At 38.7% G+C, this 72,089-nt stretch overlaps 2 protein-coding genes across 2 annotated transcripts in view; both read right to left on the bottom strand.

The window, feature by feature from the left end:
- Positions 1-23,627: 23,627 nt before the first annotated feature.
- On the bottom strand, positions 23,628-37,771 carry kctd7.S (potassium channel tetramerization domain containing 7 S homeolog). Its single transcript, XM_018249668.2, has 4 exons — positions 37,401-37,771; positions 30,174-30,343; positions 27,503-27,681; positions 23,628-24,570 (listed from the first exon to the last, which is right to left on the bottom strand). The coding sequence occupies exons 1-4, from the start codon at positions 37,548-37,550 to the stop codon at positions 24,194-24,196; spliced, it is 876 nt and encodes a 291-aa protein (XP_018105157.1). The 5' UTR covers positions 37,551-37,771; the 3' UTR covers positions 23,628-24,193.
- Positions 37,772-58,935: 21,164 nt separating this feature from the next.
- The window catches only part of LOC108709642 (protein-tyrosine sulfotransferase 1), a 22,003-nt gene continuing 8,849 nt past the window's right edge, over positions 58,936-72,089 (bottom strand). The window contains exons 3-6 of the mRNA XM_018249669.2: positions 69,482-69,680; positions 66,135-66,176; positions 59,580-59,619; positions 58,936-59,168 (exon numbers count right to left, since the gene is read on the bottom strand). Coding sequence (XP_018105158.1) covers positions 59,602-59,619; positions 66,135-66,176; positions 69,482-69,680 — 259 coding nt within the window. The 3' untranslated portion in view covers positions 58,936-59,168; positions 59,580-59,601. The remainder of the gene's footprint in view (positions 59,169-59,579; positions 59,620-66,134; positions 66,177-69,481; positions 69,681-72,089) is intronic.

The raw sequence follows: 72,089 nt of genomic DNA on the forward strand, positions 1-72,089 counted from the left end.
TGCTTTTACCGATTCCTGAAACGACCATCCAAGAAAAAGCATGTGTAGTACAAATGGATCATTTTTACCCAAAATCTTTTTCAACACCTTTGAAGATTGGCCAAGAATCTGTAAGTGATCAAGAATTTCAAAAAGAATACTCAATAAATACTGACGACCTTAGCCAAAATCGTAGTGAGCCCATGAGCTTCAGCTGTCTAGATTCAACAATAGAGTCTACAGAACAAGGCAAAGATGACGATTTTGAACCCTTAACTGAATTTGAAAACACTGAGACAACCTTTGAAGAAGAGGAGGAGAAAAATGAAAAAGATTTGATACCCGCTCCCAAGTACAGAGTCTCAGCAGGAGCCTCTAACCCGGGCTCCTGCTGAGACTCTGTACTTGGGAGCAGGTAGTTACCCCAAAGACGGCTATGGATACAGCCACATTGCTCCGCCGAGCCAAGAATCTACTGCAGAAGTCCAGGATCATGGAATCTCTCCAAAGGGGCACAGTCAATCTCAGCCGCAACTTCTCCAAAGCCACGTCCTCCCCAGCACTGCGATTCCTCGTAGCCTCCGCGAAATGCACAACCCAGGCGTCGCTCTCCATCGAGATCTGCTTGCCGGACAGGGATTAACAGTCCTTGGAAAGTAGGTTGAAGCCATCTGCCTTCACTTCAGCCACTCTGTTGGGCCCTGGCCACGGGTTGAGGGGTAGGGGCCACTGCGCTGCCCTGCGAGGTAAGATTCCAGTGCACTTGAAGGCAGGGGTGATCTGTACAATATAGCGCTCGCTGATGGGCAGCTTCACATGCTGTCAGTAGAATATGGGAGATAGCCAGGGAAGAGAAGTAGAGCACCACAGGATGGATGGTTGCCTTTTCTGAACAGAAGCGGAAGTGGAGTTTCGGTTTCAATTTTTTTTTGTTACCGGTCCTTTAACTCTATTTTGAAGGCAAAACCCTTTTATTAAAGCGTCTCTAATTTGACTCGAGGGGTAAAATATTTCTTCCTGATTCCAAGATTCAATGGGACCAGTCCCTAGGTGGTGTACCATGAACTATCTTCCATAACCCTGTATTCCCTCAATTGCTTAACGCCATTCAATCCACGGTTGTTCACCTTTAAATTAACCTTTAGTATAACATAGAGAGTGAAATTCAGAGAAGATTTGCAATTGGTTTTCAAATTTTATTAATTATGGTTTTTAAGTTATTTAGCTTTTTATTCAGAATCTCTCCAGTTTTGCAGTTTCAGCAATCTGGTTGATAGGCTCCAAATTACCCTAGCAACCATGCATTAGTTTGAAAAAGTGACTGGAATATGAATAAGAGAGGGTCCAGATATAACGATGAGTAATACAAAGTAGGAATAACAATACATTTGTAGCTTTACAGATCAAATCCGAAATTTTACAGAGGAAATCCAAAGAAGATTTGTCGCTGGGCTTTCATACACATGCCGATAATCAGTCCAGTCTGGCAGTAGGCTTTGGGTTGGGTCAGACGAGCAAATTCGTGGAGATTTAGTCGCCTGTCGACTAATCGCCTCTTCTGCGTGGTGACAAACTCCCTTCCGTATGCTTGAATGAAGAATCACCTGCGCTAATGCACTCGCGGTGCTTTGATTTACCGAAGTTGCCTCACGAGGAAACTTTGGGTGGCTTCGGAAATCAAAGCGACGCGAGTGTATTAGCTCAGGCGTTTCTTCATTCAAGCAGACAGAAGGCAGATGGAAGACGGAACTGCCTCCTTGCCGGCTAGAGTGTAAATCGCCTATGAGTGGCACTCTTAACACTTAGGGTAAGGGCACACGGGTAGATTTGGGGAGATTTATTTGCGTGGTGACTAATCGCCTCTTCTTCGAGGCGACAATCTCCCCGAACTGCCTTCCCTTATCTTCCCGCTTACTATACTAAAAAAATCGCCAGTCGGATGCCACTCGCGGTGCTTCATTTTACGAAGTTGCCTCACGAGGAAACTTTGGGAGACTTCAGAAAATGAAGTGCCTTGAGTGCAATCCCGCTGGTGATTTTTCAGTATAGCCGGCGGGAAGATAGGACAAGCCAAGTTGGGGAGATTGTCACCCCAACGAAGAGGCAAATAGTGCCGGGCGACTAAATCTCCCCACATTTGCCCTTACCCTTAGTTTTCCGAAGTTGCCTCACTAGGAAATTTCAGTCGACTTTGGAAACTGAAGTGTAATTAACAAACTGAAATTTTTAACAAAATATATCTTTAAAAAAAAAAATTATAAACTAAGAGCCATGTCAGAAGCATCATAATCTTCTGCAAATTTGAATCCAACATACAGTCCATGTGGGTCAGGGTACGTTTGTCGGATGGCATTTACTGCACATGCAGGTATTGGTCTCCTAATGCCAGCTCTTAGGTATCCATGAGCCAAGACCGTGAAACACCTATATGCCGTTTTGCGCAAGTTTCTAGAAAATAAAAACAAGAATGAAAATGATTACACAGTGTACATTAAAAAAAGATTTTCTTATGAAAATTACTATAGTTGACCATGCACCTAAGGATAGAATTGTTTGGTAAGGTTGCCGAATGATTGGATCTTCACCCGATATGCCCACCTTAAGTGGGCAATATCGGGCTAATTCAATCGTTTGGACCTAAGGTTTAAGTATTGTATCAGCCCAATATCTCCTATTTCAAGGTGGGCATATCAGGGAGCGATCCTCTCGTTTGGCGGTATGGCCAGCTTTGTGCTATTTCCACATGGAGTGCATTCTCAGCCTGCGGATAAGCAAAGGCTGATAATCTGCTCTGTTGCTAAAACAGAGATGTGCCTGAACCTGGAAGCACTGAATTAACCCAGATGAAGGTACACGCAGCGTATTCCTGCATGAAACTGCTCGAGTATGCTATCTTGGGTAGAAATTTGCTGTATGTTTGCCTGTACCCAGACTGAAGCAGTGCTTTAGAAATGTAGTGGAAGATGAATCTGCCCCATGTGGCAGTAGGCTTGCCTTATAGGGTTTTGGTTGCTTATGATGAATACACTTGTAAATTTCTATAATATATCACTCATTGACATATGATAGATCTTACTGTTACCTATTGTATTCCGGGTCATTAGTATGACTGCGAGTGACTGTGCCCAAAACTCTGAATATGAAATCTATTTCGGATTTCTTTAGACATCTTGATGTAAAATCTCTATTTTCAGTAACACATTGTCCTCCTTCTGGAATGAGACTTAATGTATTGCGATTCTCACGGCAGCAAATAGATTCCATTTTTGTTGGCATAACAATGCAGTTCTTGCATGTGCACCAGTTTGTGTTTCCAACTCTTATTAATGGGTCATTTTCTGCAATTCGATTTTGAGTTGCTGTAGTTCTTGGTGCTCTTCTTGGATTAAAAGGGAAGGAAGGCCCATGATTCTGTGAACAGGCTCTTGCCTGCATTTCAATGAACAGTTGTTCACGCTAAAAAACAAATAGTATATTACTATACACAGAGAAAGCAACAGGGCTATTTGAAATCATAAATAGGATTAATTTAAAAAATGGTGCTTTTATGCCACTATATTTTAGCCAATATTAAAATAAATTTGTTTGCTGTTCAACTTTATTAAGATCAAAAAACAAATATTGTCCAGTATCATGGTTTAGAGCAGTGATCCCAACCACTTGGATGTTGCTCCCAGGGACCTCAAAGCAGGTGCTTATTTTTGAATTCCAGGCTTGGAGGTAAGTTTTTGTTGTATAAAAAACAGGTGTACTGCCAAACAGAGTCTCAATGTAGGTTGACAATCCACATAGGGGCTACCAAATGGCCAATCATAGCCCTGATTTGGTACCCCAAGAAAAATTTGCATGCTAGTGTTGCTCCCCAAATCCTTTTACTTTCTGAATGTTGCTCACTGGTTCTAAATGTTTGGGATCCCTGGTTTAGAGGAAGACTATAAATAGCTATCTCAGAGGTTTAAACTGACAGTTTCAACTGTAAGGAATGTAATAAGGAAATAGAAGGCCACAGGCACAGTTGCTGTAAAACCCAGGTCTGGTAGGCCAAGAAAAATACAGGTGCGGAACATGCAGAGGATCACCTCCAAGACCTGCAAGAACATCTTGCTACGGATGGTGTATCTGTACATCGTTCTACAAATCAGCGCAATTTGCACAAAGAACATCTGTATGGCAGGGGGATGAAAAAGAAGCCCTTTCTGCACTCATGCCACAAACAGAGTCACTATGTAAAATCTCATTTAGACAAGCCACAGTCATTTTGGAAAAAAGTGTTCAAACAAGACAATGACCCTAAACACACTTGGAACTCTACAAAGGAATTTATGAAGAGGGAGAAGTACAATATTCGGGAATGGCCGTCACAGTCCCCTGACTTGAATATCATTGGAAATCTATGGGATGATTTGAAGCAGACTGTCCATGCTCGGCAGCCATCAAATTGAACTGAGCTGGAGAGATTTTGTATGGACCAATGGTCAAAAACACCGCCATCCAGACACTCATCAAAGACTATAGGAGGCGTCTAGAGGATGTTACATTTGCAAACGGAGGCTCAACTAATTATTGATGTAATATCTCTGTTGGGGTGCCCACATTTTATGCAACTGTCTAATTTTATGATGCATATTGCATATTTTCTGTTAATCCAATAAACTTTATTTCACTTCTGAAATACTACTGTTTCCATAAGGCTTGTTATATATTAAAAGGAAGTTGCTACTTTGAAAGCTCAGCCAATGATAAATAAAACTGCAAAAATTTAAGAGGGGTTCCCAAACTTTTTTATATGACTGCAAGTATAAGGTATGACTGTAAGTATAAGGTTAATTCAAGCTCATGCAGTTTCTCTGCTTGTGTATATGCCTGAACAAAGAAAGAGTCCAGTCTGGGAATCGTTTGACGGATTAAAACAGTGGCTTTTAAAAAGTTTATGTTTGTAATATAGTTGTATTGCCAAATTATAACACTCACCCTTGATGGTCTGTCTGCATGGTCAGAAGGTCCTGCAGAATCTGAATGTGTTCTTTTTGCTGCCATCCTGAGAAGTAGCCTAGAAAAGTGGGGTCTGCAAATGTTTTTTTTAATATTTGCAGTATGGGATTCCTTGAGATAAAAAACAAATTTATTAAACATAATGTGCCAGATTCAATTTATTAAGGTAAAAGTTTATCAAGTGAAACGTCAGACGATAATCAATTTCAGATGCAATTCAACTCAGAAATACTTATGTAACCATTGATCACTTATGTAAACTCAATTTAAGTCTAAGGGAAAAATCTTGAAATGAATGTGTAGAAACATTTTTTGTTTCTTGAATTGAATATCGTCCATGACTTTTCACGTGATGAATTTGAGATAACTTTTTCTCACTGAAACAGAAAGATCTTGGACCCAAGCATTCTGGATACAATTAATTTTATTATTTTCTCCAAATGTATAGTTCCCTTGTGTACCATTTAGCAATTTACACTCCAAAGGAACCAATAGCCACTCACCCCAAATCTCCCCCTAACTGGCCTTCAGGCTGGGCCCCCTTAGCTCATAACAAGGTTACATATATATAGAAACATTGGGGTAACAGTCACCCTGCTATAGTTCCTGGGGTACCCAGGGCACAAATAAGCACTCACTCCAAATCTCCCCCTAAATGACCTTCAGACTGGGCCCCCTTAGCTCATAACAAGGTTACAGATATATAGAAACATTGGGGTGTCACCCTGCTATAGTTCCAGGGGTACCCAGGGCACAAATAAGCACTCACCCCCAGGGCCGGATTTACCTAGTGGGCACCCCTAGGCCCACTGCCGTTCATCGCCCCTGTTCGCTCCCCTTTATTAGTGCAAATTTTCATCATCAATGGGGATTGGCACATAGGAAATTTAAAAAAATGATTGTATTTCCAGCGCATCCCCAGTGTTTTTGAACCAATGGTTGTGGTTGGGCAGCATGCTGCCCCCCCCAAAATCCTGCCGCCCTAGGCCCGGGCCTAGGTGGCCTTTCCACAAATCCAGGGCTGCTCACCCCAAATCTCCCCCTAACTGACCTTCAGGCTGGGGCCCCTTAGCTCATAACAAGGTTACAGATATATAGAAACATTGGGGTAACAGTCACCCTGCTATAGTTCCAGGGGTACCCAGGGCACAAATAAGCACTCACCCCAAATCTCCTTCAGACTGGGCCCCTTAGCTCATGACAAGGTTACAGATATATAGAAACATTGGGGTAACAGTCACCCTGCTATAGTTCCAGGGGTACCCAGGGTACAAATAAGCACTCACCCCAAATCTCCCCCTAACTGGCCTTCAGACTGGGCCCCCTTAGCTCATAACAAGGTTACAGATATATAGAAACATTGGGGTGTCACCCTGCTATAGTTCCAGGGGTACCCAGGGTACAAATAAACACTCACCCCAAATCTCCCCCTAAATGACCTTCAGACTGGGCCCCCTTAGCTCATAACAAGGTTACAGATATATATGAGCATTTGGGTAACAGTAACTCCAGGGCACAGTTAAAACTTTTTTTATTCATATAGTTTGTCTCTCCAAATGTTAAAAAAAACAGTTTGGTGTTTTCTGGATTAAAATCCGCTCTGTGAGCACAGTAACAGGTGGGTTACAGTCCTGTCAGTGTAGTAATAAAGTGTCCTAATTGTGACTCCAGAGTGGACAAGTGAGGCCCTGTGCACACAGAGTATTTTTTTCCCTTTTCTTAGCCCTGCATTTTTCCGTTAGGATCCACTTCCCTACACTGCTCCATGTGCCTGCACTAAAAACTATAGCTTTAGCCTCAGTGTGGGCACATGCAATAGAGTGTAGGTTTGCACAAAAAAAGCCTGCTTTAAAAAAATTTCGGGACAGCTGCATCTGCCCGCACTGAGGCCAAAGCTCTAGTTTTTAGTGCAGGCACATGGAGCAGTGTAGGCAAGTATGGAAAAATGCAGGGCTAAGAAAAGGGAACAAACTAGCCAAAACACATAGGGGCACATTTACTAAGCTCGAGTGAAGGATTCGAATGAAAAAAACTTCGAATATCGAAGTATTTTTATGGGTACTTCGACCATCGAATAGGCTACTACGACCTTCGATTCTAACTAGAAATCGTTCGATTATTCGACCATTCGAAATCGAACCTCGAAACTGAGGTTCAATGTTAGCCTGTGGGGACCTTCCCCAGCACCTCACCAACGTGAAATGACGTGTAGAAAGTGTTAACCCCTCACCCCTGATTAGAACATCCGTGTGACGTGTGGAGAGTCTAATCAGATGTTCTAATCAGGGGTGAGGGGTTAACACTTTCTACACGTCATTTCACGTTGGTGAGGTCACTGGAGGTTCGCGCCAATACTGTGTATTTATTTTGGTGGTTGTATTCATTTTTTGTGCTTTGAGAAAGGCTGCAGCAGCAGCCGAAACGTCAGTATGTGCCATTAAAAATACTTTATTTTAAATTGATATAAGACCTGAGTAGTGCGGTTTTTTGGATGTACTATATATATATATATATATATATATATATATATATATATATACACACACACACACACACACACACACATATATACACACACACATATATATATATACACATATATATACACACACACACACATATATATATATATACACATATATATACACACACACACACACATATATATATATATATATATACACATATATATACACACACACACATATATATATATATATATATATATATATATAGCCATGCCCCCCCAAAAAAAAAACTACCCACAACTTTGTAAATGTAAGTGGACATTTATTAAAAATTAATTAAGCACAATTATCAATGTTTACCAAGTCCTGTTTGGCTCCTTTTCATAAAATAAATCTGGCTGCTGACACAAAAGAGGCTCAGAGTCCAATGCGCACAGTCCAATGCACGCAGTCCAATGCGCATCAGCCTACAGAGAAGGTGCGCGCATTATTTTAAACTTGAGCGTGACGTGCAGCCGATACTTGGAGCAGGTGCGCGAGACTTGGAGGAGGTGCGCGCTCGTATCCAGGAGTGAGCGCGCACCTGTGCAGGGAGCAGAGACGCGCGTCTGCTCCCTTCTGTGACGAGTTACTCCTTCTTCAGTGACGTGCGAGGGCGGGAGGGGCTGCAGCTCTGGCAGGGATGTTTCAAATATGGCGCCTTTCAGAGAGAGGTGCTGCGAAGTGCGGTTCAATCTGCGGATAACAGGTACCCCCAATTATATATTGGTGTAGCATAGACTATACCATTGCTTGTTCTGATTAAAAAAAAAAGGTTTTTATTTTAAAAGTTTACTTCTCCTTTAAGGCTTTCTAATTTTTTATTGGAATCCGGATTTTTTCACTAATTTTGGACATTATCTGGTTTTATCACCACGTGCACAGGAAAGGCGAGATGTGGACTGCTACTGTTTTATTATGTATGCACTTTCGCATTTTGATTCACTTTTAAAAGAAATTTTTTTTTCTAATTATGTAAATCTAATTATTATGCAAATTTTTAATTGTTTTACCTATATATACCTTGTTCACTAATGATTCCGTATGCTTGAGAAAGGGGCGTGTCCCCGAAACATTGCACTTCCGCACTTTGAATTAAAGCAAGGGTTTCCCTGCAAGCAAGCCTTGTGTGCCGGTATCTTTGTTTCTTCTAGAAATATGCCAGATTCATAATATTCTATTGACATATATGCAATAATGTATATCAATGTTCTACATATGCAACATAACATCAGAAACTTCACATACTCTAAATCTGATACAAAGCTCAGCACAAACATTAAGGGGCACATTTACTAAGTTCGAGTGAAGGATTAGAATAAAAAATACTTCAAAGGTTTTTTTTGGCTACCTCAACCACCGAATTGGCTACTTCGACCTTCGACTACGACCTCGATTTGAACGATTCGAACTAAAAATTGTTCGACTATTCGACCATTTGATAGTCAAAGTACTGTCTCTTTAAGAAAAACTTCGACCTCCTACTTCGACACCTAAAATCTACCGAGCATCAATGTTAGCCTATGGGGAAGGTCCCCACCGTTCGATTCGAAGGATTTAATCATTCGATCGAAAGTTTATTCCTTCGATCCCTCGATCTAACGAATTGCGCTAAATCCTTTGACTTCGATATTCAAAGTTGAAGGATTTAACTTCGAGGGTCGAATATCGAGGGTTAATTAACCCTCGATATTCGACCATTAGTAAATGTGCCCCTAATTGTCAAATTTCCTTCTGCAGAGAGGAAAAGAGAAATAAATTCAGTGACAGCTCTAGGGAAACTCCAGCATTTGGTATGGTGCAAAACAGGAAACAGTGACAGCAGAGTAACGAAATTAAATCATATCGAAACTGGTCTCCTTCAGAACTTTTTGGAAGCATATATTTTCTGCTTTCAGATTCCTGTCAAGATGATCCCATAGATGTTGCAAAACATCCCTGAGCCACCATATTCAGAGGCAGGCCCGGACTGACAATCTGTGTGTTCGGGCAATTGCCCGATGGGCCGTTCAACAAACAGTTAAAATGGGCCGCTCTCCTTAGTAAAGCTCAGGTCCGGGTTCACGTCCGAGTTCCGACTGCCATAACAAGCATATTCGCACAAATAAGGCACATAAACAAAGCAACACACAGGTGTGACATAATCACGCCTCTCTCTCGCGCCCTGTTGCCATGGAGAGGATCGGATCAACATGGCTTCTAAACAGGTGCAGCAGGGAGGAACAGGACGGAGCAGCAGCAGCCGGGCTTCTGAGACACGGGGAGCGCAAAGTGAGCTGCTGAATGATAGCCTCTATCAGCTAACAAAAACAAATACAGCCTGCGTTAAAGCTGCCTGCTCTTTGCCCTTCCCGCTCCCAATGAATTTCCTGCACTACACAACAAGGGGGGCGGGGTCGCAGTGGGCCACAGCAACAAGCAGGTCAGGGGAGAAGAAATATCGAGCAGTTACAGCTGTGCTGCCAGGTGAGGAGTTGGGACAAAAACGCAGGGTTTGCAGACAGAAGAGTTACTGCCTAGCCCCCCTCCCCCTTTATTCACTCACTGAAAAGCTGCTCCTGATGTGTAGGTATTAGACTTAAATATCCAACAAAATCTAAGGCAACAAAATCTAATCCTACTGTAATGTAAAATCTGAGCCTGTGATTTCTGTTTTTCATGATTTCTTGTTTTCATGCATCTACCTCATGTATTTTATATTCTCTGATGAAAACACAGTATGCATCATTCTCCTCCAACAGTTATATTATGTCCCATTGCAAATCTTTTTAATGTTGTCTACAGGTCAGAGCTAAAATCAGTTACAGTGTTTTTAGGGCAAGGCCAGACGTGGCGTTTTTGCAGCGTTTTTTAGTTGCGTTTTTAAAAAAGAACAGCCAGGCGTAAATATGCATAAACTGCACTACCACTTAAACTAATGGAAAACGCACTATGACAATTCATACAGGGCGCTTGCAAGCTGAAATCTGAAACAGGATGCCAGTATTGGCGTTTTTTAGCAGAAACACCAATACTTCAAGAAACTACCAAATCAATAGACTCTATGGGATCTGTACGTTTGAAACCACACTTTACGTAAATATGCAGCGTATTTTAAATATGGCGTCCAAATTCCATGAGAACAATGAAACAATGAGAAGTGCATGTTGGGAAATGAATCCTACATGCTGAAAAACGCATGTTGACGGTCACATGTGGTTTCAGTGGTGTATTTATGCCTGGCTGTTCTTTTTTAAAAATGCAACGCAAACACGTCGCAAAAACGCCACGTCTGGCCTTGCCCTTAGACATGTGCTACTACATATTACTTGGAGGATGCAAGCAATTGTCCAACAAAAACTTCTATTTAGTCCCCTATCGGCTAATGTCACATGGGGCTGAAAATCAGTCTGTGGGCTGCTTCAATTTTTTTGCCCAGGCTGCTTTTTACTCCCAGTCCGTCCCTGTTCAGAGGGCCCTCTTTCCAAGATAAAAAAGAAGTGTGAATATTTTTTCAAATCAGATTTTTAGAAGTGCCTTTCTTTATGAAATGGGGGTATCCTATCAGTGTCCTCCCTTATTTCCCATAGCTTTAAAGGAGAACAAAAGCTCCAATCTGTGGGAGTACCAACTGTTAGGGCACTCCCCAAGGATCATAATGATTTTCCTGATAATGACTTATCTGATAAGCCCGGGGTACTTGCAAGCAGCACTGGAGCACCGGGGAGCTGCACATCCCCAGTGCTTCCCATAAAGCGGCTGGGAGGCATGCCACCCCTAATAATTTTGGGGCAATAACTAGCTCGCAGTTCCTCTAGCCTGGTGTATTTTCCTGCTAAAAGGAATGCTGGCCTGGAGCAGGTAAGTCATTGCAATCCTTGGTGGTGGTCTGACATTTGGCACCTCCTTATGCCTTTAAGTTAAATCACTGCATTTTAAAAAAGGGGTTACAATCTTTTTAAGTTGATGTGAGATCCAGCTTCTTTCTATTTTTTTTATGTTTTCTAAAATTAAAGTTTACTGTTCCTGTCTCTGGTGGTTCCGTTTGGCAGCTTGGTGATCCAGTGAACTGTTGCAATTGCCACATTAATTGATACATTTCTCAACAGCATCTGTTCATCTTTTCATAGGCTGCAGAGACTGGTATTGGCACCCACTATAAAACAAAGCATAACTTTAATTGTTTGGGGTTGTCTTTCAAATTGCCAATCTATGAAAATCAAGATTTTTGTCAACTACATAATTATTATTTAAAATTCTCAAAATAGAGAAGATGAATGTATTTGCTGGCATATCCTCTATATTCTCTATTCCAGTGATCCCAACCAGTAGCTTGTGAGCTCTCCAACCCCTTGGATGTTGCTCCCAGTGGCCTCAATGCAGGTGCTTATATTTGAATTCCAAGCTTGGAGGCAAGTTTTGGTTGTATAAAACCCAGGTGTACTGCCAAACAGAGCCTCAATGTAGGTTGACAATCCCCATAGGTGCTACCAAATGGGCAATAACTGCACTTATTTGACACCACAAGAACATTTTTCATGCTAGTGTTGCTCCCCATCTCCTTTTACTTCTGAATGTTGCTCACGGGTTCAAAAAATTGTGGATCTCTGCTCTATTCCATAAGAAAAAGAAAGTTGTAGTTCTGCTCAGACCTTCCCAAATCTGACCAGTAGCAAACCACTATACAGAAACTTATAGCAGTTTTCATGTTCCACTTGACTTCACAAATGAAGGAAAAAACTAAAATAAAATGAAACACATAGAAAGAGGAGAGAGAACACTCTCCAAGCATAATGCTGTCAGTATACTCAGAAACACCTCACATAATACAATACACCATGTGTGATTAAGACAAATTTCACTCATATACTGAGTCGGCAATAAGGGTGGGTACAAACACAATGTTTGCCAGTGCAAAAGTAATGAAACATGTAATTAATAGAACCATAAAGCGCATTGAGAAAAATATTTGTAGAAATAGTGTAAAACCTTTTACTACAAGATTTCATAACAGTTCTAATATATTTACAAAGGCCTAAACTTCATTCTTCAGGAGGAAAAGGGGTGTATCTTTTGAGACTGCCTTTTGAAGACTCCTGTCTTCTCCCCCTGTGTATCTTAATTGCACGAGTATGGAGATTATAGGGAAGGTGAATAACATAATCTCCATTTTGCTGCAATTAATAGATGGGTAACTGTAAGGATTTTATTGCCGCTTATGAAAATTCAGCATAAAAATCCACAGGGACACCGCCAATTTACTAAAAAGCGTAGAGGTCAATTCGCTAGCGAAAGAGCTCAGCACTAGCAACGTTTCTCGCCCTCTTGCCAGGCAACTTTTTGTGAATTTTCCATTACCTTACCCTTTTTGCAAGAGTCTGCTGGTTATACCTGGCGAACTGATAAGATGAAGCTACATCCTCCTCAATCTTATGTCAGTGACATCATCTGTATGCCAAAAAGTCATAAAAAAAGACATATTTTAAAGTGACATTATGTTTAAAAGTTGTAACTGTTAAATATATATATACATATCTAAAATCCAAGATGCCAGCACTATATACATGCCTGGGTGCACGATCAGAAAATACTTAGTACAATACAAAAGAGAAGATCAGCACTCACAGGTCTTAAAAGTAATAAGTGATAATTTATTATAAAGGTATGGACTAACGTTTCGGTGAAATTGGCTTAAATATACATACTGGCGGGAAAAACATCAGTGATGACGTGCATAACTCGTCATAAAACCAGCGACTCATGTAAACATCCCACTGAAGTTGTAGTGAATGATCCATAACATTTAAAAACTTACCCATATGCACATCTAAATACTTTGTACCAAGAAGTATCACAATAGCAAATAAAGATAAAAACAAAGCAATATGTAACACATTAGTCATTATGGCAACATTATAACCGTCCCCATACAAAATTACACATTATTCTTATGGCAACATTGTAACATTCCCATAGATAGACACACATTACCAAAAAACCCCTGTGGCCATGTTACTCATATGAGAAGATGTTCTAAAATTGACCCTCAGTATACATCTCCCGATCATAGCATGCAGTGTTCCTCCTACGTCCTTGTGAATAACTACAATATCACTGTTTCCAACTACACTGACACTATGCTTAATACCCTACCATTATTCATGTTTCCAAACTTGGTTGTATTTTATGGTACTATCCATCTGATCTTACTACTCTGGTGATCCACTATTTCTATATATTTGGTGGAGATTATAGGGAAGGTGAATAACATAATCTCCATTTTGCTGCAATTAATAGATGGGTAACTGTAAGGATTTTATTGGCGCTAATGAAAATTCAGCATAAAAATCCGCAGGGACACTGCCAATTTACTAAAAGGCGTAGAGGTCAATTTGCTAGCGAAAGAGCTCAATGCTAGCAAAGTTTCTCGCCCTCTTGCCTTAAAATGGCACCAACAGCAAAATCTTATTTATTTATTTATTTATTATTGAATAAAATTCCTAGAAAATCATATCCCTCCCTTGCCTATATATACCATGTTATGGTTTCTGGGTCATGAATGCCTTTTCAGTTATTCAAACAGGGTTATTTTCTTTGTTTTTTCCTGTAGCTGTAGCCTGTTAGAAGATACACCGATCACCTCCAGTACCAGACGTCTTCCTATTCACCTTACCCCCACTGTGACTGACTGCTGAGCATAGTGTATAACCTTTGGACTTCTCCATAATGTGGGATTGCTGCACACTGCTGTGAAGAATCCCAAGCTTCGATTCCTTAATAGCATATCCCATTTTTTCTATATGTTTACTAGTTCATTTCTTTTGGATTCCTAATAAGCCATATTTTGGCGAAAACTGCAGGGTGGATTTTCCAAACCGTTTACTTTTCTCCCCTTGAGGCAGTATGCTGGAAACTGCAGGGCCCTTCTGGTCCATCCAAACCTTACTGTTGCTGAATATTTATTCTAAATTATTCCATTTATTATCAGATCATGTGTTGGCTTTGTGGAAAATAAGCAGCCCTATTTACTGTAGATTAGATGGGGAGAGCAGACAGGAGAGGGTTTTTTTTACAATTTTCTATGCAAGTGTAACAATCAATATTACTGTTGACAATACACTGCCAAATCATTTGGTTAGGTCACAAACGAGCAACCTGGGCTCAATTTGGTTGTTTGGGTCATTGTACAGAGAGACTCGCAGTCCTGTCAGGTGGCTTGTGGTAAACTAAAGATTTTTTTGCAGGGGAAGAGGCGGCACAGTATAGTTACACAACTGAAAATAAATATTTTATTTGGTCAGCTTATGAAGATTTATTTGGAATTTAATGTGTGTTGTGAATATCCTCTCCACTGCAAGCAATGCAACTGTAATAATTTCTAGGTTTATTTCTATTTGAGTAGATAATGCAGGCCTAATGTACTTGCTTGGCAACTAGAGCAGATATAACCGAAACTGAAATCTGGAGCATTGCATCATTTGGAAATATTTTTAAGAGGTTTTTGTTTCTTTGAAGATATTTGATTTCTCATATTTAGAGGTTTACTGTATTCATGAGAAGCTTTTTTTACACTGATGATCTTGCAAATTCAATGGCAAGAAACAGTAAATGTGAAAGTGGAAATATTGTGTAGATTTAACACAAAAGAGATTGCGGCACTAACAGGATTTGAGTATCAAATATTTATTGGATTCTCAACGTTTCGATCCCTCACAGGGATCTTCAGCAGGAGTGTACAAAACGAACAAACAGACCCCCCTCACTACTACCAGTGATATAGCCTCGGCCCCGAAATGTCGCCAAATAACATTGCTGAGCAACCGTTGCTGGTATCCTACCATCAATGTAGGATAGCAACAGATCACTAACATAAAGGAAGAAAAAATGTGTAAAGGTTCAGAGAAAATAGTCGGGAAGGGTAAGTAAACAACAAACATAACACAGAGGATAAAGTATTTATATACTCTTAGCAAGCAGTCACCGTGCTAGTATCAAAGCCCCTCCTTCTACCTACTCCGTTAGTCCACCAATCGTTAACCAAGTGACGGCTGTGAGAGCCTATCCTGCCGCAGTACAGTGATGGGTGTGCGCAGGAGCGCACCAGAACTCCATAACCCATCACTCCCGTAATAAAGCGTCAAGCATTAACCGGCTCGGGCAGATCTGGAGCAATTATGCTGGCATTGGCTCACACTGACCTACATTAAAAGCCATCGCGGTCATATTGTACAAACTGGTAATCAACCAATACCCGGTTATAGCCGGGATCATCAGTGGTCAGACTGGTGGCCATAATTTTTATTGACCACAGCATACGTACCCACCAACTTAGACATGGTCAAACAATGTTGCCGCGCTACGTGCGAAAAGATTTTTTGTCCCTCTTTTTACTTCCAAAATGTTGGGAGGTAGGACATAAATCCAAACCCATATTTTACTGCCTCTGAGTTTTCGCGTGAAAATTATGAAAAAATAGTGAAAATCGGATGAAAAAGTCCGAAAAATTTGTGAAAATCAGATTTTTTTTCCTGCAAAGCAAATTTTCGGGAATATGTAATAATAAATAAGGGTAAAAAACCCGAGGGGATTTGATCAGAGTTTGTAGCAGAAAATATTGAGATAAATTCGGACTTTGATAAATAACCCCCCTTAGGGTGTAACAGTGTCAGTCCAATTCATACTTTGTGTCCACATATGACATACAGCATACCAGGGGCAGGGTATCTTGAGATATTGAAAACTGACAATACATGTGACTGGATTAAAAAACGTAATGATATTGCACAGACAAGACCTCACTAATTTTAAGCAAACTAAAGTAATGTAAACGTAAAGTTGCGGATGATTGCAAACAATGGCTTTTATTGTATTTATTGTATATTGTATAAGGAAATGTGTTTGGGAATTGCCATACTGTTTCCAAATTGAGATTGAATAGACAGTACACTCAATGGGGCCAAATCATTACTAACAATGCAGGTTTAGCTTATGAAAGAATTGGGGGAATGTATTATGCTATAATGTATTAGTGGAAAAGTGTGTCAAATCCAGCAAACACAATATTTGCAAAATCTGTACCTTTTTTGCATTAGTTTGTTCTCCATACACCGTAAAAATGCTTCAGTGAAAGTGTACATCATGTGTGTGTAAAGGGGTAAAAATAAAGAATGTATTTTTATGTAAATAGTTAAGCTATTCTGCAGTGCAGCCAGCAAGTGGGATCAAGTCCACCTGAGAGCCTATATAAGATAGTGCCTTGCTGGGGCACTTCCTCTCTTTGGCCTGTAACATCAAACAAGCAACAGCCTGCAGCTGACTGAAATGGTCAGCTCCTTGGGGGAAGATTGGTGTCATAGGGCTAGCTAGTGGATAGTAGGGGCAAGTAAGTTTGCTCCAAAAGTGAAAGACAGAGAGGGCTGGCGAGCACGGACAGCCTGTTGTTCCAACAAGGAGTATTAGTTTGGAGTTAGAGCCCTTTTTGTATACCAGAAAGGGAAGTGAGTAGGATAGAGAAGATCCTACATGAGAAGCTTGGGAGTTGTATGTGAGGGCACAGCAGAGATCAGGGGTAATGGTCCCTTAAGTGAGGGAGCCCCTCGGACAGCTAACGACACTCCTGCCAGTGCATCTTATAGGACAAGGGCCCTTGAGGCTTCAGAGGGAGAACGCTGTGGTGTATGTGAGTAACTGATATTGTATAAAGAATACCTTGTTTTGAGCTGCATGCTGTGCCCTGCAATAAAAGTATTTGAGTTAATTGCACGTAATGTGGTTGTCACGTCTTTGGGGCAATAAAGGCCTACACCTAAACATCTAGTAACGAGTGGCGCACTAGCCACGAGTGCTCCCGTTACACATGTACGTACATATTGCACTCTCTAGTTATTCCCTGGTACTAATGTTTACTACATTTTGTCAAAAGACTTTCGAACTAAGTATCTCTCATCAAGTGACAAGAAAAAGAAATGCACAAATTTGGTCAAATACTGGTGCTTAATATTTAATAAAGTTATGAATGCAAAGCCACATTATCACCTAAATCTTTTTAGAAAGCCAATATAACCAAACCTGGCAGTATGCTGGGCCAGTTAAAGAACTTAAAGCCAAAATAAGAGATCCCAGATTTTCTGACGATTTGGCGAAATCTGTGCCTTTTTGCAGGGTTCAGATCAACCTAAATCCTAGTAACCTGCTAATTTGAACCCTTATTATCATGACTTTAGACCAGTGGGCAATGGTAGGTGGTGATTTTTGTACAGGTAGGCTTCAATTTCATTTCCTGATTTTGCAATTTTGGGTTTATATTCCATATTTAGTCGCATCTTTTGTGGTTGATTCAGTTTTTGGCAAATCCTGGAATTGTGGACTCCCTAGCCATGTGCATCCTAAGCCATAATATTGACAATTTTTAATAAAATACAATAATTTGCACCCATTCAAATTAATTTAAAAAATGGTGGTCGGAGGCATCAAAAGTTTTTTTTTCTAAACTGATGAAAAATGGTGAACCTGAAATTCGAAAATGCAAATATTTGTCCTAATTCTATTATCTATTATCTCGGTAAAATGTACACTAAATAAGTCGCGTTTTACTCAGTTCATACCAGCGGGAAGAAGGTGCACTTCAATTAATTTGGGGCGGCAATAAATTAACAGCAGATTTTGTTAACCGTTTTTAATTCCCATAAAGCCCACCTTGTGACTTTAATCTACATGTTTTTTATTGTATTTTTGGGACTCCCTTATATCAACTATGTACAGAAGTAATGAGGTGCCCAATCAGCATTGAACATTTTTTTCCCATTTGAGCTTTTTACCCCACACAGTATGGAAAATAAAATGTATGGTCATTTATAAAATAAAATCAAAGCTACACCTGTATGCAAGTCTTTTCTTTTCTGTGCACATAAAACATTGCTTTGGAGAACCCCTGCCTATGGTATAGTAAAATGTTCTTGAAAACGTATTCGTCGAGAGTTTCGCCTTAGTTCTATTTTTTATGATGTGTATAGACCTTGGGGGTTTTTTGTTATATTATATAGCCCAGCAATTGCAGAGCAGTAGTATGGTGAAAACTCTCGAGTTTTTCTCTATGTTTTCGGTTGTTCTGAAAGAACAAAATGAGCTGTGGCCTTTATTAAAGTTTCAGAATAGAGTTCAGTCTTTTATTTTGATCGCTAGCAGCATTATAAACTGTGTTCCAACGTTTCAGTGAGCTTTTCTTAAGGTCATTCTGGTAAATGTAAAATTATTTTTCATACTGAGACTACATTTGCTTCAAATTCTGTTTGACTGTAAAACAGATGTTCACTTGTCACTTCCCAATAGAATTTTCAGGACAAAACCATATAAATAACCTGTGATTACTAGTGTAGCTTCTCTAACGATTTAAACCTTGAGGGACATCGAATGAATGGTATTTGTCATTCTCCTGAGATCAGAGCAAATTGCTAGCTAATGTTTTATCATATAAGCTTCAACTAAAAGTAGAGAAAACAACTCAGAATGAGAGATACTGCAGCCTGCAAGCTTAATATGACCTGAAAACTGAATAAAAGATGAATTACCTTATCTGTGCAGTCTGTAGTATAGCCTCCTTATACAAATTAAATGCAAACACATTATCTATGTAACTGGTTTGGGTACACACTCACATGGTGTAAAGAGATATTTCAGCCACACATAATATGATGTATGCATGTCAGCTGTAGGTACATGTAGGTTATTGTGCTGTATGTGATAATGTTCTCAAACGTCCAATAGCCACTACCAACCACCACACCTATATAACACAAGACATTTAGATGGTGCCACTGTTCTGATGCTGGTACAGTACCCATAAATTAGAGATCCTGTTAAGCATATCACAAAAAAAGCAATGGCATGAGAATTGCATTGTTTTTTGATCATATACACCAGAGTTAGCAACTGTCTGTTTTATTTGCTATACAGGGTCATTCATTGCATTAGGACAAAAGGACCAGCATAATTGTATTTGAACAGGGAAACAGGAATCAGGCCATAGTTTTAAGATACCTTTGAATGACTTTGAATTTAATTTGTTTAAAATGATTCTAATCTCATAATGTTTGGCCAGAACATACACAAAGAGGTCCACTGTTAGGCTGGACTGTGCTTGAGAAAGTGATAAGAAAAAAAATGGGAGCATCAAGTATAAGGAAGGCATCGCTATAAGCAAGAAATACAAATTTACTGTGTACAAGAAAGACCAATATATTATAACATACAGGATTATAGCGTCATTGAAATTAAGAGAAGTTAGAGAGCCTTTGTCCCAAAGTTACTCAAATAAATCACACATCTCTGTAAGGCACAAATAAAACTTTTTATTTTGTCTGTAAAATTTGTTAAAAGAGGTCTTCCTGAATACAGAAACAAAACACAAGTAGTAGTAAATTATGGCAGGTCTTTTATATTATTCAATTCCATTTGTATAATACACCTCTTGCAATATTTATTATGCTTTGTACTGGTTCAAATGGTAGCACCCACTTCTTTATATATGGAGAGATGTTCTGCTTAAACTCAGTATTTCATTCCGAGCAGTAATGGTGTTAAGATTTATTGTATCTCCTTTGCTAGGTCATTAAAACAAAGTTTGTTTATTTCTATTTTAGGTTTGAGTAGGTTTGAAGAAATCAGATCACTCACATATATATTCTATTGAATATTAGGCATGTTAATTACACAATTGGCATGTTAATTACAAAACAATATAATGTGTTTCACTACAGATATCACACATAAGGAAAGGCCAATAACTCTTTATGCCTTTGCATTTTTAGCAGGCCACATGACGCTGTAATAAAAGGGTTCAGCTACAGGATGCCATATCAGAGGCCTTAGAGCACCATGCACAAAGCACTTGGGTTTAGCCCTGTGAATTATGATCTGCATATTATAATTATGATTGAATAGAAAATCCAGAGCAGGCACAGCTTTGACAGATACAAGGGAGCTCTATACTTTGAGTCCCTTGGAACTTCTGGCTTTTGTATTCTTAAGAAAAGGCAAGTTAAATATGCGCCAGGGGAAGCCCATGTGCCTCTTGGACTGTATACAGGCAGTGGCACATAAAGAGCGCAGTACTACTATTTGCATTGCCACAATTGAGTGCAAAGAGCGCAATTCAGACAGCAAATTCTAGTGGGACAAGAAACTAAGCGCAAACACTGTTCACTTGGCTTGATAAAGGGCTGGAAACGTTGCTTGGCTAGTGGCACGAATAAATACTTGATTCACTTATTGGAGTGCTACTGGATTTTATGTTATACTAAGAGCATAAACCTGCCACCTTGCTCCTGTTTGTAAATAAACCCCAGTGGGTATTTTCAGGTCCTACTGAAAAGGCAAATGAAGAAACTCAGCAAAAGACTTGCAGCATGGTATCCCTGACTGCACGGAGATCTACTGTGCATATTGCATAATAATTATTATATACATACTGTATTTACACCAGGAATACTCAGCCTGATGTCCGGCTACAGTTACAACATAGATACACTGCATGTTGCTAAAAGGTTATGAAACGTACAGTATGCCTAAATGTGTAAAGGCATCACTAAGAGTATAAGTTATTTCCATAATCCTGCTGTTGTTTTTTTTCCTAACCTTATTTAAAGAAAAAATAACCGCTACCCATTATATCTTTTTGTGTGAAAGCTTGTGTTGTTTGACTGTGTGTGCAGATAACTTCTTACACTAAAACAGATATCTCACTAACATAGAAAATAGCTATGGCACTGTCATTATGCTCTGGATAGTGTTCATTATTATGCAAAAGCCCTTCAGATACCTAGTCAATAATATATCCAGTCTAACAGTATCTTAGCATAAAATTACAAAGTTATGTGAGTTTAACATTACAAACAATACATTTCACAGCTGAAACACATAGGTAATTACCAAGATGCTAGGAAGAAAATGTAGATCACATATAAAAGACTTACATGTATTATCCAGAATGTTTTTCCAGATAATGATTCTATCTGAATGTAACCATTGAACTGACAGCAATGTAGAATCTACACTGCAGACAAATTCTTTGTTTCTGCATTCCATTCCCAATAATGGAAAACTGCATTGTTCATCATTGCGTGGCACTGGAATGGCACCAATGACTTGCAAAGGGCTGATGTCAAGATTTTGCTTAGCTTTGTTAACATGAAGTACAAGTATCTTTTTTTAAAGGGATTCTATGGAAAACGTTCCGTATTCAGAGCTTTCGAAATAACAGGTCTCCTGTATAGGATCCTTGATCTGAAAACCCAATATCCAGAAAGCTCTGAATTACAAGAAGGTCATCTCCCATAAACTCCATATTAATTAATAACTCAAAATTTTAAAATGTTTCCTTTTTTTCTCCAATAATAAAACAGTACCTTGTACTTGATCCCACTAAAGATATAATTAATCCTTATTGGTAAAACGATCCTATTTGGTTTATTATATGTTTAAATGATTTTCAGCAGTCTTAAGGTAAGAAGTTACAAACTATGAAAATACTTTTATCTCCGGGTCCAAAATATTCAGGATAACAGGGTCTATAATTCAAAGCAATAGGTAAAATTATCTTGCTAACGAAAAAACACATCACACTCTTTTACCAGACAGAAAGGCAACAGGATTAACAAACAGACTAAAGAACATTTACTTAGATAACATATAATTTTACTATTTCAAAAACACAAGACATAATATCACTTAACAGGAGCACAAGATTTTGAGAATGTAATTTCAGTTCAGAAATCATATGGCCTAAGTGGTGCAAAAATATTTTGGAAAGCTTCTATTTTGGCCTAAAAGCCCTATATTAAAGTGCTTTAATGTCCTACAATTAAATATAGATAGAAAGAAGGTTCTGAAAATATGTTTGAAATCAATGTTCCCTCAAAATCCTTCTTTGTTGTCTAAGCAAAAAAATAAAAAATTTTGCCCTTGTTTGCACGTTTTGTGCCAAATAATTACATGCAGGTCATAATTAGAATTTCACACATAATTCTTTGTGTGCCCTGACCTCAAAATGTGTGTGTGTGTGTGTGTGTGTGCAGGAGTACAAAGTTTACAACATACAACATAAGGAAGCAAGCAGAAAGCATTTAAAGTGTTTGCTGCATAGTGTAAATATTTCTGCAGTTTCCTCATTTTCAACTTCATTTACTAAACTATGATAAAGTTTTGCTTTTAAACATCCACTATGATGATGGAACTAATAGTAGTTTTAACCCTGCTAACTATTTTGGACTGAGTAGAAATCAAAAATATAATCTCTTACAGTATATACTCTGATATAATAGGCATCTATTTTAAATTGTACTAGAAAAACTAATTTAATATAATGCTCTGTAAAACCAAAAAATATCTTGCTTACAGTCTATACAAATGTTAATATATAGATCTTTCAAATGTGTACTACCTGCATTTGCTTTACAAGGCATTTGTGTTCAATGTCAGGTTGAAGAAGCTCAAAAGAGGACTGAGGAGGGTAAATTGGGAAGCATAAAAGGAAATGTAAAGAGGAGAGAAACTTGGACAGAGGGTGAGAAATACAGGACAGAGAAGGAAAAAAAGTGGGAAAGGAATGAGAATTGGCACTAGAAAGTGGAAAAGAAGTGAAAGAAAAGAAATGTTAAAGTAGATAGTGGAAGAGTAAGAAAGAAATCTCATATCAAAAGAAAAAGTAGAGAGGAACGAGGGATAAATGGAAAGAAAGCAAATATAAACATATATGTAGGGCCTAAATAATATTGGCAATCCATGGTATAGGTGTAGTTTTAAAGGGGGAGTGTCTAAATATCATCCAACATCTACTGTAAATGCAACAACAATAAATGACTGCCCCTGCTACAGAAAATGGTGGGTTATTATACCTATTAGTTGATGTAGGAGTAGACCCGCCTAAATTTATACCACACCTCCAAGTATTAGTTACTGTATATATATATTCTCAATATCTACTCCCACTCAGAAAACATTAAAAAGAGCATTTTATTGTTAATGAAAAATGTCTGCAATTGACTTAGAACATATAGTAGGTGGGGAGAACAAGTACCAGCTTCAAGTTATGGATCCAAAATAAATCATAATGAAGTGCATTTTGCTGCCCAATGTATTCAAAAACTAAAAGCACTGCCTCTTATCTATGAATTTACACGGCATACTAATACACAGGCAATATGGTTTTACAATGCACAAATAACCATACAGATACATTACACTTACAGTTCATTGGCCTTTTGGTCTTAAAGCCATTATTTAACCAGTCAAATAGGAAGAAGTGCTCATTGTGACTCTGTGCTGGAAGTGCATCTATATAAAATGTAACCAGTCATTTAGCTTTGTCCTAACTGTGCAGTGGGGCTGTGTCTGTACAAAATACGAACAGCCTGACAAAGTCTATTAGGAAACAGCAAAACTTGAAAGTTTTAGGAATTCAGCAATTACCTGCAGTCAGGTAACTAACTCCTGTTATGAGACTTTAGATTGTGCTAGGTTACTGAAGGCATTACTGCAGTGTGCAGTTTAATCATGTTCTTTTTTCACTAACATTTCTCTCAGTGGTTTAATATTCCACCATATTCAGTCTATTACATTATCTTCTGCCCAGCGCTATGCTATGCTGTACACATCTTAATAGCAGTACAAAACATTGAGCCGTTAGTTGTATTTGAAGTCTGTTTCTGAAGATTTGGTCCTAGAGTTCTTTTGCCCAGATCTTACCACCATGTGATCTTGAACTCATAGATTGGGCGCTTGCAGTAATAATGATTTACAAGATGTTTGTCACAGACACCAATGCACTGGTGTTCCACCGTAATGCCTCTCTCTGATAGATCAGTAACTATACAATGGAGAAGGTCATACACATCTGCCACTGCTTCCCATGGCCCAAAGGAGACGTCAACCTCACAATGGTGCTCAAAATGTTTTGATTCACTTTCACTCCTTTCGAAGCGCAATGCATTGAATTGAGGGCACTCATAAGGGGTGATGGGCATCTCCTCTTTAAACACACAGACCTTCAGTTTTGCAAAGCGTGCTTTCCGCTGTATAGCTCTGTGTTTCCCAATGTCAATAATGCGCTCCAAGTGATCTTAACAGAAAAGAGACAATGATTCGATTTTCTATAACACATTGCAAAGGGCTGCAGTTATGCTAATAAAAGTTTTGAGAAGTACATATAGCAAATGATTATTCTAAATGTCCACATAGCTTCTTGTTTTTAACAGAAAAGGGAGTTTATTTAAAAGAAATGTTGACCTAGATGTGGTACCAGTGAGGAAGAAGATATCGGTGCTAGTGCTGGGAAAAGGGTTTAACCCTATATATATATACATATTTATTTTCATGTTAGCCCCAGACACATTTCTTTTAAACAACATATTATGTGATTACGGTTACAAAATGATCACATACCTTAGTAATATATCTATTATTACTTGTGTTTCATACAATTATATCATTTTTGTTTGTTTTGGTTGTTACTAAATAAAAAACACAGTTTTGTTCTGAAAATACTCACTCTCATCAGGGAAAATAATCTAAAAGAATTAAACTTTTACAACACCACACAGTCTACAATAATTCCATGAACAAAAAGCATGTTTATTTTGGTTATTCTACTAGGCTTATAATAATGCAAACTGCACAATGCTTTAAAGGAGAACTAACCCCTAAAAATGAATATGGTTAAAAATGCTATGTTTTATATACTGAACTTATTGCACCAGCCTTAAATTTCAGCTTCTCAATAGCAGCAATAATCCTGGACTTCAAACTTGTCACAGGGGGTCACCATCTTGGATGTAAAATGTGGGTTCTACTGTATATTAGTGTTTAATTAGAGGTTTTAGACCTCTATAGTGGTGTCACACTATAGAGGAAGCAGACCCCGCAGTCGCAGTGGGGCCCAGGGCACAGGGGGGGGGACCATCAGCTTCCTCTATAGCGCTAAAGGATCCCCCCCCCTTACCAATGATAGCAGAGGGAGTACAGACAGCAAGAAGGGAGTGGTGGGAGCAGGACCGCCATCAGAAATCACAGGGCCCCATACAACAAAATTTCCTAGGCCCCCTGGGCCGCACCTACCGCAAGCCCCACCTATATGTCCGCCCTCCCCACCCCACAGTCCGCCCCCCACCACACAGTAAAAAAAACAGAAAAATATTGGTGACCAGGGTTCCCACATGTTAATAAAAAATAAAAAGATATTGGTGGTCAGGGCCCCCTATAAGAAAACATTTGTGTCCAGGCCCCCCCCTATTAAAAAATATTGGTGGCTAGGACCCCACATGAGAGAAAAAATTGGTGGCCAAAATTGGTGGCCAGCCCCCCCCCCCCACATTACAAGAAAATTGGTGGCCAGGGCCCCTTAAACGTCCATGCCTTCCTGAAGTCAGCAGCTCTCAGAAAGATGGGGGGCCCAGCTAATCAAGTAAGTGTGGCGTGGCCGGGCCCCCCTTACCTTCGGGCCCCCTACAACTCTCCCCCCTGTCCCCCACTGATGGCGGCCCTGGGTGGGAGGCAGGAATGGGCAGGGGTCAGGTAGGGAGCTCTGTGTGGCTGGCACACAGCAGTTACGCCATTGACTTAAATTGTACTATGCTTAGAAAAAGGAGGCCGCCTTGTGTTTATGACCCTGATATATAGCATTGACATCCACAAGCATATACAGTTTACAGTGTTATAACTACTGGGGGGGTGCAATCCCACCAGGTCTGAACCCCCTTGGGGCCCATCGGTGCCATGATAAACGCTACCGCAGGCAGCAGGGCAATGAGAATCTTTTAGGCCTGATTTTGTGGGGGGTTGTTTTCTGATAGATCACCAGAAATAACGACTTTTTCCAATTACTTTCTATTTTCTATGTCTCACAGTTTTTCTAATATTGAAGTGTAAAGTGTCATTTTTCACCTTCTAAAGCAACTCTGGGAGGGGGGGTCGCCGACCCTATAAACTGTTCTAAATTGATACATTTAGTTGATACATTTCTTATCTTTGTCCCTGCTCAGCAGAATCTCTGGGTTTCATTACAGGCAGCTGTTAGAATTGATACAATAGTTGCTGCTGAGAATTGTATCAACTAAATGTTGCAAAATTGTAACAGTTCAGAATCTGCACCTGAATTACTGAGCTGCCAGACTGAAACGCCAGAGACAGGAACATACAACAACAGGAACAAACAGTAAAAAATAGGGATGCACCGAATCCAGGATTCGGTTCGGGATTCGGCCAGGATTCTGCCTTTTTCAGCTGGAATCCTTCTGCCCGGCTGAACCGAATCCTAATTTGCATATGCAAATTAGGGGCAGGATGGAAATTGCGTGACTTTGTCACAAAACAAGGAAGTAAAAAATGTTTTCCCCTTCCCACCCCTAATTTGCATATGCAAATTAGGGTTCGGATTCGGTTCGTATTCAGCCGAATCTCTCGCAAAGGATTCGGGGGTTTGGCCGAATCCAAAATAGTGGATTCGGTGCATCCCTAGTAAAAAATAAATAATGGAAGGTAATTGAAAAAAGTCTTTATTTCTGGGGAACAATCTGAAAACAACTGAACTGAAAAAGGTGTTTGGAAAGTGAATATCCCCTTTAAGGCACTAATAGTTTTATTGGTTACTGCTGAACTAATGCAATTCACACATTAATTGAAATTAGCTCATGAAACTATGAACTGATGAACCTATTATGAACCTCTTACCTTTATGGTTCAATCAACCACTATTTCACCTAAATGAAATAGCTTTCTTAACTCTGCACATTCAGTTGTGTAGCTAATAGATGTAATTCACAGGTAATTTGGACATTGTTGTAACCAAAAACTGTTATACCCTATAATTAATCTCATGAATGCCAGAAAAATGTGTACAAGACATTCTTTACTGAAAATAAATGGTGAATGGCTAAGAGGCTTGCAGAATAGGTGGCAAATTAGAATAGCTGGTCTTGAACTGTTTTAAGCCTATTTTTTATTTTTAAAATATGTATGCTGCTGTGATAGGCTAAATCAAGGTTCCTGGATATTACCTTTGTAATAAGGCATCAGGTCCAGGAAGGCTTGTCTTACTTTTTCCCCAGAAAGTGGTTGCATTTTGTCCAGAATGTCTAGCAGTGGCCCAATTGAATAGTAATGAGCTTCCTTGTACACCATCTTCACCCTCTCTTGCAGAGGAAGATCTCCACAGCGCAGAAAATTCAGAATATCTCTAAAAACACAAGTTCAGAATATGTCTAAAAACACATTTATTAATTAAATATATATAATTGGATAAGTAATAATGTTTTATGACAATGTACATTGTGAATCTTTTTTAATTCTGGGAAGTGGAAATGTACTGTATGATAGGTGCCACACAATGATAACATATTTAGATTTATAAATCTGCAATCTAACAAAGCATAAATGTTTATGCAGCTGCAAGTCAAATGAAAAATTAACTTCCAAATAATTAGTGGCCACTACTCCAAACTATTGAATTAGGTATGAGGTCTCTCCAGATGGGGAGTTACTGCACTGTCCAATTAGTACTTATTTCCTTGTTGTTATGACATAAATAAGATTTAAAAAAGGGGTGGTTCATCTTTCAGTGAACTTCTAGAATGTTAGAGAATGGCCAATTCTAAGCAACTTTTTAACTGGTCTTCATTACTTTTTTTTTTAAGTTATTTGCCTTCTTCTGACTGTTTCCAGCTTTTAAATTGGGGTCACTGATCCCATACAAAAAGCAAATCCTCTGTAAAGCTACACGTTTATTGTTATTGCTACTTTTTATTACTCATCTTTCTGTTCAGGCCTCTCTTATTCATATACAAGTCTCTTGCATATCAATGCATATTTGCTAGAGTAATTTACACCCTAGACTGTTGAAATTGCAAACTGGAGAGCTGCTGGATACAAATCTAAATAACGCAAAAAACACAAATAATATAAAATGAAAACTCAGAATATCACTCTCTACATTATACTAATGTTTGTAGTTTATTTGAAGGTGAATAAACCCTTTAAGGTATTCATGGTAGCTTGGTCGATTAGTATTAATAAATAAGGCCAATGTGTCAGCTGTTCCATAGTTCTCTCTTTAAATGTAAGCTGCAAATAAACCAGAAAGCTGTACAACATAAATAGCAATTCAGTTTCCATCTCAGCAGATAATTTCGATGTGAACATGAGAAGGACAGTAAAGGCTTTGTGTAAGAGAAGACATTTCCCAGTACATTTTGGAGACACGCAGTACAATATGTTTCCCATACCCATAAGTTAGTGCCGGGCCAGGCAGTTGGCACAGGCTGGCAGTTGGCAACTTTGGTCCCTATCGCAGCTGTGCGCAGCGGCGCACAACCGAGGACTGGCATGCGCAACCGTGCGTAACCACGCGCAAGCGTAACCTAAGACGCGCGTGCGTAATCGTGCGTACCCGAGGACGCGCGTGCGTAATCGAGGGCGCGTGTGCGTACCCGAGGACGCGCGTGCGTAACCGAGGACACGCGTGCGTAATAGTGCGTAACCGAGGACGCGCGTGTGTGGTTGTGCGCAAAGCACTTCGACTTCACAAAGCACACCCACTTTTCAATGAAGTAACACATCCCCTAGTTCTGGCCCTGTACCAAGTACATGGATGATCTTGCTTGCAGCTGTGGCAATGAGTTCCCAATTCAGTCTCACTAATAATTTAATGTTCCTTATGTGATGTACAGTATAGAACTAATTTAAATAATCCATGTACATAACAAATGCTGCTTAAAAGCTCTTCTGCTTAACATTTAATTTCAGAACATCAGTCCCAAAATGCACTCCCACTATAAACAAGACATTTCAGCTTCCTGATCAAAATGAGCAGTGCAGCTTTTTCCTCAACAAGAGCTAAAGGTAAAGGGCACAGAGGGGCAGGTGGGCAATTCATTTCCATAGCATTGTGTTGCAAGTGTCAGTTGCCATCGGACGTTATTATAAAAGAATAGGTGAAATGTTGAGAGGACCAGCATCTAGCAGCTGATCATGTATTTTCAGGTCACTGTATGTTTGAAGTTCCATATTTTGTCTATGACATATTTCCTATTTTCCTAGCCTTAACATGCCTCTGGGAAAAGACCGAACACAGCATTACTTGACATACATAAAGCACCGGTGTTTACAACTCATAGCACATGCTATAGAACTCCACTTGTTATTGCTGTCTGATTTTGGTGAATTGCTGCCAAAGGACTGAAGAGACTGAAAATTGTTTATAAAACCCACATGCATGCCCTGACTAGTCTTATTACAAAATAACTAATAACAATTAAAATGCAGCTTCTACTTTAAATATCACTTAAGGGTTGAGCTGTGAACACTATGAGATTATGTGCAGTATAAAAGCATATTCTGTAATTCAAAGAACTTAGTAAGTATACAGTATATACAAGGTACTTTACAATATATTTATGTATGTTTATATGTTGCTGTGCAATTATTTCTTTACTGTATTGGTTTATAATGTTTATATAGTAAACTGTAATAAGGTCATTGCATATTGTTTTAGTGGGATATCCCACTAAATGATAACAGAAGTATACTTTGAGTACTAAACAAACTAACATTAAAAAAACTAAATATTTTTAAATTTTGGACTGCAATAAAACATTATTATATGCAAAAGCTGTACGCCGGCATTTTTATTTTAGGTGCGTAGCATTTACTGAAGCTTATTAGAACTCTTACCCGAAATAGGTGCCATCTCTGTCAATAAAGTATCTCCCTTCTGCATCTGTTGGAATGTAGTGGCGCCCACTAAACATAGCAGCCAGCATGGTGTCCTCGTAGCGCAGGAGTGTTGAAAGCCTGGTTGTAAAGCTCATCCCTCCCACATTAAGTGGAATAACTTCAGGAAGCTGCGGAAGCATAAATAATAACGCACGTCTTCCACCATCAAAGGATAATGATCTAAAGCATATAATAAAAGGTACTAATAAGGAGAGCATGCGTTCCAGATGCTGAGATATTGCAGCCTATGCTCTGTACCAGAGGCAAAGGGAAACAAAGTCAGAAGGAAAGTAGCAAGAAGCTGAACATGACTTCACTCCATAAGCAACTGCCACTCATCAATAACAAGAAAAGCAGACAATTGATAATATTCCCTTTATAATTTAATATGAATTAAAACAAGAGTATTAGTCATAGAGAAATGAGCTTGTCATCTTGTAATTAACACGTGCAATATAGTTATTTTTCTATATAACTATGCAGCTCTTGCATCTTACCCTGTTCATGAACAAAATATCATTGTTCATCTGGTTTTCTCACTGTGGAGCAAACTATCCCTCTAGAGGCCTTAGAGTATTTCTGAAATTACTCTTCTTTCTGTGCCTCTCTTATAGCACAATATCAGGCAGCAGATTTAGAAAAACCAAGGGGGAAGTAAAGAGCTGTAAACTACCTAATGACAAGCACTCTTTAAATAACTGAATACATGGCTAGGCACATTTCAGACACAGTGTTGCACACTTTAGAGCTCATCAAAATTATGCTTTAAAGGACAGGTAAACCCCCTCCACAAAAATGTAATCAGTGAACAGCTTCTTTGAAATCATTCTGGTTGTCAAAAGGTTAACTGTAAGGCTGCAGCATCTCCTTAACCACTCAGAAATCCTTCTCTTCCTCTAACCCCCTCAGCCCCCTCCCTCAGGAATTTACCTTGCCTGTTGATTTATGAGCATTCTCATTTCTTCTCAGATCAGATTAGTAAACACGCCCTGCAGTATAACAGCCAATGAAGAGATAGCATTACTGGTTCCCATAGAAACTCTGCTGTAGCTGTCTAATCATATTTTTTCTCCTAACCACCTCTCTTGAGCTCAGCTTAACCATTACAGTGCTCAACCCCAGCAGAACTTTTTATCAAAGTATGTTGTGCCTGTGTAACCTGCATTCTGCATTGCATGAACTTTACAACATACATGTCCTGTTTGCAGATGTCAATATTACTGATGATGTGTCAGAGAGAAAATCGCCGCCAGGTGAAAGCTGCTATTTGTTTTAGGAAAATGTGATGCCGCTGGCAAATGGAGGGAGTATATGCAGTACAAATGATGTGGCTTTACTGGTCCTTTAATGCTAGATGACGCCACTCTAGGCATCTATGCCCAGGGTCAGACTGGCCCGGCGGTACACTGGGAAAAACCTGGTGGGCCCGACCCTCTTGGGCCCCTGCCAGGCCAGACCCCTTGCATGATATTTAGATTGTGTAAAAAAAATTTGGTTGCTGAGCGGTGCTATTTGCGCATGCGCAGCCCACGGCACCTTCATTCATGCGCGCCGAACCATGGCAGTGGGGGAGCCGGAGGGGGGCCCTGGACAGCGGTCCCGGTGGGCCCTGGGCCCCCCAGACTGACCCTGTGTATGCCAAACTAAGTCTCCAAACAGAGAGTATATAGTCAGAGACAGCAACAACCTGCTGCTTAATTGTAGTTTTCAGCAGATCTATAAAAACAGGGCTTTTCTCACTGTACCAATGCCCTACACATTTATAAAGAGACATCTAGCACAACTCTCAAAGAAACCCACCTGTTTTGGTGGACATTGTAATAACATACTTAAAGGGGTTGTTCACCTTCCAAACACTTCTTTCAGTTCAGTTGTTTTCCGATTGTTCACCATAAACAAAGACTTTTTTCAATTGCTTTCCATCTTTTATTTTTTACTGTTTTCCCAATATTTAAGTTAATGTTTCTGTCTCTAGCGTCTCAGTCTGACAGCTCAGTGATCCGGGAGCATTCTGAACTGTTACAATTTACATTTAGTTGATACATTTCTCAGAAGTATCTGTGGAATATTAGCAATTATTGTATCTATTCTAACAGCTGGCTTTAATGAAATTCAGGGATTCTGCTCAGCAGGGACATAGATAACAAATGTATCAATTAAATGTATCCATTTAGAACAGTTAAAGATTCGGCGACCCCCCCCCATCCAAAGCTGCTTTAGAAAAATTTTACTTTACATTTGTATATTAGAAAAATGGTCACAAATAAAAAAATAGAAAGTAATTGGAAAAAGTCTTGATTTTCTGAAACCAGCTGAACTGAAAAAAAGGTGTTTGAAGGTGAACAATCCTTTTAATTTTGTGCCACATCAAAAACAGATCTAACTTAATTGGTTGTGAAAATGACAGAGCCACCTAACGTGAACCAAGGGTCAGTGCCTGACATGGTACTAACTATTGTGCCATTTTTTATGGTAAAGGATTGCAGCTACAGACCTCTCTTGAACTCTCACTCTGTACCACTATAAATACGTAAACTTGCATAGCAAACAAACACTTCACTTAATAGGATTTTAAATACACATAATATTTTCTCCTTTCAGGTTTGCAGAGAAGACAAAACTATCAAACTTTCTTCCAAGCAGCAATTTTTTAAATATAATTTCAAAGAATCAATTCATTATTTAACAGATTTAAACTCTCAGGTAGGGGTCTTTTAGGTCAGCATTAAGGAAAACTCCCCTTCCATCAGTGTTCACTTCTGCTTCTGCTGTGATTTTCCCAGAGATACCTGGATTATGTTGTCATGGTTTTTGTTGGAATGTATTCCACACCCAGATTGTCTTCCGCTAACACAGGCCCAGGATAAAGATTGGACACTGAAAAAACTTACAGGCATCTAATGCCAAATACATATTGGAATAAATGAGAACTAAACCCTAAAAATGAATATGGTTACAAAATGCATATATTACATACTGTACTTATTGCATCAGCCTAAAGTTTCAGCTTCTCAATTGCAGCAATAATCTAGGACTTCAAATTTGTTACTTTAGATCTCCTTTAAAACGATTTTAATATAGTAACCTAATAAGTAAATATGACTTTTATATAACATATAACATAATTTCTTTCTTAAGCAACAGCTAAACCCACATATCTTATCCCACTACTGCAACCTGCTTCCCACCTCTTCTCTCTTTAATCGGTCTTAAAGCCTACTTTAGGGAGAAGAGGCTCCTCTGCTGTTGAAATCTTTGCCTGCCCATCAAGCAAAGAATAACTTACACCAGTGCTGTCCAACTGCATGAGAATGAGTAAAATAAGGTAATAAATGCCCACAGAATGGTAGGGGTATAAGATGATATAACTGGAGAGAGTGCTAATAATTGCATGGGGTAAGTGAGCTTTACTAATTTTTTCAACCAGTAGACACACATTATCAATCATTGCCTGTTCTTTACATAAGTGTTCTACCTGTTGTCCCTATATAGCCCCTCCCTTATCTACAATTATCCTCAGGTTATTTGGTCTCAAGTGCTCAAATGGGATATTATTGAATTAAGAGAGCGTAAAAAAGGGGTCATTAAGCTAGTAAAGGGTATTGAAAGTGTCATTTATGAAGAAAGTTGGGGTTGTTTATGCCTGAGAAGAAGTGATTAAGGGCAGATATGATAACTATGTATAAAAATATATATAAATCATATAATAATCTTTCTAATGCTTTATTTTACCAGTAGGTTCTTCCAGTAGACACAAGAGCACTGATGAAAGGAGAGTCCATCTAAATATTTCAAAAGGGTTTTTTACAGTGAGAGGGCATGAAAGTGTCATTTATGAAGAAAGTTGGGGTTGTTTATGCCTGAGAAGAAGCGATTAAGGGCAGATATGATAACTATGTATAAAAATATATATAAATCATATAATAATCTTTCTAATGCTTTATTTACCAGTAGGTTCTTCCAGTAGACACAAGAGCATTGATGAAAGGAGAGTTCATCTAAATATTTGAAAAGGGTTTTTTACAGTGAGAGCTGTTAAGTTGAGTGATTTTCCCCCTGATTCAGTTGACAGATACATTAGATACTGTAAAGGGATTGGATGGCTTTTTAGCAAGTAAGGAAATACAGGATTATTTAAAATAGCTCTTAGTACCAAGTCAATTCAAGAACTGGTGTGTTTGTCATCTTGGAGTCAGGAGTTATTTTTTTCCCTGTCTGAGGCAAATTAGAGACGCCTCATAGGATTATATAGTTTTTTGGATAATTACTAGCGGGGAAAAAATCTGAAAACCTCTAAAAGTCAGAATTGAAATAAAGTGCTCCAATAGGATCAGCGCAGCTCCTAAAAACTTCTATGGGATCTCGACAGCTTTTATCCCACTACTGCAACCTGCTTCCCACCTCTTCTCTCTTTAATCGGTCTTAAAGCCTACTTTAGGGAGAAGAGGCTCCTCTGCTGTTGAAATCTTTGCCTGCCCATCAAGCAAAGAATAACTTACACCAGTGCTGTCCAACTGCATGAGAATGAGTAAAATAAGGTAATAAATGCCCACAGAATGGTAGGGGTATAAGATGATATAACTGGAGAGAGTGCTAATAATTGCATGGGGTAAGTGAGCTTTACTAATTTTTTCAACCAGTAGACACACATTATCAATCATTGCCTGCACTTTACATAAGTGTTCTACCTGTTGTCCCTATATAGCCCCTCCCTTATCTACAATTATCCTCAGGTTATTTGGTCTCAAGTGCTCAAATGGGATATTATTGAATTAAGAGAGCGTAAAAAAGGGGTCATTAAGCTGGTAAAGGGTATTGAAAGTGTCATTTATGAAGAAAGTTGGGGTTGTTTATGCCTGAGAAGAAGTGATTAAGGGCAGATATGATAACTATGTATAAAAATATATATAAATCATATAATAATCTTTCTAATGCTTTATTTTACCAGTAGGTTCTTCCAGTAGACACAAGAGCACTGATGAAAGGAGAGTCCATCTAAATATTTCAAAAGGGTTTTTTACAGTGAGAGGGCATGAAAGTGTCATTTATGAAGAAAGTTGGGGTTGTTTATGCCTGAGAAGAAGCGATTAAGGGCAGATATGATAACTATGTATAAAAATATATATAAATCATATAATAATCTTTCTAATGCTTTATTTACCAGTAGGTTCTTCCAGTAGACACAAGAGCATTGATGAAAGGAGAGTTCATCTAAATATTTGAAAAGGGTTTTTTACAGTGAGAGCTGTTAAGTTGAGTGATTTTCCCCCTGATTCAGTTGACAGATACATTAGATACTGTAAAGGGATTGGATGGCTTTTTAGCAAGTAAGGAAATACAGGATTATTTAAAATAGCTCTTAGTACCAAGTCAATTCAAGAACTGGTGTGTTTGTCATCTTGGAGTCAGGAGTTATTTTTTTCCCTGTCTGAGGCAAATTAGAGACGCCTCATAGGATTATATAGTTTTTTGGATAATTACTAGCGGGGAAAAAATCTGAAAACCTCTAAAAGTCAGAATTGAAATAAAGTGCTCCAATAGGATCAGCGCAGCTCCTAAAAACTTCTATGGGATCTCGACAGCTTTTATTCGGCGCATTTTTGAATTAAAGTTTTTGGTGGTTTATACACTTCATCTATGTCAAGTTTTATAGAAATACAACAAAAACAGGAAATTTTAGAAAATATTTGTGAAAAAAAACAGAATTTTAGTAAATTGGCCCTTTAGTGACATTTACATATGAGGGTAAGTGGTTTGTCTGAAAATGATTATGGGTCCCCAGATAGCTCCTTCTCACTCAAGCCATGGCCAAAAAAAATCTTGTACATTTTTGGCAACTAAAGTCAATACAAATACACCCCTGAAGCCTTGTCTTGGCCAATATTTGCAGTTATCTTGAATGGACAAAATAGAGCTTCTGTGTCAAGTTCTCCTGGTCTTCAAAATGTAAGGCAACGAGTCTAAAAAGAAACAAAGTACTTTTGCACTAAGACAAGAAAGTCAATGTGTGCCCAATCCAACCCAGCCCTGAACATTAAACTAAATTGCACCAAAAGTGGTCAAACTGAAAATCAATTCCTCCAAATAAAATCAAATAGATCTACAATGAGGATTTTATTACAATAGTAGAAGACTCCCAACTGTCCAGTTTTTTGCAGGACAGTCCCGATTTTGACAGCTCAACTCGCAATCCTGGATTGTTACTGAAATGTCCCAACTTTTTTCTCTTTGATCCCCTGCACTGAACAGCCACAAAAAGATACAAAGTCTCTAAAACTCAATTGGCTTTTGGCAGAGAGCCCAGAATATGTGGCAGCTGCACTTCGATATATTTGTAACAATTTAAGATAAGCAAAAAAACTATTGTAACTGTTGAGGTTAAGCAGGTCTGTGACTTGTAGCTTAAGGGTAAGGGCAGAGATTCGGGGAGATTTAGCTGCCCGGCGACAAATCGCCTTTTCTATGGGCGACTAATCTCCCTGAAAAGCCTTCCTGCTGGCTAGAATCTAAATTGCCAGCGTGATGGCACTTGGAGGGCTTCACTTTTCCTTATGTTTCCCGTGAGGCAACTTTGGAAAACAAAGCGCTCCGAGTTCCATCCCACCGGTGATTTAGATTCTAGCCAGCAGGAAGGCTTTTCAGGGAGATTAGTCGCCCGAAAAAAAGGCGATTTTTTTAGCTGGGATGTTGGGAGATAGGCATTTTGATTTGATAAGGGGAGAGTGACACATGCATAAACATACTGGCATAATCTAATTTGACACTAGCACCAGAGCTGGAGTGAAAAGTGAGGCAGGAGCCCTCACAGCATCTCGATTCTTCACTACATTTGATTTTCCTCAAACCCTAACCCCAGAGTAAGGGATGAGAGTCAAGAGGGTGACGTTACACGTAGCCGGAGAGATTTAGCCCCGCCTCCTACTAGAAACAGACACACTGCCTCCTGCCACTGATGGTTTGAAGCAGACAGGGAGGCAGGAGGGGGGCTCGGGTGGGCTGTCACAGTCAGATTCTTCTTCTGCAGCTTAGAACTTGCCCCAACCGAAAATAATATAAATATCGTGCAACTACAACCACATGGGGGGCTTCTAGCATCAGTGGGCCCTGGGCAAATGTCCCTTTATTAAAAGGCCCTGAGAAATGTTTCCACATTAGATGAGTGTTTCAGTCTGGAACTGCCCTTACCTGCAGCGGGTGCACTTTGTCCTGCAGTGAGAAGGCAGCGCTGGTCGGAGTGGGCGTGGCAGGCTCGATCAGCTCATCTTCAGCATCAGAGCTCGACATGGCATCGTCTGCGGTGCCTCGCGTTTCCAGTTTTCCTGAAACTACCACCATCCCTCTGCACTTATTGCCCAGGGCTTTATGTGGTGGGGCTGGAGGCAGGGAGGTTTGCTGGGAGATGTAGGTACTGCTGAATCAGGGCTGGCATGGGCTCATGGTCTTTGTATGTATATATTCTATATAGCTGTCTATATCTATGCCTAGGTCAGTTCTCAGCGTGTGTGTTGATTTAATTGTAGCTGTCACATCACCCTAGAGGTGGCCGTGCTGGAAACTGCTCTGACATCAGGGGGCGGGGCCTTACAATTTCCCTTTGGTCCCTGAATCACATGTCATGTTATTGGCTGCTGGCTTGTTTATTTGGATTGTGTATGTTCCCTGAATGTATCAGTGTGTGTGTGCCATTGTCGTGCACACGCCTGCAAATGAGTGACATAAATGTCGTGCTGCTATTCCTTTGTGAGAGATATTTGAGAGATACAGTCCCCAAAGGCAACAAAGGGCATATTTACCAGAAGGTGAAAGGATAATTCACCAGAAGAGAGCTCTATGCCCTCTGTATGTTTGTTTATGGTTGTTAAGATTCTTTGGGGAACTCTACTCAGGGCCACTGTAATAAAGGGACACAGGGTGAAATTTGCCCAGGTCCCGCTGTGGTTGCAGTTGCACGTTACTTATATTGTTTATTGGTTGGTCAGAAAAAAATCTGACAGTGACAGACCACCCATACCCCCATCCTTGTTCCATGTCTGCTTCAAATACATAAATTAGGGATGCACCGAATCCACTATTTTGGATCTTTTCCTTCGCGAAAGATTCAGCCGAATACCGAACCGAATCCTAATTTGCATATGCATATTAGGGTGGGGAAGGGGAAAACATTGTTTACTTCCTTGTTTTGTGACAAAAAAATCACGAGATTTTCCAACCCGCCCCTAATTTGCATATGCAAATTAGGATTTGGTTCGGCCAAGCAGAAGGATTCAGCCAATTCCAAATCCTGCTGAAAAAGGCCAAATCCCGAACCGAATCCTGGATTCGGAGCATCCCTAACATAAATAGCAATAGGGGTGGGATTAAGAACTCTCTGGCTACTGGTAACATGACCCTTTTGAGTTTCTCATCCCTTGCTGTCAGGTTAGGGACTGAAGAAAATCTGAAATCCAGGTGCTGTGATGGCCTGGCCTCACTTCTCAATCCAGCCCTCCTGGCAATGTCATGTCAGATTACTCCAAATATGTGTGCACAAACAATTATATCATGGCACAAAATATATTAGAAATAATACATTCTCTAGCAATTTTAAAAAGTATATAAACTAGTATATCTCATTAGGGTCTTTGTATGTATGTGCATGTGTGACTCTCCCCCTGATCAAGTCATAATGGCCTTACACTGCTTTACTATTGTAATGAAATCTTCATCAGTCTAGATTTATTTGAAGGAACTGATTAAGTGAGGGGACCACGAAGGATATAATTTTTAAGGTGTGCTATAAATAACACTCACTTTTTCAACCTTTAGTGAATCGGCCCCTTTGTCCGTTAATTGGCTCATGTGACCTAAAATGTATGGTTTGTTTGTGTGCACCGTGAATTGTAGGATCCCAGGGGGCAGCCCTTAGTTTAAAATGGCAGTTTTCTATTTATAATTACCCAATGGCACATACTACTAAAAAAGTATATTATTATGGAAATGGCTTATTTACACGAAGCAGCGTTTTACATATGAGCATTTGTATGCAATATATTTTTAAAGAGACCTAAATTGTTTTCCTTTATTTATAAGTGTGGAAGCAAAAGACAGAACTCTGTCTTTTAATTGGCTCATGTGACCTAACATGTTTAGTTTGTTTGGTATGTTTGTGTACATCATGAATCCTACGATCCCAGGGGAGGCTCTTGTTTTTTAAAATGGCAATTTTCTATTTATGATTACCCAATGGCACATACTACTAAAAAAAGTATATTATTATGAAAATGGTTTATTTACATGAAGCAGGGTTTTACACATGAGATCTTTTATGCAATATCTTTTTATAGAGACCTACATTGTTCTGGAGAATAGTGTTCCTTTAAGAATTCATTTTGGGGATTTCGTTTCCTTTAGTTTTTGTAATTTTATGGGTTTGCATTCAGTCAAGTCAGGCACTTGGATTCAGCCAATTCCTGCTTAAAAAAGCTCAAATTCAGTGCATCCATTCTACCATGATCACAGTATGCACTACATATTCCATAAAGAAGTGCTTTTGATAAGGACAACAACTAGAAAATACATTTTATATGCATTGAAATATTGCTCTTGAATATCTTGTTGTTTTACCCTATTCATTTAGCAGTGATGCAGTCTCTTTAGAGTTCTGTTAAAATTATAATGGGGATCATTTTCGAGGTTTTTAAAAGAAATAAAAGCTATATTAAAATAAAATATAGCATTATCCAACACTTACTGTATATCTGTTTTTTAATATGTTTAATAGGGGCACACTTTAGGGCTTAACTAGTCACAAAAAAGGGTTAAATTGCATTCCTTATTCTCTACATACTTATAAGATGAAAACAGGGCTCTTGCTGCCAAGGAATATTTTATGCCAGTCTGAAACAAACACAAAGAGTTTGGTTTTACAAGCACTTTAATATGTACACTGCTAGGCCCTGGTTTAGAACACAAATATTATTCTGTTAAGCCCTCTATGAAATAAAGCAGTACACTTGCTCAAAGTTACTGAAATGTTTAGAAGAAGATCACAGTCCCTTAGTTACACTAAGGGACTGTGATCTACACTGCAGAGGTATTTTACCTACCAAGCCCATTTAATTAACTGCTGCACAACTGTTTACACAGTCGGCCAATTATTTATCATGCTGCTGTTAAGTTAAAAAAGTTATGTCATACAAAGGAGTATGTTGAGCCATTGCTTCTACATAACGGACTAAGGAGAAGTAAGAAAAAACTTATTGGGAAAAGCAATCTTTGTGTGTTCATGGGCCATAAAGCCCCAAATTCTATAGCTAGAAATGCTGGCTAGGGAAGGGTTTTGGTTATGATTGGATGCGTGCAACAAATATGGAACAAGGTAGAATTATTTGATCTTTAACTTTTAATGCTTTAAAACATTCAAGGAGCAAAGGGCTGGCCATACTACATGCTGCTACTTGGGGAGATTAGTCCCCTCTTCTTTGGGCGACTAATTTACCCGAAATGCCTTCCCGTCTGCTAGAATGTAAATCGCCGGCGGGATGGCACTTGAATGGCTTAGTTTTTCTGAAATCGTCCGAAGTTGCCACACAATGCAAACTTGACCTACGATGGGTAGAAAATGAGCTCAGAGCTGGGAAATATATATATATATATATATATATATAGTGAATAAAGTACCCCCTCTTGTAAAATATAAGGATATTATTAGTTACCGAGGAGTTTCATGACCATATAAAAACACGAGGCCGAAGGCCGAGTGTTTTTATACAGGTCATGGAACTCCGAGGTAACTTCTAATATCCTCATATTTTACAACTGGGGGTACTTTATTTATTATAATACACAAATTTTAGTAAGTCATGTGACAGAAATGACATCACTACTCACCGTTTATAACTGATGACATCACTACTCACCGTTTATAAGGATATAATTTACAGGATATTAATGGCTTTTGTGTATTATATATATATATATATATATATATATATATATATATATATATATATATATATATATATATATATATATATATTATATATATATATATATATATATAGAAGCTTATTGTGAACTCAGAGTCAGAACAGAATGTATAGTTAACTGCAGTTCCTGGTTTAAATACAGGCAGTACTTTTAACCTCTGTGTGTCAAAATAACATGAAAGTCACTGGAGATATCACACCAGCACTGGAATTTTTATCATTTGACATTTCTTTATTTTGCAGTTAAACCAAATTTTGATACATACAATTGTGTAAGAAATAAAATGGCAACTGAGTTATCATGTCATCAGTCTCTAGAAGTCTCTAACTAAAAGTGATCCATTCAATTTATTTATTTATCCACCTCTTGACAAAATATTAGTTATGCAAGACTTGGGAGAGCAGTGATCATGAGCATCTTTCAATCTTTTAATTTATACAAGGGCCCTTATTGGAGGTAAAACCAGCCTATTGGGTATATTTAATGTTTACATGATTTTCTAGTAGATATGTAGATCCAAATTACGGAAAGATCTGTTATCCAGAAAACCCCAGGTCCCAAGCACTCTGGATAACAGGTCCCATACCTGTATTGTCTGTCCAGTCTAGTAATTGGTGCTCAGAAATGTTTAATCTCACCTGAATGACATAGGAGTTCTTAGCCTGTCCAATGACTTATCTAGAACCACTGTAATAACCCCTCATTAAGTATATTACCCACAGCATGGACTCCAAACAAAGGCATCACTGGAGAAATATACAAATACAGGGTTATTTCCAAATCATCCAGTAGGCCTACATCAATTACTCATTTGGTTAAAAAAGAAGTCTCATCTTTATGCCAAGCAACTTTTTTCTTCTGCTTTGGCCAAAAAGATATTAGATACATTGGAATCAGGAATATAGGACTCTCTCGGATTCTTTTAATAGAGACTGCCCTGTACATAGTAACATAGTAACATAGTAAGTAAGGTTGAAAAAAGACACATCTATCAAGTTCAACCTTTTAGTTTTTTGGGTTTTTTTTATCTGCCTAACTGCTAGTTGATCCAGAGGAAGGCAAAAAACCCATCTGAAGCCTTTCCAATATGTAGAAAAAGCACATCCAATTTCTATAGTTTATAATGCCAAAAAGCTAGCACTGTCTTACCTTTTGAATTAAGGCCCTAAGTATAATGTGAAAAATATATAAAAGGCAGCAAAACAATCCCTATTTCCCCTAGATTCCTTCCTGGTGATAATTGGCTAGTGTTGGCTGGAGGGGTCGGCACCTCTCCCAATAGTATCCAAAAAGAAATTTGCCAAACACAAAAGGCTAGTGAAGCGGGGATATCCCCTGCACATTTAATTAGTCATATGATGTAACGTTTCGGGGGCATGCCCCTTCCTCAGACAAACGTTACATCATATGACTAATTAAATGTGCAGGGGATATCCCCACTTCACTAGCCTTTTGTGTTTGGCAAATTTCTTTTTGGAAAGATATATAAAAGCCATACCTTTCTTATTACATTCTGAAATAGCATACATACAAGAGAATGAAATCACGTAGCATGAAAACCAATGTAACATTTTGGTCATTTTTCTTTTGGTCCAGCCAGGGCTCTCCTTTCCACTCAGAAGGCCTATTGTGTGTCTTTTTTTTAGCAGGGGAGCCTAAGAAGTATCAGTATGAAAGTGATAGCAATGTGTTACTTTTTGCCCTTTATCACAGTGATCCTCAACCAGTGGCTCATGAGGAACATGTTGCTCACCAACTCCTTGGATGTTGTTCTCAGTGGCCTCAAAGCAGTTGATTATTTTTGAATTACAGGCTTGCAGGCAAATTTTAATAACATAAAAACTAGATGTACTACCAAGTACAGACTCCTGTAGGCTGCCACATCACATAGGGGTTACCAAATAGCCAATCACAGCCCTTATTGGGTACCCCCAGAACCTTTTTCATGCTTGTTTTGCTCCCCAACTGTATTTACATTTGAATGTGGCTCACGGGTAAAAAAGGTTGGGGACCCATATTTCATGATACTGGCTGAGATTACTATATTATGGCCAAGCCTAAGTGATTAAGTAGTTCAGTTGCATCCCATGCTGTAACAACAGAGCCTTGTTTGTTAACTAGTAATAATTTAAAAGGGAAGACCTATCTGCTCTATTCAGAAGCGCATTTGATATATAGTGGAATTGGCAGAAATTCTGCGACTACAGCCATTATCTATATATTAGAAATACCTGTGTCTTGTTAAATGAAAAAAAAAGAAAAAGTGGAATATTGTATTTTTTACAGGACAATTAAGCAATGAACTTACAAAGAACTGACTACCACAGGTCTAATCCATTTATTGAGGTTTGAGTAAAAGACTATATTTAGTACAATATAAAGGGTTACAATTAAACTATAAGATTCACTCACTACCTGATCAAACAGGATTGATATCCATTCAGGTGTATGTTCTACTTCTTTCATTGATCCCTGAAGGATTTTCTTGCATTTGACTACTATAGCGACTTAATAACATATGTACATATGCAAAAGTTCTTTAGAAGTTATGCCAGTTTTCTCCCTATGGTACCATTCCAATTACCTGGGTCCAATAGAAAAATACTTTTTGTGCATTTGGTTTACCAAAAGCAGCCATTTTAATGGATATTAGTGACTATCGATGTGTGTTGCCTATGTTATGTGTGAAAATATGTTTAGCACTGTATAGAGTCACCAAGGCACATCAGAACCAAGTCAATGGAACACATTTAGAGTATTAAAAAGTGTGTATAATCAGTACTGTACATATTGCTGTTAGTGTGGCTATACTTGATGGATTTCAATTCCATTGTTTACACTCCTTTATAAATATCCTCCAGTTGTTTACCCAGTCTGTGCTTTTAAAAGCTCAGAACCATTTCAAATATTATAGTGGAAATACATGGTTTTGTTTGCTATAACTTTCAAGGCAGTTCATGATCTAAAGATCCAGTGAACACAATAAACCAGGTAGAGTTTTAGACAAGAGATAAAAGATAGCTGAAAATGACAAAGCTGACAACATATTGAGAAGGACCCTCCCCAAGCCTTTAAAAAGCCAACCACACCCACTGACTGGCGTCTTTTTTTTTTTTTTTTTTTCCTTCTCTTTTGCTTTTGTTCCCATTGGAAGCAAAATTTCTTTTTAATCTTGGAAAAGCATCAGGCCTGCCCAAAAGGCGTCCTAGGGACAGGGGTCTTGGTCCATGGGACCTTTTGTTCCCCTCATATCTGGAGTCTTCTGAGCTTCAGCTTCTGGATCAGGTAAGGCACTGGTGTGCAATGTTTGCTACTCCTTGTCTGCCTGTGTTTCATTTGCCTTCCTGTATTGCTATCAGAGCATTTGGTGGCTGGTGCTTGTCCCCCCCACATGTGTGCCCTCTCAACCTGTCCAGATGGCGTCCGGTGGCAGTGGTGTATGTGGCCCCTACACCTCATTTTTTATGGATGGGCGATGGAGGCGGCAGTTGGTTTAGGCATAATTAGTTAGGGGCCTGAACCTTACTGCCTCCTGTTACTTTTGTTTTCTTTTATGTTTTAATGGGGGCAGGTTTATGGCCAGCTGCCTCCCTCAACAGTCTTTCCTAAGGTGGAGGTAGTCAAGATAAAAAAATCAAAACCAAATACAAAAGTAGCTCTATAGGCTTTAGCCAAAATAGCAGCAAACTTGGGCCCTTGCAGGAGGCACCAAGACTTATTATCCAATTTGCCTCTATAACCTCAGCAGCTGCTTTTGGTTACCTGCTTATGCAGACAAATCAGATAATTCCTCTGTGCTGACACCAGCTGAGTATAATCAAGTGATTCCTGTGCAACTGCCAGCTGTAACAAGTGGAGATGGCCCCGCCCACTCTCTAAACTCCGCAGACTAGAACTCTGCTTCAGAAGCCTCAGGTAAGTACTGCTGTTGTCAGTAAACTTGTGAGGCCTGTCTTCCTGTTAACAATGAACCTCCTAATGAATGTAGAGTGTCCTGAAATATGTGGCATTAAGGGGTCTGCTTCCAGCCTTGCATAATAAGCAGCAGGAAGGAGCGTGTACATATGCTGTTGTGCAGTGTACTAAAGTCTAACTAACTGCTTGCATGCAATGTAATCATATGCTTACCTGCACTGTGCTTGCTTCTGGTTGTTTGCCCACCTGAAACCAGTAGCCCTAATACAAATATATAAATGGGCTAGCAGGCTCTTATGCCGACATGTATTGTATACTGACATGCAGGGTGCTGAGTTCAGGCCATTTGCATATATGACATCAGTAACCCTATTGAATATGGATCTCTGGGCTGGATGGCTGCTAGGCCCTGATACATACTTGCTCTAAGCAGCAGCTAATCTAAAATTTGTATTACATGTTGCTGTGATTGTTTATATGTGCTCCTATCTTGTTCTGCAGTATATGTTCTGGCTATTCCTCACCTGGAACAAGTAGCCCTAATGGTTGTAGAGCACAGGTCTGGCCGGCTGCTAGGCCCTGATACATGCTTGCTCCAAAGCAGCAGCTATCTAAACTATGTATTACATGTTACTGTGATTATATCTCTGTGCTCCTATTTTGTTCTGCAGTATATGCTCTGGTTATTGCTCACCTGAACAAATAGCCCTAATGGATGTACCTGGTGAGCTGCTAGAGCCTGAAATATGATTGCCCTAAGCAGCAGCTAATATAAACTATGTATTACATGTTGCTGGGATTGTACCTGTGTGCAGGGGCGATCCGCCAATGAGGCGAGCTGAGGCGCTCGCCTCAGGCGGCATCGCCAGCTAGGTTTCCAGGGGCGGCAAAAAGCCGCTCCTGGTGCCTTTAAGAGCCGAATTTCCGGTTTTTGAACCGGAAATTCGGCTTTACTAGGGCGAGAGAGCGCAATTGCACTCTCCGCACTAGTGTTGCTGCCTCCCCCCGGAAATCAAATCAGGCTGGGGGGGCGGCATTACTGGAGCCGCCTCAGGCGGCAATGCATACAGAAACGGCGCAGCCTGTGTGCTCCTAGTTTGCTCTGCGGTATATATTCTAGCTATTGCTCACCTGGAATGAGTAGCCCTAATGGATTAGATCACTGCGCTTCGTGGCTGCTAGATTCTGATATAGGCTTGCTCTAAGCAGCAGCTAACCTAAACTATGCATGGTGTTGTGATTATATCTGGGGTACATTGGGGTTCAATACCGATGAGTACTGACATGGATACTTACATGTCTTATTATGCCATTGATTTGTTCCTGGGATAAGGTACGGCTTAATCAATTAAGCAGGGAATGTAATCTATCACTGTACTTGCCAATGTTTTATCCCTGTGGTAGGTAAGTGTAAATATGGTCTTGATAAACACAATAAGAGTTTTCTGAAGCCCGTCTGTCATAAGGTATGTAGTACATTTGGGACCGTTGAATGTAAATTTCCCCATATTCAGCAGCCTTGTATTACAGATCACTGCCTGCATGAATGGAGGACCATATAAGAATTGCTTATTCCAGTCATATGTGCAGTATAATTACTATCCATTGCTGGGGCTCTGGGGTTGGGCATGGTGCTCTGCCAGAACCAGTATCTTAGGGCCCTGACCGAGGCATATGTAATAATCACACAGTTTAATACATGCTAGCACCATGGCCCACGCCCTGCAGGGGGATTCTAATGTCTTCAGAACGAATGCTCAATTAATGGTTAAGCTCCATAATATAACTGAGTCTACCAAGCAACAGATATGTGTGCATCTATAGGTGGGCCATTGGTGTGTGTGTGTGTATATATATTTGAATATTAAGGGATGTGTGTATATATATGTATATGTATATGTATGTGTATATGTGTGTGTGTGTGTGTGTGTGTGTTATATCCTTAAGAAAGGTTCCTGTGCAGAACCGAAACATCGGCTTAATAAACCTATATTATCATTCAAGATATTGTACTTTTTTTCACCTTTTTATGAAAATCCTGTGAGTGCCAGTGTGTGTGTGTGTGTAGTTTTCAGGTTATAGTAGTTTTCAGGTTATAGGAATCCTCAAATCCCCGACAATAGAGATGGCCTTTGTTCAAGTTACAAATAGGACAGGCCCAGTAAAGTAGTAGTTTGCTTATACAATACAAGGCCAGGTTTCTGCTCTGTGTCCAGAAGGCAAACTTATTTGTGTCTGTTTTTTCTTCAATTCTCCAATCCCCTAGTTAGTGTTTTTTTAGAATACAGAGCTGGCTGTTCTTCCATACCAGATAGGTAACTGATTAGACAGCAGATGGAAGCATCCAATGAGTGCTAATTTTTCCTCTCTGGGTCAGTGCCCTCTTGAACCACCACCAGCAGTATTGGAATCTGACTCCTCACAGTTATATACTGTTGTTTCTTCCTGTTCTATTGCCTCAGGCTGTAACGTACTTGATTCTCCTGAGCAGGATCATAGTCTTCCCTTATGTGAGACATTTGCAGTTATTACAGTAGAGTGCATTCTCCTACATTTGCCAGCCTTATTCATTTCTTTCTGAATGAATTGAGGATATTTATGTATCTGTCCTGCAAGTCTTTCTTCAAACAGGATGTTTGGATGTGTTTGTCTGTTTTGTCCATGTCTATCACATTGTTTCCTATACTATAGGGATTTACACTGGCTGAGAATTGGGTCTATTGTACATTCTCACAGGGCTCTCTGTCCAGGTAACTTTCCAGATGCAACACTTCTATTAGCCTTGTTCGTTCTCTGATTTACATTGCTGTGCCACTTCTAATATATATATAGTGGATTATAAGCCCTTCTGACACTTACTGGAACATCCATTCTCTCTCTCTTTCTCTTTCTTTCTTTTCTTTTTTTTTTTTTTTTGAGAGCTTGTTACAAAGACGCCGGTAAGTGGGTGTGTTTCTTCTACATAAAGTAAAATCTCATGAGACAAATTTCTCAGTGGTGGTAAAGACTATCTGCAGAGCTTCTGCATTGCTTTAACATTTGGTTGTGAAAAGAAAAATCTTAAATAATATTTTTTTTTTTTTTTAGGGAAATTGACTGAAGATATATTCTACACAGATTCCTTCAAAGTATCCAAGGGCCAATTCTGTGTAATAATACTCCAGAACGTACAGCAGGATAAATACAGTAGCAGCCTGATGTAAAATACTTCCCAGAACATCTTGTAGGAAAAATATATTACCAGTTTCATATATAATAACCCAGAGCACATGTCAAGATAAATATTTGACCCAGAACACATTAGTATAAATGCAGTGTCAATTTTATATCTAGTAACCCCAGGACACCTGGCAGGATAAAGGCAGTGCCAATTTGTTTGTGATTGAAAATTCACTAGTGTTGATTTGGGGAGTCAGACACTAAAATCCACCCATAATCAAAAACATTCCTCAAAATGCCAAATATTGCACCCCTAGGCTACATCCACAGAGGACCCCATTCTAGGCTACTGCAGGGTGTGGAGTGCAGAGCCATGTATGTGTGCACCCAAGCTCTCTACACTGAGTAGGGTTTGAAGCGCACCAGTTATATCACTAGATCTGCATGTATCCGGCCTTCTGAAAATTTACAAATTTTTGACACGTGAGATCATGGGCATCATTTTGCGGCGAAATTTGGAGAACAATTTTGCTTATTACTAGTTAAGATGCCCCCAGTACCTTCCGCACTTCTCGCCCATATGTATTTATTCAATATATGAAAAATGTTCAGTACGGTAGTTTAAATCCGGCCCTGCATACTGTAGTCTAGCCAGATGATGGCAGTAAAATGCCATTTAGCATGTGACAACAGCTGCTCAACAACATATTGGTATACACAATGCAAATAAATAAAAAAAAAAGATACTGTAAATATCTGATTTTGTCTTAGAAAAATATATATTTGAATACTGTACACAGAAAAAATTGACGACAAAATACTATTAAGCATGACAAAATATAATATTTTTATCATGTTTTTTTTTTTTTAAACACACAAATCATAAATAAGAGCCTTAAAAGGCAGACAATTGTGATAAACAACACCACATAGGGACTTATTAACTAACATTGGTGCTAAACAGGGACACCAGCACAGGGAGTCGCAGCAATTAATTACCTGGTAATAGACTGACTAAAGCTATACTAATTGGTATTTCCTTGTTTTGAGTCTCTTACTTACTGTGAGTGGTAACATCCATCAGCAACAATATACAGTACCTGTGTGTGGTAACATCCATCAGCAGCAATATACAGTACCTATAAAGCTATGTCCAGCTCTCATCACACCTGTGTCTTAAAGTATTACTGAGATCACTCAAGAAGAAATTTCATGCAGAAAGAAATCTAATGGAAAGCAGGGAAAAAGCTGTGCTACTGCACCTTTGAACCAAATGCATTAACTTTATCAATTGTTTTCAGCACGTACTAGACACCTGCTTTCTTGAGCATATGCCAACTCATAGTAAGAAGTGAGACAAATGTTGAGAACGCAGCCATAAAGCTGTTTCACATATGTGCCGATGATGCACACTGAAAGTCATAATGAAACACTATGTGGCTAGAGGGGTTTAGACCTCAAGGAACCACTTCACCTTTGTGAGCCATGGCTTTTGCTCGCTTGCTTGATTCACCTTTCTGCTAAGAATTTTAAGCAGATTTGCCCTTCCTTTTTTCTGAGTATGTTACAGTAACTGGGAATCTAAAGTAGGGTGAGGAGTCAAAAATTGGTCTCTGTGGTAGTTACTAATCAGTTTTAATACTAAAACATTTCCTCCTGTAATGGACAAAAGTAATTTAAAAAGCTGCATTATTAATTCTGGATCACAGTGGTACCTCCAACATTTTAGCTGAGCCCCCTAATAAAAGGTTTAGAAGCACTAATCTAAAATGTAAGATTTGGCAATTATGTATTTACTCCCAAAATGGTTGGAAATCTGGGGACACAGCTCTGCTTAAAAGTGCTTGCAATTCCCTAAAATATGGCAATTGTGTATGATACAGAATGGTATCATTTTGGTAACATTTTGATGATTAAATACTGTGATAATGAAGACGCAATGGACGAATGGTTGTCACAGAAAAGCTTTGAGATTACATATTGGAACTGTGGCCTAACTGGTTTTATGTTTGGGTTTGCCTTTGTAAAACCTGTAATTGGGTTGTGCTCAGCAACACAAGGCTGGAATTTGGATCTGTATTGTAATTGGGGCTTTTCTGATCAATGCCTGTCGGAAAATCAACAAATAGTATACTTATCTTTGGGAAATTATGTTGGCAGCCTGTTTCCAGCTTTTTAACATGAATGGCGTCTACTGCCATACAGCCCTGCTACTTTAGCCATCTTTTGTTTTTTTTATTTTTTTTAATATAACCCCCCAACTCGCCCTTAAGTCCCAGTGTAATAAGAGTGCCTAACTGTACAACACACTGAACTGTACAGGCCAATAGCAGCAATGCTTTGCATATTATAGGGCAAATTCACTAAAGGGTGAATTTTTGCAATGAACAATCCGCCACACTTCATGCCAGCTCACCAGAAGCAACTTCAGGCTCGGGATCCTCGGGATTTGTGGAAAGACCATCAAGGCCCTGGCCTTGATGAAAATTTGCACAAATAAAGGGGAAGGGACAGGGTGACAAACGGCAGTGGGCCTAGGGGTGCCCACTATGTAAATCCGGTCCTGCACAAATTCAATACCACTACGCTAATTCACTAAAGTGCTAAGTTGAGTCTCAGCAGCCAAACGCTGCCAAAGTTTGTCTAGCGTTACTTTGTCAGCGCAAGCATTTCAGATCAATCTTTCCGTAGCGTTCATTTCTCCCTAGCGAGAATTCGTTAGTACTCTTACACTTAGGTCAATTTGAATAGGGCAGGTACCTATAGGTCATATAAATGTCTTTATTAGAGATGTTGGTGCAAATGCTTGAACTTGCCACTTTTTATTACAGATGTCCAAGGAAGCAAAATAAAGAATAAAGAGAGCAGCTCAAGCGCTAGACATGAGCCCACCCTAAAACAAATGTCATGCCCCTTAAATGGTTGTGAAAAAATGTAAACACAAAATTCGTTAATAGCTAGGACTTTTGAATGCAATCCTGCTTTAAAAAATGGAAAAACGCCAGCGTTTTTTAACAACTTATGACATTCCAACTTACAGGATATATCATTGATATAAGATTGAGGAGGATGTAGCCGCATCTTATCACTTTTCCTGGTCTAAGGTGGCGAAGGAAACTTTGGCAAAAGAGGTAACGAATTTGCGAAGTAACGATAGTTCGCCGGAGCAAAACTGTGCCTTGCAGTTGAGCAGGAAACTCTGCTAGTGACTGTCTCTTTCGCTAGAATTGTCTACACCTGTTAATAAATTGCCAATGTCCCTGTGGATTATATTTCTGATGAATTTTCGCTAGCGACTACCACTTCGCCCTTTAGTAAATCTGCCCCTATGTGTTTAACATTAGGTTACCAGACACAGTTACCAGAAACATCAGAGATACTTAAATATATTATATATATTAAACCCAATGCCAGCCTTCCTTCTCTCCTGTATGTTTTACCTTCATCTTGCCAGTATTGGTATTGGTATGAGCCACATACAAGGAGCGGGCAAAGAAAACCTTTCTAAATGTTTATTTAAGAAGATTTTAAAAGTATATAATTTCCCTACTTAGCATAATTCCAAGTATCTTTTTTTTTTTTTTTATTTCTATTTGGAAGTGACCTTGGATGAGATTAACTAAACAGCAGATTCTGACAGATTTGGCGGCTAGTAAAGCTATACCCCATGACAATATAGAAAGGAAGCAGATGCTTTTTTGGACAAATAAAGTTACAAATAATATAAAAGTAATTCCCTGGTCAGATGTAAACTGGTGGGAAAGTAAAAGATGGAACGGTCAGCACTGTTACTTCCAAAAGCCTTTTGCATCTGGTTTCAGACTGATACTTTAAGGGTCATTTACTATGCACAGGACAGGGTGGAAGCATGATTTTTGCACTTTTCACCTTGCCCTGTAGATAGCAGAATTACCGTAAGTCTCCGCAGCACTGCATTTATCAGGTGCAACGTGGAGTCCTCCCACCTGTCCCTTAACTTAGGTGTCACTTAGATGTGTAAGGTAGGGAGTGCTGATGGGCAAAGGCTGCATACATTATACATCTGCACATCTATAACATTCTAAAGGTTAACGTAAAGATGACCCACCCCTTTAACGGCAGAATTTATTTGTCTGAACACCAGAAATACACACCTATTTAAAGCAACATCTTAGAAAAAGAGCTTATTTTTATATTATTATTATTGAAGCTGTTCTATAGACAGGTGTTCCAACATCCATAATATGCAGTTCTCTCAAGTTGGCTTGGCAAAAGCATTACCCTTATGCAGCCCATTCTAAAGACCCATGTTGAACAGATTATTATTTCCTTACATACCTGGAACAAACATGCTGTTGAAAAGTAGTAAGACAAAACAGAGGCGCCAAAAGGATAAAAATAGCTAAAAGCACTTAAAAACCCAATGGGTAATTCAGAGGAGGTAGTAATGAACTTACCTCCTCCAAGCAGACACCAACGAAAGTGGTAATTTTCAATAATAGTTTATTCACAAAACAGTTTTGTGAATAAACTATTATTGAAAATTACCACTTTCGTTGGTGTCTGCTTGGAGGAGGTAAGTTCATTACTACCTCCTCTGAATTACCCATTGGGTTTTTAAGTGCTTTTAGCTATTTTTATCCTTTTGGCGCCTCTGTTTTGTCTTACTACTATATCGAGTCCACCCCGAGTGGAGGGGTATCATCCCCTTTTTCTTCTTCTACAGAGAGACGTTTTATTCCTGAGTGGGGTCAGGATAATCTCCCCACCTGCCTATACAGTGGTTGCCTATCGGTAACCCTGGTTTGTGAGTATTAACTTGTTTACTCTACCATTACTCCCTGTAAAAACATATTACACTATTGGGGCTCTTGGTGTTCCTTTTTGTCTCCATTTTATACATGCTGTTGAAAAGATATAAGAATAATTTGGACACAAACATAATAGATGCATAGACAGTAGTGAAAGGTTTTTGTTAACTGATAAGACTAAAATGGTACAAAGCCCATTGCTTTCTGTACAAAGCCCATTGCTTTGTGTATATCCACCTATTTTATGTAGTAGGCTCTTTCAACAGAGGCTCTCAAAAAGCAAAGGAAGCAGCTGTTGCTATATCAACAGCCTTGAATATGTTAATACCATGCTGAGTGCATTGCAGGAACTGTATGTACATATAAATCCTAAACAGATTATTTCTGAGCTGTAGCCTGCTGCTTCCATTGCCCCTGGAGTGCTGTTAATAATGCAAGGTTCTTAATAAACAATACAGCAATTGCACCACATGCAGGTGCAGCAGGAATAATGTGTAGCATTGGCTTTACAAGCTATCTAATATGTTAATTCACACCATAATATCCCAAGGTCAATGTAAGTAACAGTTTAACAGTTCAAACCCATTAATATTTATTACAGCACACAAGTTACACATCTGGAGTGTTCATTTAGGTTTTGTATATACTGTACATAGCTCTAGTCAAGTTTTGTAAACATATTCCAAATAATTGTATACACAATTCAAACTACAAACTGACTACTCCTCTTTTACTATACAATTTCTATCTTTTCTTCATAGAACACCACTCTCTGGGTGGCGATAAAAATTGGTGACAATTTTGTCTATTTTGCCAACAATTCTGGATATACAGTGGTGTGAAAAACTATTTGCCCCCTTCCTGATTTCTTATTCTTTTGCATGTTTGTCACACTTAAATGTTTCTGCTCATCAAACCGTTAACTATTAGTCAAAGATAACATAATTGAACACAAAATGCCGTTTTTAAATGAAGGTTTACGTTATTAAGGGAGAAAAAAAACTCCAAATCTACATGGGCCTGTGTGAAAAAGTGATTGCCCACCTTGTTAAAAAATAACTTAACTGTGGTTTATCACACCTGAGTTCAATTTCTGTACTCACCCCCAGGCCTGATTACTGCCACACCTGTTTCAATCAAGAAATAACTTAAATAGGAGCTACCTGACACAGAGAAGTAGACCAAAAGCACCTCAAAAGCTAGACATCATGCCAAGATCCAAAGAAATTCAGGAACAAATGAGAACAAAAGTAATTGAGATCTATCAGTCTGGTAAAGGTTATAAAGCCATTTCTAAAGCTTTGGGACTCCAGCGAACCACAGTGAGAGCCATTATCCACAAATGGCAAAAACATGGAACAGTGGTGAACCTTCCCAGGAGTTGCCGGCCGACCAAAATTACCCCAAGAGCGCAGAGACAACTCATCCGAGAGGCCACAAAAGACCTCAGGACAACATCTAAAGAACTGCAGGCCTCACTTGCCTAAATTAAGGTCAGTGTTCACGACTCCACCATAAGAAACAGACTGGGCAAAAACGGCCTGCATGGCAGATTTCCAAGGCGCAAACCACTTTTAAGCAAAAAGAACATTAAGGCTCGTCTCAATTTTGCTAAAAAACATCTCAATGATTGCCAAGACTTTTGGGAAAATACCTTGTGAACCTACGAGACAAAAGTTGAACTTTTTGGAAGGTGCGCGTCCCGTTACATCTGGCATAAAAGTAACACAGCATTTCAGAAAAAGAACATCATACCAACAGTAAAATATGGTGGTGGTAGTGTGATGGTCTGGGGTTGTTTTGCTGCTTCAGGACCTGGAAGACTTGCTGTGATAGATGGAACCATGAATTCTACTGTCTACCAAAAAATCCTGAAGGAGAATGTCCGGCCATCTGTTCGTCAACTCAAACACACCAGCAAATCCACCTCTGAATGGCTGAAGAAAAACAAAATGAAGACTTTGGAGTGGCCTAGTCAAAGTCCTGACCTGAATCCTATTGAGATGTTGTGACATGACCTTAAAAAGGCGGTTCATGCTAGAAAACCCTCAAATAAAGCTAAATTACAACAATTCTGCAAAGATGAGTGGGCCAAAATTCCTCCAGAGCGCTGTAAAAGACTCGTTGCAAGTTATCGCAAACGCTTGATTGCAGTTATTGCTGCTAAGGGTGGCCCAACCAGTTATTAGGTTCAGGGGGCAATTACTTTTTCACACAGGTTTGGATTTCTTTTCTCCCTAAATAATAAAAACCCTCATTTAAAAACTGCATTTTGTGTTTACTTGTGTTATCTTTGACTAATAGTTAAATGTGTTTGATGATCAGAAACATTTTGTGTGACAAACATGCAAAAGAATAAGAAATCAGGAAGGGGGCAAATAGTTTTTCACACCACTGTAATCTATTCTTTACTAAACCTTGTGAGACATCTTAAGTAGCTTGAATGTAGGCGGTTAATATATATGTTCGCCAGAATATTTGCAATGACAGAAGTGCTCGCACTTTAGTAAATTTGCTTACTGCTTGCACTTTAGTAAACTAACACCTGTTTTTTGGCCTGAAAGCACCTGATCTGTTAAAGTCCACATGAGAATTGATTCATTAATTAAAGATGGAAACTTGTACTTAATTGTACTTATCTGAGCAAAAATCCATGTTGATGGCAAATACGCCTCATGTTTTTTTCGTGTTTGAGGAGTAAATAACACAATAGTGGAAAAAAAGCCAAAATTAGAAAAGATGTGGAAATAATATTTCGTCATGTTAAGAAGTAACATGCAAATGAAAATCACATTGTTCCTTTCATTTTCAATGATCCTGAAAATCTCAGTAGTTTTAATAAACAGACCATACACAGAGCAGATTTTGGCACGGAAATGCTAAAGCAGTGGTCCTCAACCAGTGGCTTGTAAGCAATATGTTGCTCACCAACACCTGTGATGTTGCTCCCAGTGGCCTCAAAGCATGAGCTTATTTTGAATTCCTGGTTTGGGGGAAAGTTTTTGTTGCATAAAAACCAGGTATACTGCCAAACAAAGCCTCTTGTAGGCTGCGAGTCCACATAGGGGCTACCAATAGTCAATCACATCTTATAATTGGCAAACTCCTGAACTTTTTCCATGCTTGTGTTGCTCTCCAACTTTTTTTTTTTTTTTTTTACAATGATTGAGGTTCACAGGTAAAAGAGGCTGGGGATCCCTGTGCTATAACATGGATTGCATTGCTCTGAAATGTGCTCTGTCTGTACATATACTTACTCCTCCCCTGGCCTGTCAGTGCACACACAAGACCCATGTGTCACTAGAACTCCATTATATTTGTTACCAAATGTCTGCATTGGCACCAGCATTTAAACTCAAATAAGAACACCTGGACTTTAAACAAAACAAATCACATTTAAAGCTTTTATTTTGAAAATAAAATACAAAAAGTCAAAACTGTAAATGTACATGATTTTCTTAAAATTACAATCCCCACGGTTTCTTTGGAAAATGTTATTAAATGATTAAAAAGAAATCTTTGTATTCCTTTTTTTAAGTTTATTAGGAGCTTTTTACTACCTCTTAGGTTTATTTCAGTTATATTAACTCAGTGTTTTTTTTATATAAAACCCCCGATAAGTCTTCCAAGCACAGTTTTAAAGATTCTTAAATTGAAGATGTGTGGTACCGTAGAGCACTGCACAGCAGTGCCGGATGCATCCTCTCTCTAGATTCTAGCTATATGAAAAATAACTGAAAGCAATTATTCCTTATCAAAATAATCACGTTCAGTAATTTGAGAATAGTTTAGTCTTTGTTATCTGTGTAATATTAATAAATAAAACAATCTTTCATCCTTTTATACTTTATATCAATTCAGTTCCTTGAGGAAATCCTGGAAATACATTATACTGGAAAGTGTATGCTAATAGAGTTCTGACATTTTTAACACAATATCATACTGTGCTTTTGTATACCTTTATACTTGTACTTTTATACTTGTATACTTTTTTTATCCTGACAGTTGTTGTTGCGGATTGTTTCATAGCTTACTCTTAAGCTTCTATGGTTGGTAAATGAATGGTAATATATTTGTTTTAGGTGAATAAATGCTGATCAGTTGTGTAAGTACTGTAGGTCAGTATCTAGCTACATAATTACTGCTGGTAAACACTGTTCTGTATTTTAGTGTGTCTGATATATACATCTGTTCACAGGCTCATAGGATTCATTTGGTGCTATATAAGCAGCAATATTTACAATTACATATGCACTACAAACACTATACACACACACACACACACACACACACACACACACACACACACACACACGCTCGCGAGTTCCTCTGCACTCAACCCATTATCAATATATTTAAGACAATTTGTGCATACAGCTACTAAAAAAATGCCTTGCCCTTTAAACAAAACAGGGTTTGTTTGTCATATATTGTAGTTTTTTTTAAGCTGGCCAACTACGTCAAAGTAATCCCATATCTGGCCAGTCCTACACTCAAATTACATCTGATTCAATTATTATTCTATTGCTCTGGTTATAAAATAAATAAGGACTGCACTTGGTACCGGCACTCACAGGATTTGAATGAAGAACCAAACGTTTTGATATAGTGAAAATAAAAAATAAGGTTTATTACCGTATATACTAGAGTATAAGCCGAGTTTTTCAGCCCCCAAAATATGCTGAAAACTACTCTACTTCGGCCTATACTCGGGTCAAGTTGCAAAAACGGTCGTCGGCGTCTAAGAATAGTCGCCGGCGCCTAAGAATAGTCGCCAGCGTCCAAGAATAGTCTCCAAGAATATTCGCCGGCATCCAAGAATGGTCGCCGGCATCCAAAAACGAGACGCCGGCACCTCACCTGGGAGCAGAAACCCTCAATTTTTTGTTGAAACTTACCAGAAGTTGCTGCATTTCTCACCCTAGGCTTATACTCGAGTCAATAAGCTTTCCCAGTTTTTGGAGGTAAAATTAGGTACCTCGGCTTATACTCTGGACGGCTTATACTCGAGTATATAAGGTAAATCCTTATTTTTTTTATTTTCACTATATCAAAACTTTTGATTCTTCATGCAAATACTGTGAGTGCCGGTACCAAGTGCTATATATGCAGGAATATATATATATATATATATATATATATATATATATATATATATATATATATATATATATATATATATATATATAATTAGTCCTGCAGTGCAAATATAGGTGAAGCCAGAGGTGCACGATCAATATGTTGTATGTATGAAGAAGCAGGATCAGCACACATCACACATAAAAAGAAGCATTTCATCTGACATTTCGGTCCCACATCTTTGAAAAAGGTCCCCATGTGGGACCAAAACGTCGGATGAAATGCTTCTTTTTATAGAATAAATAATCACCTTTTCATCACTAACAGTGTGCTGATCCTGCTTCTGATAGGGGTTCCCAAACTTTTTCATACCGCATACCTTTTTAAAGGCTCCCGGTGTGCACTCATTCTACACGGATCTACATTTACTACATTTTAGTGAGTAATATATATAGGGAGATGGCCCTCTCCTGAATGCTTGGTCTCCCAACCCCACCCCGTTAAGGATAATCCTGCTGTTAAGAAGGATTAAAAGCCCAAAAGCCTGAATGGTTTCTTACTAAATGTAGACATTTTCCATTCAATGTGTAAAAAAAGTAGGTCCTGTTTGTCTTTTAAGGCTATATAATAGAGTGCTGGGGTAAGGTGTTTAATATGTGATACAAGTGTTGGACTGGGGTGCACGGGGCCTACCGGGCCTGCAGCCTCAGGGCCCTCCCACACCATCAACTGGGCCCCCCAGCCGCAAACTCCTGAAAAACCTATACCTGATAGGCCTCTGGGAGAAAGGAGATAAACAGACTTCACAATATTTTAACAGATAGTTATTATTAAAATGTACATAGAAACAAAACTCTGCTGGTAAATACAGTACTACACCACTGCAAAGGAATGGGTGGTTCCAGCCACAGAGACGTGCTTTACTCATACAGGTGGATCAGTACTAGTTGTGGAGGCATGGCAAAATGCAGGATAGAGATGTTCCATTGTGCAGCAAGGAAACTGAACCATGTGTCTGTCACCAGGGACAAATCATCTTTTCCTGTCATAAAACAGAACAAAATGTATGTTGAATTTGAATCTCCCTTGCATGATTTTTGATTAATCTGTAAAAAGTAGGCATATTTTGTCAAGGAGAGGTCAATGCTTCACTAGCATGCAGAATCTGTTCATACCCTGGATAAGCAACTAGAGATGAGATCCTGGTTCTGAACATGGATACGCTTATAGCACAGGAAGGGGCAGTCTATAAAGAAGCGCTCTATCAAATAAAACTGCATGTTGTTGAAAAAGGAGTCCAGGCTGCAGGTGAGGTGACTACTGCTACAGTTTATTTTTTATGGTGCTGTCAGGACAAGCAAAGCAGAAAATAGACAGATAATACCATTAAAGTGGTGTAAAATATCATAAAAATTGCCCCTGCAAAAGAAACACTTGTTCAAAGCTATGTTACCTTGGTGGAAGACTCGGCAACTCTACTTCACTGCTGCAGTCTGCAAAAGAGGAGACATATTTAAACTTTGCAAAGAAGTCTGTGTATATATTTGTCTCCCTAGCATTGGTTGTTAACAAAAGCTGTGAGTTGTAGTGAAGAAAAGGCTGAAGTTCTGTAAGAAAGCCAACAGTGAAAATTATTTACGTGCAAGCAATTGTGTGTGTTAAAGCATGCAAACTGTCCTATTATGTTTCCATTATAGAAGTCCATAGGAAAATGTGCTGCACCAATAATTTAGCCAAAGCTCTCCAGTTCTTATTAAAGTAAATCAGAAAATTGTATACAAAATTGATAAAACAAAAAGTTGTGGGTTTGTAGTGACAGGCAAAGCTAACACAAAAAAATGATTTGATGAATAAGAGCCCTGCTCAAATACTATGATGGAAGGCTGGGCAAAATGGCAGAAGCTTAATTGCTTATGCAGAAACTCTCTTGACACTTTTCTGCTCCGTTCTATTGCTCCAGTAACATTCCAAGATAAATCTGTGTAGAGGAGCACCAGGAGCTGCTTCCTGCATCTTCAGCTCCTGCCATTTATTCCACCTACAATCTGGACAGAAGAGCAGGGGTCATTTCTGTTATAGCACTAGTGTAAAACTCTACGATTATTCAAACTAAAATAAAAAATTACTAGAATTTGCATCTAGTTCAGAAGAGCATCCTTTAAACATTGCTTTCAAGAGGTGGAATACAGTCTAAATGCCTCTCACTACCTTTCACCACCATCCATATCAATCTATGGAAAGTGCTGTGCCTGAACCTCTCGTCGAGGAGACCAGTATACAGTCCTCAGCCTCTGTTCTGTGACAGATGACCGAGGCCACCAAAATATATAATGTAGAGATTGACATGGTAGGTCTTGTAAAGCTTATATATATATATATATATATATATATATATATATATATATATATATATATATATATATATATATATATACCATTTTGCTAACACTGAAGTGACTTTATTCTATAACTGATAAAGAGCAGTAGAAAATGTTTTATAGAAAAAATGAAATCTCATTCTGAAACTTAACATCAAAGCGCTCTGGGATTTATTGCAGCAATTACCAAGGAGAACAAAAACCTAAGTGAAGGCCAATGAAATTGGTTCCTACTAGTAATAGAATATGCAAGCTTTATTCCAAGAAAAAAAAGAACATGTAATCAACATTTCTATCCTCAGAAACCGCTGAATTGTTGAAAGTAAAATACCAAACCTTCCCAGCAGTTTCCATAAATAAGTACTTTTAATATGACCATGGGAATAATGTCCTGCCTACTGTTTTTTTAGCAAAAACATTTCATATTTCATTAATACTTCCAGACCATGTAAACTGTAATTTTGCTCTTCTATGATTAAAGTTATGTTTTGTGGTTATCTAGAAGCACGCAGAAAGCCAAAAAGAAAGTGAGAATGGTTAGGGTCTCTTGTAAAAGAATACATTCCAGATATGAAGCAAGGGGAAAATATACGCATGGTGTTCAGCCTAATATCTGACAAGCAGAAGTATTATAGAATAATCTCTGAGGCCCTCTGGATGTTTTAAATTCTTGCATTTCTAATGCTGAGCAGGTCAATGTTTGTAAAGCCACAGTTGATGTGTCTCAAATAATGTATATGCAGTGCAAACTGTAGGAGGAAGCAGCCATAGGATAGACTTAGATGCTCTTGGGCAGTGGATGCTCTTATTGGCTGAATAATTACTGTGATAAATAATAAACATTGCACAGCAGGTGCATGTCTGTATACACTATAGTCATTGTAATTTTAAAGAAGGTAACCTGGTAAACAAAAACTTGTTTGCCAAATACTGTGACAATAATAGAAAATGATTCTCGTTTATTTTATACTTTTTTATACTTTAGAAGTCTTTGTTCTAAGAAAATAATTAAAGCCTATCACATTTGCAATGGCAAAAATGCAGTGCTTGGGGACAATAAGACGTAGTATATGCACAGCCACACTTTATTTCTGTTAGTTTTTCAAAAATGACTGAAGAACCAAATGGTCCATTATTAGAAACCACTATATATGGGCCACAGGGCCTTAAATAATCCCCGGCATACAGAGGTATTCCAGGTAAAATATTATACGGTTAAGGCATAGTTGATTTATTGATATCCCAATCTGAGTATACTTTTCCTTTTATGAAAGATTCCTAATTTTACAAAATCTATGTTAAAAATCCATGCACATATATTCTTCCTTCATGGATTCCCTTCATGGATGTGGTGTGATCCCCTTGAGCAGCAATAATTGTAACTAAAAGTTTGCGGTAACTGTTGATCAGTCCTGCACATTGACTCTGAGAAATGTTTGCCCATACCTCCATACAAAACAGCTTCCGCTCTTGGATGTTGGTGGGTTTCCTCACGTGAAGTGGTCTTTCCACAACATTTCAATTGGATTAAGGTCAGGACTTTGACTTGGCCATTGGAGAACATTCACTTTATTCTTCTTTAACCATTTTTTGGTAGAACGATTTGTGTGTTTAGGATTGTTGCCCTGCTGCATGATCCACTGTCTCTTGAGACTCAGTTCAGATGTCTTGACGTTTTCCTTTAGAACTCTCTGGTATAGTTCAGAATTAATAGTTCCATCAATAATGGCAACCCATCCAGGCCCAGATGCAGCAAAACCGGCCCAAATCATAACCCTTCCACCGCAATGTTTCACAGATGGGATGTTTCCTATGCTGGAATGAAGTGTTTTTCTTCCTCCAACTGTAACGCTCCTAATTGAATCCAAAACGTTATATTTTGGCATCATCCATCCACAAAACATTCTTCCAGTATCCCTCTGGTTTGTCCACATGATATTTAGCAAACTATAGATGGTAAGCAATATTTTCGGGGGAAAGCAGTGGCTTCTCTTTGCTACCCTACCATACTCACCATTGCTGTTCAGTGTTCTCCTGATAAAGGACTCATGAACATCAACATTCACTAATGTGAGACAGGCCTTCAGCTGCTTAGATGTTACTCTGGGTTCCTTTGTAACCTCTCGAAATTGCAGTTGAAGTTATCATTGATGGTTGACCACTTTTAAGTAGGATAACAACGGTATAGAATTAACTCCATTTCTATACCATCTGACTTGATTGGTGGAGTCCAAACGCTTTAGCGATAGTCTTGTAACCTTTGCCAGATTTATGGTCATCAACAACTTTAGAGGTCCTCAGACACCTCCTTTGTTTGAGCGTCAAACACATCCATAAATGTGTTGTATGTATGATCAGGCTTTGCTGGATCCCTGTTCTTTAAATAAATCAGGGACTCTAACACACCTTATTGTCATCCCATTGATTTCACCTTCAAATTATATGATAATCCTAGGGATTCACTCACCTTTGCCACACACATGTTATTGGATCATTTTTTTTCAATAAATACATGACCAAATATAATAGTTTTTGTTTCATTTGTTTAACTAGGCTTTCTTCATCTACTTGTTTGAAAATTAGATGATGTTTTAGGTCACATTCATATAAAAATATTTTAAAGGGTTTACAAGTTTCAAGCACATTCATATAACGCGTTGATGTCATTTTGAAACTCAATAAATTCATTTCCTTATAGGCCGTGAGTGCTTTATATATTTATATAGAAAAACAAAGTCACAAGTTGTAAATCTTGTCTAGTAACCAGTGTAGTTAGTAAAACTGCATAAACGACTTGCATAATTCCGGCAATGTTAGTAACTATGGCAGAGCAAAAAAAATCTTATGTACATTTTATTTTTGCAGTTTCACCGCTACCTCCCAGCTTTATAAACGTGTTTTTTATATGATGTATAATGGTTTAAAAGTTAAAAGGTTTTCTGCTTTTGACACGACCATTAGAATTTTTGTCCATGCCTTTACAGTTCTGCAGAAAATCAGATGCTTGCAGTAGAATCTGTGCAGTATATAGTAATGAAGCAGCTAGGGGCTATATTTACCTGTGAGTTCAGAACAAGTTGAAAAATTACAGGTAGTATCAAGAGTGGATGCATGAGAGTTAAAATACATTTTTAAAAGCTGTGTTCTTTTAGCCACAATCTGCACCTGTGGCACAGTTCCTAATATGTTGCTATATTTAGAATAAGAAAAAATTGTGAAAATCACAGGATGAATAATATATACACGTACTATAAACACAGACTGCAATTACTGTAAGCAAACATGCAGTATTTTCTTTGGATTGTACTATACATTTTAGAAATGTATTCTGCCGCTATTTAGCATGATTCATTATTGAAATGCATACAAGAACATGAGGGCCAGAGCTTTAACAAACAAGCATGAAATATTTCATTCCCAAGAGACTTAACTGCCCTTCCACTGATACTGTATAGCAGACATTATCAAAACAGAAATATTACATGCACAACAGACTTGTGAGTTGCTTTGTAAAACGATTAATTATTGCCAATAGTAGTCTGTTATTTTCCCATAAGAAATGTATCCTATGCACAATTTTCATTAATTATGACTTATTTTTTTGCTTTCAGCAACCTGATTTAATTAAACTATTGCAATACATTATGTAAAGCAGTGTGAAGGCACTGTTGGAACATTTTGTTATTATCAGAGAATCAGAACATAATTATACAAACTCATAATTTCTTGTTTGTTGCCAGTACCATAAATAATATAAAGACAGTTGGTGGCCTTCCAAGATAATTTTATGGGCCACTGTCTTCTCAAGGGTTCCATAGACTTCTTTGTATAATATGATCATTTTAATTGAATTTAAAATGTGATATGAACTTTGTTCTTCAGAAAAACATTCTGCCATATCGACAAAATCTCCACTAAATCCGTGCAATTGTAACTTTAACAATTGTCCCTGTCTCCCATCTGCTTTTATACTGCCAGCTTCAGTGAATCCCCAAAGATGTTAGCTTGAAAAACCCACTCTGGGAAAAGATGGTTATATGGGCACAGTACCAGCATGTCACCTAAAGAACCTGACACCAAAAGTAAAGCCTCCGTTGATGTCAGGGATTGGTGGTTTAAGAAATGCCTACTTGAGGTTGTTTTTTGCCAAAATTGGCTACAAACATCAAATACTGAAATGTCCACATATGTTAAAAAAAGAAAAAGATATAAACGGTGTACTCACTTTTTCAAATAACTATACAATAGGTTACTTGTGTACCCTGTAATAGCACTTTTGGTGGTGCAACAATGGCTATGTGGCTTCTTAATTTGACAGCACTGTGATACTAAACAGCGGCAGAGGTGAAAGCCGTGAAGTGAAAGCAGTTTGGGTTTCCTTATTACTTATCATTGCAATCACTGCACAAATCTCCCTACTGGCAGTTACAGTGGCAGTGTTATAGCTGCAGATACCTTGCTTCTAGATGTGGGGGTGCAACGCTTAGATTGCCAGTTCTCACAGCCTCTGACTATATATAAATAATACACAAAAGCCATGAATATCTTGTAAATTATATCTTTATAAATGGTGAGTACTGATGTCATCAGTTATAAACGGTGAGTAGTGATGTCATTTCTGTCACAAGACTTACTAAAGCTTATGTATTATAATAAATTAAGTATCCCTTGTTGGAAAATATGAGGATATTAGAAGTCGGCCTCATGTTTTTATATGGTCATGAAACTCCTCGGTAACTTATAATATCCTTATCTTTTACAATAAGGGGTACTTTACTCACTAAATATAATAAACTTGGCACGTCAGTACAAACTGCCTCTCACTGTATTTAATATACAGGTATGGGATCTGTTATATGGAAACCCATTATCCAGAAATCTCTAAATTACAGGAAGGTCATTTCCCATAGACTCCAAATAATTTTTATCCAAATAATCCAAATTTTAAAAAACAATTTCCTCTTTCTCTGTAATAATAAAACAGTACCTTGTACTTGATCTAAACTATGATATAATTAAACCTTATAGGAGGCAAAACTAAACTAGCGGGTTTATTCAATATTTCAATTATTTTCTAGTAGATTTAAGGTATTAAGATCAAAATTACGGAAAGATACTTTATCCGAAAAACTCCAGGTCCCGAACATTCTGGATAACTGGTCCCATACCTGTACTTGGGTGTTAGTACCCAGTGCACCCTCAGCGTAATGTACTTGGCTGCCAGTATCCACTACCTCTCACTGTATATAGTGTGCTTGGGAAGCTAGAACCCAACAGCTTTCAGTGTTTGTAATGTGCTTGGAGTGCAAGTACTCCCTGTCTCTCACAGTTCACGGACTACTCTCACTGTATAATAAAATGAGCATGTCACTACCCACTTCACAATATAATGTGATGTACTGTAATGAGATCCACAGGCAGTGATTTCTATTCAAATATTCTCCATTTCTATTTAAATATTCTACATGAACAGAAATCACTGCTTATCATATCCATCCCAACACTCATGGATATAATATGACCTTATTAAGCAAGCATTGCTTTCCATATGTAATGCACTCAACTAAGCATGGCATTAATGGCTAAGCATCAGTTATATAGTCAGACAAATTAGGTTCTAAATACAATACCTCTTTCAGGAAATCTGGTAGTTGAAATTCACCTTTATAAACCTGAAGAAACAAAAGAATTAGGACATTATTTGTTCTCATTGGGAACCATCATTAAATCGTTTGTTTGCATTTAGTAGAGCGAGCTACTGGTTGGGACATTTTTTGTCAAAAGTATGGAATGCATGGAAATAAAATGCTTAAAATGACTGCGTTATTTCCTTCGTATTTTAACTAGTGTTAAAGGGAAGAGTGGTCTGTGTTATCACATTCTGTAAGAAAAGGTAAATAAAAGATTGACTAGAAATGCTCTACCGAGCTAGAAGCTCAACATTGGTGTACTGTAACTTAAATGGCTTGCTTAAATTATGTGCCACATTCAAACCAATGGGAAAAAGTTGTTTTGTGGTTTGTGTAAAACTTATAGAGGAAATTTTTGGAGAACTTATAGAAGAAACTTTTCAACTAATTCAGTTCCAGTTTTTCCCTTAGACTTTAATAGCGTTTTCTCGTGATAAACAATGAGATACATTTTTCTCATCTAACTGGCCCAATATGAGAAATGTTTGATTTCATTTTATATAGTCCTGTAGAATTGCGAATGGCATTTGACTTCCAAAGATAAGAAGGATAAAAACGATTGTTTTTTTATTGGTCACTAGCTGCTGGTATGCAACGTCACTGCTTGCGTTTTCCTTTATTTGCCCTGCACCCTTCTTTACCCTGCAACAAAGTTATAATAAAAACCATCTCTGCATTTAATCATTATGCAGCTGTCAGGTCTGTAGAGTGGAATTGAAGTGTGTCTGCATCCTGCCAGAAAGTAAGTCTTTGCACAGAGTAATGTAAGTGACGCATGCTGCACTGCACACTACCTAACACCAGAGGAATATAATATTACTAGACAAGCTGCCCTGGATTGTACTGCTTTGTTTTGGGGGATTATTAAGATGGTCTTTAGAAAGATATAGAGCATGCAGAAGGGATAACAGTTAAGATAACAGAAAAGAGAAGGAAATAAAAAAGGGGATAATGGGAAATGTAAAAGATGAAAATGAAGGGGAAGAGTGGAAGGAAAAAAAGAATAAATTAAAAGGGAAGCAGAGAAGAAAAATGGAAATATGAATGCTGGAGAGAAAAGAGGATATGGAAGTATGGAACAAAGTAAAATTAGAAGTACTGTATGGAGAAAAACAGAAAAGAACAGAGCTCAAAGGATTATGGGGATTCAGAAAGAGAGAGGAGAGGGAATGAGAGACTACAAGAGAAAGATGGGTGGAGAAAGGCAGATAGGGTTGACATTTTTCTTTGCAGCAATCGGGACAGGCACATGGACTATGACCTCAGGGGTGGGACATTGCCTGTTTGGGGTGAGATTACGATGTTTAGTGGTGGGCTGTGACTAGGCGTCCTGTGATTGGCCATTTTGTGTCAGGAGGACAGTCCTGTCCAGTTTTCAGACAAATTACATTCTATTGTAAACTGACATAAATACTGGGGCCAGAACTTCTCATCGCATTGCAGAAGTCCTATGCAACTGCACAATTGCTAGTCAGATGGATCTTTGCCAGGTCAGACATTATTTCTACCTTTTTGTCAGGAGATCTAGATTATGCCTAGGAAGCAGCTTTGCGGCCCAAGAATTGGGTTATAATTAATTACATATTACATTTTGATACTTTTGTCTTTAATACTTTAGTATATTCTGTCAACTATAGTAAATTCTTAAATGTGTGAAGATTGCTTTAGTTCAGTGATCTAATCCTCTCATTGTATTTAAATATCTAGAAATTAAAGTTACTTCTATTAAGCCCTGCACTTCCTGGCTCTTTTCATTTCTAAATACTCATGTAAGAAAAGCCATATTAATATTTGTTGCATCTGTAGTTGTCTACATTTGCAAAAGATTTTCACATTTTCAGGCAAAAATTATTCCAATAATCTTCACAACTTCACCTCCTAAAGCCCTCAACTCAGTCTTAGCCTTGTGTTTGATACAACACTTTTAAAAATATTACATCTCCCCTGAGCTAAACAAGCAAACATAATTGTAAAGATTTATTGTCTAACATCTGCATTGCCTCTATTTACTGCTGACCTTGTTCTTTGTCTCTCTTTATATCAAGCCATCCCCTGGGCCTTTTTATGGATCCAATAACCTCTTAACATTTTTTTTAGCATTCTAATGCTTCCATAAAAGTGTTTAGTTCACTATCATATTTATAGTGTGTTTTATTGCTATTTCTAGCACTCTAAACTAATAGCTCTCATCAGGGCCGGGCCAGCTGGGCGCCCCAGGCAACCCAGCTGGCCACATCGACCCTCTGCCGCGAGCAACATCAGTGCGCGCCTACACGCGAGCGCACACATGCGCTCCTACACGAGCACACACATGCGCGCCTACACGAGCACACACATGCGCGCCTATGCAAGCGCACGCAGCGTCACCCCCTCACAGTGAGCGCGCACATGCATACTGACACATGCGTCATTCACTCGGCAACAGCAGCAAGCCAGATTCAGAGGCCCGTACTGGGGTAGGCAGTAGTGGAACGTACATGCCTGGCGCCCCCCAAGCTTTGCGCCCTAGGCATGTGCCTACCCCTAGTTCCGGCCCTGGCTCTCATAAGCAAAGTCTACTATTTATACTAGCATTTATTATTTTGTCAAAATAGTTGACTTTCTCAAGTCATTAAGTAAGCAAAAGTGTAATGTGAAAAGTTGTGTAATTGTTTAAAACAGTGTTACTTAAAAACAAATTAGCTCAGAGTATGAACCTGTTTTGTCATCAACAACAAAAAATAAACAACTCTTATAAAGAAACATTTAGGAGTTAGCTGAAGATTGTCCATGGAACTGGATTTATAATGGTATTTGGTATTCTACCTGAACAAAGCATAAGACAACATTGTGAGCCCCACACCAAAAAGACAGTCAAGGTGCAGCGTGTATAAGAAGGGAGATCAAAACAAGAATATAAAAAAAACCCACAAGCCCCACCTGTACTAGCCATGGTAGTATGTCAGGAGCCATTATTAAGACAGCAGATGTTTCTCTGTTTTTTATATTCTGGCACCCAGCTATTTAGCTTCTACAAAGTACATATATCATACCCAGTACTCTGTTTCCTGGGCATTTTTCCCCATAATATACAATTTTAGGAGGCTATAGCATTAAATAAGCTTAATATTTAAGAAGATTATATTATATTATGTAAACTGTCAAATACTAATGATAGCTTTAACATATTATACCTAGTTATGAAGCAGGGAACTCCAGTCTTAGGTTTTCTTTGCAACTCCAGTCTTAGGTTTTCTTTGCAAACGTTTAATAAAAGGTACTTTTTGGAACAAACTTAACAAACTTACCCTTCTTGTGTTGTCAAGGACCTTCTGATCTGGCTTTCCGTAGTTGGGTGGGTTTGCATATGGATCATAACCAAGTTTGGCTAACATTGGTGCAATGACAGGCATGTCTCTTAATACATCTGCTGGTATTTTCCCAACCCATTTTGACAAAGCTTCAACATTTACTGGCTTAATAACTTGGTCAGTGGATCTTTCAACTCTGAAAAAAGAAATGTACAATTAATAAAAGCAATTCACTAAACCAAAGTTTTAGTACAAGGTTGGGGGTTTACTATCCCAGGTCCCAACAATTCTGCATAATAAGTCCCATACCTGTATTAGAAACAGACCCATGTACTGTTAGTGAGACAGCCACTCTGCACACTACTCCCCCACATTATACATTCCGCATGAAATTAAGCACCAACATAATGTGCCTCTTCTGTATACGCCTAGTTCCAGCCATGATTAGAAACAGGTAACAGTTCCCTTGCCATAAAGCTTCCCCCTTTACACTACTTTTACTTCCTTAGCTCCATTTCTCTAACTCTCCATTGTTTTTCTCTTCTTGTTTAATCCTTGCTCTTTTCTCTCATGTCCTTATTTTTCAACCACTCCTTCCTTCTCCATTTTTTTTACCCATCTCTTCTTCTTCCCAATTCTGTTATGTTGTTCCTTTCTTACACATCATTTTTGAGAGAAAATTAAGCCTGGTTTATATCAATAGATTATATCAATAGTTCCCATTTTTTTTTTTTTTAAGATTAGACTCTACACTTTTGGAAATGCCAAGCGTGACACTATAAAAAAAAAAGCCAGAATTTCTGGCTAAAGCGCTACGCCATATATCCCAAAATTTTCAAATCAGACAGGGGGGGGGATGGAAAAGTCTGCTCTGCATGGCAAAATTATATTGACATTCCCACATTTTCACCACTGATTACAAACCATTAGTAGAGAGAAGAGCAAGATACACCACATGTGACTGCAGCTTTAAGCATTATGTGCATTCATGCAGACATATATCAAAGTATATTAATATGATATACATGCATGTTTGTACATATTACTATAATACTACATGGCCAGGCCCCAGCAAATAGAGATGCTAGGTGTAATCCCTAGGCGGGACTACTGTATTAATCGCACCATCTTTCCTTGCCTTCCTGAATCAGATTTAGGTTTGTGCATGAACAGAAGTGTTACGTCAAATTGAAAGCAACTACAAAGCATGTGCCAATATAAATCTGGCAGGGTCAACTAGGAATGCAGGCAAAGATGGAGCATCGGAGCAGCAATTTTACTAGTTTTGCCACCATCCAATAAATAGGGTTTTCCTTGTCCCTTAACTTAATGCTTACATAGCTTGTAGAATACTCATCCTGTATTAAACTATACCATTGAATAATGCAAAGTGTCTATACCTACACATAACATAAAACATACAGCTCAAATATAAAACACTGCTTCTAAATCAACCATTTTCATAAGAATATACTTTTCTAGTATGTGTCACTGTGTAATCACATATACTTGCAAAAATCAGCAATGCAGTGCAGCATAAACCATGCTACTCCACAGTATGGAAGCCATGGTGCTAAATATTATGGAAGGATCCACCAGGCCCCAAGCATTTCAATAGATTCCATACCAAAACATACATGTATTTTAAGATGAATCCAAGCACAACACAACAGATATATTGTAGGTACATCCCTTAATCAGATATCAAGCTACTTGATTGGGTTATTTAAAGATGTCGGTCCACCTTAGGGCCCCCTAAAATATTTTTCAAATGCCAACAAACCCCCAGAACTAGGGATGCACCGAATCCACTATTTTGGATTCGCCGAACCCTCGAATCCTTTGCGAAACATTCGGCCGAATCTGAACCCGAATTTGCATATGCAAAATTTTTACTTCCTTGTTTTGTGACAAATTCACGCGATTTCCCTCCCACCCCTAATTTACATATGCAAATTAGGATTCAGTTTCGGCCGGGAAGAAGGATTCGGCCAAATCCTGCTGAAAAAAGTCAGAATCCTGGCCGAATCCTGGCCGAATCCTGGATTCGGTACATCCCTACCCAGAACTAATACCAGGCATATGTTCCACATGCAGAGCTGGGCACACACAGGCAGAGTATGGCACACCCAAGGACCATAGGGCAGGCAGAGTATGGTACACCCAAGGAGAATAGGGCAGGCATAGTATGGCACACCCAAGGAGAATAGGGCAGGCATAGTATGGCACACCTCGGAAGCAGAGGGTGGGCAGAGTATGGCACACACAGGGAGCATAGGTCAAGCAGAGTACGGCACACACAGGAAGCATATGGCAGGCAGAGAATGGCACACCCAAAAAGAATAGGGCAGGCATAGTATGGCACACCCAGGGAACATAGGGTGGGCAGAGTATAACACACAGGAAGCATAGGGCAGGCAGAGTATGGCACACTCAGGGAGCATGGGGCAGACAGATTACATGTTTAATGCCACAATTTGTAGAAACACAGGAACTAAATGGTCTGGTTGTGCTGAGGTACCTTTTTCTGCATACTGAAGTCATTAATGCATTAATCATCACTGTCATGAAAAATATTCACACAGCACAACATCAATACCAGGAC

The sequence above is a fragment of the Xenopus laevis genome, chromosome 2S (genome assembly GCF_017654675.1).
Source record: "Xenopus laevis strain J_2021 chromosome 2S, Xenopus_laevis_v10.1, whole genome shotgun sequence".
NCBI classification, from domain to species: Eukaryota; Metazoa; Chordata; class Amphibia; order Anura; family Pipidae; genus Xenopus; species Xenopus laevis.

Bases quoted from the DNA above. Each gene is read 5' to 3' on its own strand.
- kctd7.S (XM_018249668.2), bottom strand. From the start codon at position 37,550: ATGGTGGTAGTTTCAGGAAAACTGGAAACGCGAGGCACCGCAGACGAT. The intron at 30,344-37,400 runs GTAAGGGCAGTT...ATGCTTCCGCAG, and splicing joins ACAAAGTGCACCCGCTGCAG to CTTCCTGAAGTTATTCCACT. The intron at 27,682-30,173 runs GTAAGAGTTCTA...TTGTGTTTTTAG, and splicing joins AGAGATGGCACCTATTTCGG to AGATATTCTGAATTTTCTGC.